This window comes from Papaver somniferum, chromosome 6 (assembly GCF_003573695.1).
Source record: "Papaver somniferum cultivar HN1 chromosome 6, ASM357369v1, whole genome shotgun sequence".
Classification (NCBI taxonomy): Eukaryota; Viridiplantae; Streptophyta; class Magnoliopsida; order Ranunculales; family Papaveraceae; genus Papaver; species Papaver somniferum.
The window spans coordinates 112,767,945-112,840,033 of record NC_039363.1 but is presented as its reverse complement, the minus strand read 5'-3'; the positions used below and the strand labels follow the sequence as shown (position 1 = coordinate 112,840,033).

At 38.2% G+C, this 72,089-nt stretch overlaps 2 protein-coding genes and 1 pseudogene across 4 annotated transcripts; 2 read left to right on the top strand and 1 right to left on the bottom strand.

Annotated features, from left to right (window-relative positions):
- The first annotated feature begins 34,874 nt into the window (after nucleotides 1-34,874).
- LOC113288896 lies at nucleotides 34,875-37,318 on the top strand. Of its 3 annotated transcripts, none has more exons than XM_026538037.1 (2): nucleotides 34,875-36,590; nucleotides 36,718-37,318. In XM_026538037.1, exons 1-2 carry the CDS (start codon nucleotides 35,958-35,960, stop codon nucleotides 36,766-36,768), a joined length of 684 nt encoding a protein of 227 aa, XP_026393822.1. In that variant the 5' UTR covers nucleotides 34,875-35,957; the 3' UTR covers nucleotides 36,769-37,318. The 3 variants fall into 3 exon arrangements, with proteins under 3 accessions (XP_026393822.1, XP_026393821.1, XP_026393820.1); XM_026538036.1 differs by having other exon boundaries at nucleotides 34,879-35,236; nucleotides 36,348-37,035; XM_026538035.1 differs by having other exon boundaries at nucleotides 34,881-35,236; nucleotides 35,440-37,035.
- Nucleotides 37,319-50,894: 13,576 nt separating this feature from the next.
- Nucleotides 50,895-50,994, bottom strand: LOC113292224 (annotated as a pseudogene).
- Nucleotides 50,995-69,160: 18,166 nt separating this feature from the next.
- Nucleotides 69,161-69,754, top strand: LOC113291329. The gene has a single exon (XM_026540876.1). The coding sequence runs from the start codon at nucleotides 69,161-69,163 to the stop codon at nucleotides 69,752-69,754; it is 594 nt and encodes a 197-aa protein (XP_026396661.1).
- Nucleotides 69,755-72,089: the final 2,335 nt, after the last annotated feature.

The window sequence follows — 72,089 nt, the reverse complement described above, 5'->3', positions numbered from 1 at the left end:
TTGTTTGCCTTTAGTCATTTATCTTTCCGGTGATCGGATTTCCTTGTAATTTCTGTAATTAACTTAAAACGATATTATTAGATAACTACCGAGACCTACCTAGTATAAATATGGGAGTAAAAATTTTGCATTTACGTGCTTATCAAATATCCCCACACTTACATTTTGCTAGTCCCGAGAAAAACAAGAAAAAAATGATATCCGCTACAAAGCTGGATATGCGTCTGCTAAACAGCGAGACGAACCACTAAACAGTGGTGCAGAGAAGTCCGCTAAACAGCGAGACAAATAATCAGAATGACCCGCTCAACAGCTGGTCATGTCATTCGAAGGAAATTTTTTTAAGACTCGCTCAACAGCTGGTCATGTTATGCAAATTTTTTTTATTTTTTTTGAAAATTCATAATGAAAATGAATGCCTACCACAATTCTATATATACTTAACCACTCCCCCACACTTAAACGTTACATTATCCTCAACGTAATTAAGTCATCCAACGTAGAGTTAAGGTGGGAAATTCTAAAATGCGATATGCAAGAGGCAAACAAAAATTGAAGATAGAGTAAACGGAACAAAACTGATGGGTTGACTCCCACAAAGCGAATGATGTTTGTTCCCTGCTTGCGCGCAGCAAGTAATCTCAAACAAAGTGAATAATGATGCATAATAGCAACCTGTCAGCATATATGTAAAGCCTGAAAAGCTGGGGATCAACCCAACACACAAGTTCAGCTGCAACTATGAACCTGCAAGCACTATAAACATCCAAAAATATATGTGAATCCATAAATAACTCACTCCCATAAACAATAAGTTCAGAATGGTTACCAATTTTGATTCCCAGTGGAGACTCCCATTTGGGTTTTAGATTAGGAGGGAGCAATGCATTAGCAATGTCAATAAGCACAAGATCATAGGACTTGGAAAAAAGAGCTAAGCAAACAGTTTTTGGTTCTAATTTCTTATTGTGAATTAACTGATCAGTATCCATATGTTTCACACTTATATAAGCATCTTGAAAACTACTACTAGTCTCACGAAAAACTAATTCATCAGGCTTGGGAAAACAAGATGAGCAAATATCTGATGATTCAGTTTTTGTTAACTCCTTACAACCTGCAAAGTTTCCAGACATGTTTTCGAGATTCTCATTATAAGAGTGAGTATAATCATTCACACCATTAACCATGCATACATGTTCACAAGTTTCAGAAATCGCATACGAATTTGAAAGGCTAAACACATTTATCTCCATTTTCATATTTCCAAAAGTAAGCTCCATGATTCCATTGCGACAATTGATAACCGCATTCGAGGTAGCCAGAAAAGGTCTACCTAAGATGACAAGAATCTGCCTACTAGTATTAGAAACAGGTTGAGTATCTAAAACAATAAAATCAATGGGATAAACAAAACTTTCAACCTGTATAAGAATATCCTCTACCACTCCCCTAGGAATTTTAATTGACCTATCAGCCAATTGGAGAGTGACATTAGTGGGTTTCAAATCACCAAGTTCTAATTGCACATACACAGAATATGGCAAGAGATTCACACTGGCCCCTAAATCTAACAATGCATGTTCAATCCTATGTTCACCTATAGTGCAAGCAATCGTAGGACAACCTGGATCTTTAAATTTGGGTGGAGTTTTCTGTGTAATAATCGAGCTCACCTGTTCAGTAAGGAAAACTTTCTTATGTACATTCAATTTTCGTTTCACAGTGCACATATCTCTTAGAAACTTGGCATACGAAGGAATTTGTTTAACGACATCTAAGAGAGAAATGTTAACTTGAACCTGTTTAAACACTTCTAAGATGTCATTAGGGATAACTCCTTTCTTACGAGGTAGTAATGCTTGTGGAAAAGGAGCACGATGAACATAAGAAATCTCAGAATTACCTTTCTCAGTTTCATTGGCTTCTTTATGTGTTGAAGGAGTAACCTGTGTAATAGCAGGCAGGTTCCACTACAAGAAATTAAGGATTTAGTGACAATATTTTGGACGACAATTTAAATTTTCCACCAAAAGTCATTGTTTGCGACAAAAAAAAAGTTCACCACTATAAAAATTTATTTGCGATGAACTTTTATAATTATCGCTAAGCTTGTCACCAAAAGAAAAATCAGGGACTAAATAATTCTTTCTCACAGATAATTTTTTTAGTGATTATTTATATTCCCCACAGAAAATCACAATTAGTGATTACCATGAATATTCGTCATAAAATATTATTTTTATGAGAAACTAAATTTTTTGTCGTTAGATATTCTTTTAACGACATCACTTATTTCTCGCAAAACTAATTTTTAGTGATGAAGTCGACTTTTGCCGCTGGGTTCTTTTTTGCTACACAAAATAGGTTGTCACTCCAAATACATTTTGGGACTGAAACAGCTTCTATCACCAATAATGTGTTTCTGTGATGATTCGTGTTTACCACAAAAAAAATATAGTTAGTGATGACAACAAATGTCCGTCATAAAAAATTGTTGTTGTGAGAAACCAAGTCATGTATCGCTGAATAGCTTTTTAATGACGTCGCTTGTTTCTCGCAAATTTAATTTTTGATGACGAAGTCAATTTCCGTCGACGATTAAGAAATGTAACGTTTTGGTTGGACCGAAGCCAGAAGCTGGTGGAAGTAGCGTCAGCATCTGAGTTAGCCAGAAGCGGCGGTGTTCAATGTTTTTGTCTTCTTTTCTTCTAAATTTAGATGTTAATTCAGTAAGCGGCATTTGGACAGCCTTTTCTATGTGTACCTCGATTAATTCTTAGTATACTTTTCACTGCTTTGCAGTGTCTTAGCAACAGGATAGTCTTGCAGGCTTCAATAGGTGGTTGTAGATAAAATCCTGGATTGCTATTCAGCCCATTCTCTTCTTTGCAGCAACTTGCAGTTGTTTGCCGTGTTCTGCTGTCTTTAAAATATGACCTGCAGTCTCTTTTGGAATTAGGAAAGTATGTGCAGACTGTTCAGTTGTGTCCCTATAAGGTTTATATGTACGATCGGGAAGGAACAAAAAAAACGAAAAATTAACTTCTTTCTAAATCACTCTGCTTTAAAATATGGTATCCTACACAAAAATATTTCAAAAACGTACGGGTTTACTACTTATGAACAAATCACATTCCACAAATATGGACAGGCCGATGTAGTTAACTTCGGATTCTGGTTCGTCTCAGCCAGGAAATTTTTCCCACATCACCAATTTTTAAAATAGAAACAAGTATTCATTCAAAATAGTAAGAAACTCAATATCCATACAAATTTCAAAAATTACAACCAAGATTTCCCGCAATCAACTGACATTCAATCAAGTTTTCAGGACGATTCCAGTTGATTCCCTCTAAATTCCGTCTCGGTGAAATTAAGCATCATGCTGCCTTGAGTGCCGAAACCGAAATTTCCGAAGAGATCTCGACCGTCTCTCGCGGCCGAGATCGACTGCGTTTGCCCAGAATCAAAAGCCAGTACCACAAAGAAAATAGATAGTGTAAATCCAGCAATTTATCCTTAGTTGGTAAGCAGTTGTAATACATGCATTTCCGAAAGAGATGATAAAGGATATGAAGAAGTTTCGTGACCAAAAAAATTCCAACAGATAGTTATATTATATATAGAAATATTGTGAGCTAGGCTATTATTAGAACAACTCTATTTGGAATCCAGTTGTCCTTCCATAGAGATAGCGACTCCCAAACATAATGTTTTTTGATTATGCCAATCCTATGAAATATCCTTTTCCAGAAAGGATATAGTTTGGTTTAAAATATCTTTTTTCTTAATACTAAGACCACCAAGAACCTTAATTTTTCAAAACAAGATGTCTTTCCAGCTCTTGGGATAAAACCTGATATCATTCTTTAATGTCCTTCATCCAAATTTTCTTTGTGCTGAATCCATTTTAACATTATTTGGCATAAGAAATATAAATAAGTGGTGATTTTTTATACCTCCTAGTAGAGGTTTAAGTTTGGGTGTGCGAGCGCTAAAAGTTGAGACCACCCCAAGATGTGACTTAGAATGGCAATAGTTGTAGTTTCGTGTTTTGTGCTGGGACAGATTAATCGGCATAGTGGCACAACACAACCTGTAAAGAAAGGATGCCATAACATGCATAAAATACTACACAACACATTTTTGAAATTTTATCTTCGTTATTTTAGCTTATTTCTTTGACAATTAGTACATATACATATAATATCCAAATGTCTGAAAAATAATATTTTCTTTACATGAAATAAATATATCTGAACCAACACGGCACGACTCAACACTTTTATTTTTCTTGCACAACACAACATAACACGTCGTCTAACAAGGTGCAATACGACAAGCCTTAATCTCTAGATAGAACAACACACAACCAGCACACTAAGGATCGATGTAACTTTGTTTGCTGAGCTGACACATCTTACACCTATACCTCCCAGCAGGCTCCCACATAGTTAGCTAAGCTCAGTCTTAGCTGGTCGTTTAAGGAACACAGATCTCCAAACAGCTAATTTACCTCTAAAATTGTAAAATAAAAATCAAATATGTTAGTTTGAAGTAATAAGAAATTCGTAAATATTTTTCATGCAAATATGTTCTTCAAATTGGAGAATATTAAAATATCATTCTTAACATTAATTATGTGATGTGACTAAATATATAGGCAGATTTGGCAAAGTGCACCAAGATGTCTAGCATCAAGGCTTCAATGGATGTCCGAGAACTCCGTTATTATTCGAATCCGCATTCGAAATATCAAATATTATTCGAAAATAATTTTTGACTTCGGATATCCGGGTATGTTACCAATCGGATACAAGTTAAGATACCTAGATATCCGCTTCCCGAAATATCCACATATGGAATAATATACATAAATATATATTTTATTATTTGTCTTTTTTTTATTGAAAAATACTTATAAATGTTTTAATTAATTTATATTATAAGATTCTATTCTTTTTACAAAAATTACAAATATTTTGTTGTTTTCTTGTTTTATGGTTTTGGATCAGATAACTATCTGATTTATCCAAAGTAAAAAGATTATTCGTTCGGATTTCGGATCGAATTCAGAAAGTTTGTATGATTTTCGGAATCGAATAGAGATAGTTCCCTATTCGCATCCGTATAAACCTATTTACGCTCTTATGCTAGCATTTCTAACTTGTTTTTGTGAAAATAAAATAACCCCTATATATCAAGAAGTAACTGGGAATCAAAGTGGACTCTCTTAGCAACTTTAAGCCAGAGATTTTGTTTACCTAATCTTCGTCAACTAGTGGAGACGATCAACAAGACACGTAAAGATTTTCCTTGGAGCGCGGATAATATAATTCAATAAAAAATAATTTTCATACACATTAAAAAATTTCAAAATATGATTCAGTGTTAGTTTGTTTTTCTCTGAAGTTCAAATAACAATTTCTGTATAAAAATCTTTCCATCGAAATTAATAAGATTTATTACTTTAAAAAAAATATATGTCGTTTTAAAAATATTTCCCTTAATGTTTTTGAAAAGACGAAGGTATCCAAAATACGCTCTAACAATTTTTTTATCTTTTTTTTTTAAGTTTTCCACCTTTAAAAATCTATTTCGGTATTTAATCTAAGATACTTTATTTTTATATTTTTAATATGAAATTTTCATTTTTTTGAATTTTTTTAATTAGTATGCTATTATTGTATGTGCCGAAATAATAGACTAGGCATTGGTATTCAAAGGGGTGTTGGTGCCCAGTGTGTTTCTTTTTTTAGTTTTAGTTTTTTTGTTCATTTGTTGTTGTTGATGCCAACGAGATGTGTCTGGAGTACATTATATGTACAAAATAATTATTTTATCGATTAAGTAATATCTTTTTAAAGTAATAAAATTTAGGTGATCAGAAGCCTATTATTTTATAAATGTTTTACATATTTCCAATATTTTTGGAAAAAATAGCTCGTAATTTCTTGTATTATATTTATTTTATTAATACAAGTTGCCTTTCCATCTTAAAATAAGTCAACTGACCAGCCACGAGTCTTGCAAAATCTGCACCCTAAATCGTCGTTTAATGCTTTAACCAAGAAATCAAATTTTTAATGGCATGAAGTCCTACTTATTTGTATTTAAGAATTTAGGTGAACAATAAATACTACAATTGGTATATCTTTGCAGTTAAGAGTTATTTGGGGGATAATTACTAAGCAGTTAAGAATTGTTTCGGGGATAAATAAGGATAGCGAATAAGTAGTTCACTCTTATATGCACTATCTTCAATTTCATATATATGAATATAGGAAATATAATATACAGATATATATGAATATAAGGAAAGAAAAAAAAATATTTTGTCTTTAATTCGATATATACTATAGGAATACATCTCTCAAAAAACGATATATATGAATATATGGAAATATATTCTTTAATAGCTGGCGAGATATTTCCTTTTGATTATGTCTTCAATTTAATAGCTGTCGAAGTATTCGTATACGAGATATTTTATATCCGAATATAAGGAAAAATATTTTTTAACAGCTGGCAAGATATTATTTTGCATGCTTGAAACGTGTAACGGAAAGGCGATGGAATCTATAACCTATTTATTAATGGCGAGGAAAAATGATTATCCTTATTTCATTTTTCTCTCTCGGAATATCACATCTTCTGCAACTAATACTCCCTTTAAACTAGGAATCATACACACCTAAGACATATAAATCAAGAAACTTAGTGCTCTTCAAAAAGTTTCAAAGTCAGTTATCATGAGAGGAAAAATCGCTCCCGCTAAAAATTTCAGTTGAGATGAAAAATCAAAAAAATCTGGCGCGGGATCCTTCCCGCTTGTTGTTGCAGTTATTTGAGCCTAAGGTACTTATTATAGATCGAAAGATGCTACTCTCTATCATAAAGTTTCAGATTCAGAAAGAGTCATCTGCTTTGCATACATCTGCTTTGTAAGCCATCTTCCTTGATATTTTTTTAGATTTCTCCATTAGTTCTTTTTCTTTTCATTTTTCACTCTTGTTTCTCCATCTCGCACAGATTATTTGCTTTGAATATTTTCTGATATTGTTTCTTATTTGAATTTCTGCTAGACTTGTTATGGCTACTGGCATTGCTCGTCGTGTTGTTCCTGGACAGTCACCTCCCGCTGGTTTGAATATGACAATCACTGTTTCTTTATCGTTTATTTTCTTTGAACTTGATTGGAAAAGTTATGACATGTTTTCTCTTGTTACTCTATCATAGATTCATCAACGCAGAGAAGAAATGTGCGTGGGTTAACTCGGGGGATTGAAGTATCAAGAACTATGGCTATGAATAACGGAAATAAGCTTCCCGTGGTTTTTTCTGAAATTGAAAAGGCACCTATTTGTTCAAATGCTCCCAAGTTGTCATCTGAATGTGGAATTATTGTACGTGGTTTAGCTCATCTTTAGCACGAATCCTGGAAGAAAATTCCTGAGCATTATCGAAGTGCTTTAATCGAACGTGTTAAGGTTTGTTAACATGTTGAATAAATTTGAAAGGATAATTTCAGAGTTACATACAATAAAGTTTTCAATTAACAAGTTATGTTTCCAAAATTGTTGTAGGACAAGTTTGTTTTGATACTGCTGTGCCTTTCATAAGAAAATATTTGAACAACAATATGGCAAAAAAATTTACAAATCATCGGAATAAGTTGGTTGAGCATTTTAAGAGTTTCGGAACAATTGAAGAGGCGCGCATGAATCCGCATAGGAATGTATCCCAAGATAGCTGGAATTATTTGTGTGACTGGTTCTCTTCGGCAACGTTTCAGGTATACATGGTGATTATACTTGCTTTAGCTAATAATTATGTATTCTATTTTGTTTAATTATGGTTCCTATTGCAGAAACGATCACTAGCTGGATCTAATAATAGGGCAAAAGTTCCCTATAATCACTGCAGAGGGTCTCTTCCATTCGTAGTCCATCGAGAATTGGTATCCATTTATCCTTTCAGTACACAGATTAAACATGCTTTTTTTTTTTTTCTTTGTTTGTTTATTTACAGTACTCTGGGTACTTATGTTTTTGGTTTTGATCAAACAGAAAAAGGCCCAAGAAGTGCAACTTATCTACATAAAAACTTTCCATGACACCCATACTCATAAGGTAAAAAACTCTGATGATGAAGATGAGGTGCAGTGGATAAGCAAGGAAGCCCAAATAAGACATGTATGTTACTATGAAATTGATTTTACTTATCCTATTTTTTTTATGTTTGGTTTGATTAATGTGTACATATGCATATAGGAAAAGATGCTTGAGTTGTATTAACAAGGAATTACAAAGGGATCTCAACCTCCTGAGGAGTTGGCTATTTTTAATGAAGTGACGGGTGCTAAGAAATACAAAAGACAACGTGTTTCTTCGGCTTCATCTTCTGATGGAGTGGTTAATGAGTTTCGTGATTTAATTGAGATATTGAATGAAAAGATCAAAAGCCAAGAGGACCAGATTTTGAAATATCAAGATGAAATCAAGGAAATGAAAGATGAAAATCAGAAAATGAAGGATGACAATGCTGCTTTTAAGGAAGATATGCTTAGTCGACTGGGTTTTGCTCCCGCTATGTATAATAACCTTCCCATTCCACCACAGGAGCACAATTAATGCAAGTTTCAGATGAAGTTTGTTTAGGTTGCAAGTTTATCGTTTAAGTTTTTTTATGTATGTTTTAGGTTGCAAGTTTATCGCATAGTTTGTTTATGTAAGGCAGTTTGTTTTATGGTTTGTTCGTATTTTATTAGTAAGTTATCTTAGGTTTGCAAGTCTATTTTATGTAAGTTTGTCTTATGGTCAAGTTGTCAATGTATGTCAAATTGTGTTAAGTTTGTCTGTCTACTGTGTAACTTTTAATTTATATATAAGTATTAAGTTTTTTATTATTACTTGCCTTATAATTTTTATTTATTTTCTGAAGCATGTTTTATCACATGTTATTTAGATATGTAGTATTTATTTCTATGAATTATTGCCAATAACGGAATTTTTAAAAAATAATTATTATGTTTAATTATCTTTGGAGAGAAATTTTCACCACTTAATCTTATTTTTAAAAACAAGGTATCTATCACCAAAATTTCTTTTTCGCAATAAAATATTTTATCATTAAAGATAATTTAGGTAAGAAAATATTTTCCTTACTAAAATTAGAATCTGTGATTATTTTTTGGTCACAATATTTTCTTGTTAAAGATAGTTTAGGTAACAAAATATTTTTCTCACTAAAAATAGATTCTGTGATTATTTTTTGGTCACAATATTTTCTCATTAAAGATAGTTTGGTAACAAAATATTTTTCTTATTAAAAATAGATCTTGTGATAAATTTTTTTGGTCACTGTAAATTTCTTTTACAGACAAATATATTTGTTTTTGAAACCATATTCTGCGATAACCTTTATACTCGTAAAAAACTATTTTTATGATAAATTAGTTTGTCGGTAAACAAATTTTTAACGAGAATTTAATCCACTCGCTATAGTCTATTTTCGATGATAAAATAATATTTATCGTTAAAATTGCTTTCTGTGATGGACTAACTTTTTAGCCGGCGAATGCTTTTCCTGACGGGGATTTACCGACCACAAGGGGACAAACTTTTTTCCATCACAAAAATTTTTTAGGAACAAAAAAAAAGGCTTTCGCCACGATATAATTTCTCGCAAAACATGGTTTTTCTTGTAGTGTTCTTATCTTGTACATTCTCCTCAGCATCACGAACATGGTTATCCACAACCCGTCCACTTCTTAGGGTAGAGAAGGCTTGGAAATGATGAGTAGGCTTAGCACCAGATGTGCTTACCTCAACAGAACCCTTTGGGTTGAGCTGTATTTGACTCGGGAACTGATCCTTGTCTCGCTCATTTAACTGTCTAGTAATATGATCTAGTTGTTGCTCTAAGTTCGCCATAGATCTTTGAGTAGCCTGCATAAACAAACTCATACTTTCTTCCAAACTAGAAATTTTTTGGTTAGAAAAATCATCAGTAATGGAAGATGTATGTGTAACATACTCAACATGCTTGATTTTAGCATCTCTTTATAACGACTCAAGTCTTCATAACACAACAGAAATCTTGGCCTCAGAGTCTAATTCAATAACAATTCTGTGAACCCCTTTACTACTAGTCATTATGGGTTCTCTATCCTCCCACTCTTGAATTTTTTCGGCTACTTCATGCAAAAACTTATAACCTTCTTCGACAGTCTTATCACGGAAATTACCACCACAAAGTGATTCTACCGAAGTCAGTGTTTTGAAATCTAATCCTTCATAGAGAATCAATGTGAGCCTAGGAGTATCAAATCCATGGTCTGAACATTGTAGCAAGAGATCATGGAACCTCTCTAAATAATCATAAAGAGATTCTCCTTATTGTTGCTAAAAACTATTCAACTTTTGCGAATGGCAATAATTATATGCCTAGGAAAGAATTTATACAAGAATAGATTAATCATGTCATTCCAAGTGCTAACTGATGAAGTATCTAATGCATTCAGCCAAGATTTTGCCTTATCCTTCAAGGAAAAAGGGAACAACATAAGTTTGAGATACTCGTCAGCTAAATCCTTGAATTTCATTGTACCACAAAATTCTACAAAATCTCTAATGTGGTGGTAAGGATTTTCATTCTCCTTACCATAGAAATTAGTAAGTGCTTGAATGGTGCTTGCTCTAATCTCAAAAGTTGTTGTGGTGGTAGGAAAAATAATACAAGAAAGTTGAGAGATTCTAGTAGGGTACATATAGTCTCTCAAACTTTTAATCGGAGGGTTCATACCCTCATCATCTATTCTCATCATGTGTAACGGGTTACTTTAACAAGACGAATAATTTTTCTCTATCCCAACTACTTAGTAGATCTTGCATATGCTAACAAAATGCAAAATTCAGTTTAAACTCACCTTGCAAAGCTTCGCGAAAGACTTACTTTTCTGCCTGTTTTGGAGAGATTCCAACTGCGCTCTTCAAACTAAGGTACCTAAAGATAATCAAACAAGCTACGTAAAAAGGAACTAAAATAAATCTAAAAGAAAAACAAAAATAAACTATGTACAGAAAATAAAAACTAAATTACGACTAGAAAATCAATGATATCAACCAGAGTACTTTACATCCACTCCCTGACAGCGGCGCAAAAAATTTGATAGGTCGGACAACCGACTTTGTTTATCCGCAAGTGCACGGTGTCGAAAATGTAGACAACATCAAATGTGGTTCGTTCCCTCAAGGAGTGTGAGAATACTACTAATTAATATCAAGAACTAACTAATCAAGATGCAATATTTCAGAGATTGTTTCACTGAGAAAATAAGCTGACGAGTAAATAAAGCAAAATTATAAAGATTGTAAGTCAAGGATGTGGTAATATTAGGGCTACGGAATCCGTTGTAGGCTAAGTTTCACTTATGTCTTTCACAAAGATCTCATTAAACTCATGTATAATAGCAAACCTAGCTAGTACATGGAAGATGTGACGTTTAAGATTTATCGAAGAATTATCAAAAGCTATGTTTGTTCTCGACCTAAAGTAGAAACTCTAAGCACTAATTATACATGGCATAAATAGTCTTAAGAATGTTCATGAATCAATTATAATCAAGGTTCAATGAGAGTTTTCTATCAATCTAACAATGGAATATACATGACATAGAACATGAGAAATCAAATAGAAAACAAATCATTAGGGAGAAAATCAAGCAATTATCATTAAGCTTAAAATGGTGGAAACCCTTGTTTTAGAACACAAGCAAATTTAATCTACAAGTTCATCCTTCACCCTAGTAAGGGATTTATCTAGACATGGTTTTCTTAAAAGCCTTCAAAAATGATGTAGATAATAACAAGTAATTCATATGAATTGAAGAAGGCCAAAATAGCAAAACCTAGTTTCTTCCCTGTAAACGGCCCCCCGCCTCCTATTGTTGTAACTGGATATATATAAGGTGGTGAGAACCCTTCCAACACCATACAGGTAATTTCTTTCAATCCCAGTCCAATACCCATATTTGCAAGACTTCAAAATCTGGACACTCCTAGCACCGATCGCATCCATCTCCATCTTTAGTTCATCTATAAATCATCACCCAACTGAGTTGACTGCGAAAGTTTCTCAAACACATCAAGCCCACCTTGTATTTCAGTTCAAATCCAACCATCACCAGTACTATTCAGCTTAGCTCGCTCCCATCTTCTCCTGTGTCTTTGTAAGGCAAACAACAACAGCTTCCATCTCAGAACCAAGCTCTATACAGCCAGCAAAATATCCACCAACTGCAATAACACCTCTCCATTCATAGTTGTACAACAGTTGCAGCAGCACTAATTCAGTCTTCCATGTAAATCCATGACACTTCTTCACTTGATTCGAAAGTAAATCAATCAACCCAAAACAACAAATCAGTTGTCATACAAAACACAATTTCATTGCTAGTAAGAGATAAAAAACCACAGATCCTGTATCATCAGCTCATTGCTCTTCTCACTGAATGTAGTCCTCAATCCATATCGAGAACCCCCAATTTCAATTGTTGGTGCTGCATTGATTTCACTCAATTGACCTGCTCGAGAATAACTCACAGTAAAACCACCACTGCTTGCATTTAAGCCAGCTAATTTCTTCTTTGAGGTCAACAGTCGATGCGATGCCACGAACTTGTCAAACACCCATATAGTTTGCACACCAAGCTCAATCTGATTCACATCTAAATTCAATCGCTGCACCCATTATTCTGACCTTCTAAGAACCCTCTTCCATTAACTTTTAAGCTCGATCAAAAAACCCCAAACACCACCCATCGAGACCCCCAGATCTGTTGTTGTCGGAAGAAACGAAAATTGGTTGAAATTTAAACTCCAAAACACCACAGATCGAGCTCAACTTCATTTCAAACTCGCACCATATTCTTTCACTGATTGGCAGTGGTAACCATCTCTGAAATTGCTCAAAATCGATCTCTTTTGATTGTAACAGCAGCTAGCAGAAATGAGAAATGAAATTCCTTTACTAAGGATAATGAACAGACTATGCCTTGTACATTTCACAAAGAATGTGGTGAGGGAGTTGCCACGTAGTCACTCATTGTTTACTCTGTAGTGGAGTTTCACGTGCTTGGTAAGCAAAAGAATTTCTTTCACCATTCGAACTTCTGGTCCGATGAGGCTTTGGTGGTGCGACCATCCTCAGCAAATAATAAAGTGGACCACGATAATGAGGCCCTGTTTCCTGGATGCCTTGAGTGGCAGTTTACATGATTTTGTCGCAGACACCATTTTGTTTCCCTTTAGTCATTTATCTTTCCGGTGATCGGATTTCCTTGTAATTTCTGTAATTAACTTAAAACGATATTATTAGATAACTAACGAGACCTAGCTAGTATAAATATGGGAGTAAAAATGTTGCACTTACGTGCTTATCACCACACGCTCTCTATTTTATTATTATTATTTTTAGGTTTCCTTGATCCCATGAAATTCTTTGATTTCATGGTATTTCCTTCAAATTATGAATATTCCTTCAAATCATGGAAATAATACATAAAATTAGGGAAAACTCACGGTACCGGTCCCTAGCCGGCCGACCATGCCCAAGCCGGTCCCACATTCCTTATTTTATTATTATTATATTATTTGTTTCCTTCATCTCATGGAAAATCCTTCACTTCAAGGAAAACTCCTTGACTTCAACAAACTCCTTGATTTCATGATATTTTCATAAAACCATGAAAAAAATATAACAAAACTAGGAAAAATTCTATGGGACCGGGATCATTGGACGGCACGCCATGCCTTGACCATAGCCGGTCCCACACTTCATGATTCCCTCATTTAATTATTATTTTTTCCTTCATCTCATGAAGTTTTCTCAGTTTCAGCAAAATCCTTGATTTCTTCATGTTTTCCCAAATGATTGCTCAAACGCACATCAGAAAATATCAAAATTCTCATGACTGGGACGCGAACAGTTTGATGACATGAGCATACTACCTTGACCGACCAAGGTTGGCTCTTTGGCTTGCAAGAGGTCGGTCCCACATATTTTCATCATTTGACCTAATTTGTTCATATTAGGTTCAAACTCTTCCAAAAAATCTGGAACTTCATAAAATGATCGTCATTTGATCCCGTGACCACCCAAGGCCGGTTTTATGACCCCTTGGTCGGTCCCTCATCCCATCATAATTAATTAGGTTTTATCACCTAAGGCTCAAACGAGCATTATTTTAATAAATGATTAAACCAGCATTTAAGTGTCCTTTCATCAAAAAACCAACAAGTCTTCAAGGGACCTTGGTATTTTCTTATTTGAGCATCTGGGCGTTACATGGTCGGCCCATGATACCGTGTAGCCAGTTCCTCCTTCACTCCGTGGTTAATTTTCAATAAACCATCAACTGATCGAATTAGGGTTTCGAGTCCAAGGTTCACAATCCCAGATTCAAACGCTAATAATTTTACGTTGATCTCATGATCAACATTTTATTAATTATACTCGGTCCTGGTCACACTACCAATTATTCATCAAACGAGCAACATTTGCTCAGATGAGCAATATTTGCTCAAATCAAGGAATATTGGTTCGATTCTCGATATTCAACAATTCATCGAATGAGCAATATTTGCTCGCCTTAACTATCGATGTTTACTTAAAGATTATACCTCTGTCTCAACTGACATGTTCAATTCATGAGTTTCAGAACATTTGCAAATCATGTTCGACTCAGCAATACATAGACTCATCGTCCCATGAAGTCAGCAACTGATTAACTAAATACATGTCTGCCTTGCAGACTCCACAATCACGAGACATCAATCGTGTCACATTGGTGGATATTAACTAGGGTTTTGGTCTGGCGGTCTACGGCACATGTGTTCATACACACGATGAGAATATGAGCAAGTCGTGCAATCAGTTGAAGAAGTTAACAAAGTAGTGGATGGAAAATCGACCAAGTATCCGCACGTTGAGCAACTGGTTTTAACACACAATTTCCATTTCTCCACTCTTTGATCCCATCAACTGTCACACTTCATGGGATCATGGTGTTTACAATTCTAGCAATATGAATAAGCCTCTGAATCATGATTGAAAAACAAGACAATCTTACATCAAACAGACAACACGAGATTAACAACTCAACTTCTGAGCAAATTCAATCATTCAGAACTTATCTTATTTTCAGAATACACAACACCCCTACAATCTTCGATCACCATTTATCTCACACATTTCTCAGCCTCCCTCCTACAGATCGACCCATCTTCTCTTGTGGCCGAATTTATTCTGGAACGACCATTGTCTTGGTTTAGGCCGGATTACTACAGATTGATCTCTCGAATTCAAAGCACTCCCTTCTTGAAGTGCATGTGTGAGGTTTGACAGTTCGCTCGGTTCAAGGAGTTTCCTCCGTACGGTCGTCTCCTCAATTCCGTAAAAACCAGAAACTCGTTTTGCCCCATCTACAGATTGGCGACCACAGTGGGAGATCATTCTCTCATTTTCAATCTCAATTCTCATAAAAATGGTCGGTCTTAGGTTTGGTTCAGTTACCAACCCGGATTCAACACCCGACTCTAATATTGCAAGCTCTAGTGGTACTGACAACACCACTCCTCCGGTGCAACCTTCCACCACCACTTCTCCGGTGAAACCTGCCACCACCACTTCTCCGGCGCAACCTGCCACTACCACTCCTCCGGCGCAACCTGCCACTACTACCCCTCTGAGTACTGGTGCTCCGGTGATCACCCTGTAAGCGATGGAATCAGAGCCATCAGCAATCCACTCTTCGGCCGGTCTCTTGAAGAAATCAGGGAAAATCCACCTACCATAGTTGATCTCATGAAGGTGCAAGAAACTCTTGCCAAAAATCAGACTGACATGGCTGCCACTCAGAAGGAACTATTCAAGTATCTCAAGACTCTTACAGACAAGATGTCAGAGAAAACTCAAGATAAAGGAGAAGCTAAAGAAACGTTTTCAGACGCTGATCCTGAGGTCACTCCGATCCATGTAGTAGACGATGAGGAAGTTCACGATGCCGCAGACAATCCACCAGCGAAAGATCCATCCAACTTCATCACTCGTGAAGATCTGGAACGCCTTTTGGAGGATCTTGGAAAAGATAAAGCGCCTTTTGTCCACCGTCACCAACCTCTATACCCTACTGCTATGCAAAGGATTCCTCTGCCAAAAGGTTACATCTATCCTACATTCACACTTTATGATGGAACCGGCAATGCTCGAAAACATGTTTCTCGATTTCTGGAAGCACTGGGTGAACATGTGCACAACCATATTGTTCGTCTGAAGGAATTTTCAAAGTCTCTGAAAGGCAGGGCATATACCTGGTACAACAACATCGCACCAGGAAGTATCAAAAGTTGGGGAGAAATGGTTAATGCTTTCTACAGAAAGTATTTCTTCATCTCGGAACAAATTACCCTCTCTGATTTCGGAAGGATGTTTCAAAGGAGCAGCGAACATCCTAACGGTTATGTGAAAAGGTTCAGAGTCCAGGCGTTGGACTGCCATGATCCAAATGTCACCGAACAACAACTTGTGGACTTGTGTATCAATGGAATGATTCTAGTCTACCGAGATTTATTGGAAAATCTTAGGTTCCATACTTTCTCAGAACTTCATGAAGCAGCCAAGAGATCAGCAACTACTACACCTGCTTTATTGGAGAGAGCTAAGACTACAAAAATCGAAGAATCACGTGAGACTCGAGGAAGCAGATGTTTAATCAACAAACAGTACAACCTCCAGCCTTCCACAAATATCGTTGCAGAAGGGAGAAAACGAAAGGCCGAGCCACAGCGTAAACATACTTCCTCGACTCCTTCAAAGGCACAAAAGAAAGGTAATACCCAAGTTCCCGCTCAACACACAGAAGCTGATCCAGACGCACCTGACTTTCCCTGCTCCATTGAAGAGGTTATTGAACTTGTAGATGTCTGGGTTCAAGACGGCGCAATCAAATTGCCATATATCAAAAAAGAACCAACTGAAGAGGCCATGGAAAATCCCCGCTACTGTCGCTTTCATAGGTTCGTCAACCATCCCACAAGTGATTGCAAGGTTTTGAAACACATATTTAAAGAAATGGTCGAATCAGGAGAACTGAACTTGGGGACTGAAGGAGTACACAGAGATCCTGTCCCAGTCAGGACCTTTACCCTTTCTGAACCACCTGTCAAAGAAGTAGTTCAATCCTTAATCGAGCATGCTTGTGAATTGCTATACCTATCAAAGGCTCAAAGAGGAGACATGTTTACGGCACTAAATCACATCGTGTCATGAAAGCGTTTGTTAATTCAAGAGACATTTCCAGAGCCGCCTTCAACAATAGATGAAGAAATGTATGACTGGGACTTCTCACCACAGTCCATCTCAAGGGGAACGAGTTCAAACGAGCATTGATCGACGTTGGCACTGCTGTTAATGTCATTCCTTTGAAAACTCTCAGAGATGTTGTTATCACGCGACAAGAAGCCATTCATGCTCCAGTAACAATCACAGATCATGAAGGAACACCCAGAGATGCATATTGCCACATTACTCTCAAGGTGAACATTAACTCAGCCTGGACAGAAACATAATTTTACATAATCCGAGAAGGTCCAGGATATGATATGATTCTTGGACGTACATGGATTCATGCCGAAAAGGTAACCCCAACACCTTCAGTCGCACATTTCTCCGCTGAAGAAGCCCATGATTCGGAAGAAGAAGAAGATATCTCACCATTCGAGTATCTGAAAGAAGTCAAAGCCTGAAGGAGCTAGCACAAAAGCCTGAGGAAAATGCAAATGCTTTCATCAAAAGATTTCGTACTCAGGCAAGTCTTATTCCTCCTCATGTGTCGATATTATCAGTTCTCAAACATGCTTCTTTGGTTCGAGGGCTCTACTCCACCAACAACTTAGCAGTTGCAAAGTGCTATGAGTAGATAACCTCGCCTCAGCAATATTTCACCAAATGGTTAAGTTCAGAGCTTCTTCAAATTGAGCATACTATCAAAAAGTTTATTATTGAAGGCATAGCTAAGTATGACAAACAATATCTTAAATAATCTCCTCTGTATGAGTGTCCATATATAACACAGCCGTGGAACTCTACTGCACAGAGGATTCCGAATCAGCATAAGATATTCAGAGCACGGACGATCAAGTCTAACAAGTTCCAAGAAGGAGATTTAGTTCTCAAAGCAACCAAGCGTAACCTTCATTCTGCAAAGAATTCCAACTGGGTAGGACCTTTTATGGTCTCTAAGTCTGTTGCTGGTGGATACTACAAACTAATCAACATGGACAGCAAGGAGATAGTGGCCGTGATACATGATAATTGGCTCAAGGCTTTTGACGTTTGAGGTTTTAGATATTTGAGGTATTGGATGTTCAAGACATGACATGAAGATCTCAAATATTTGGCGTTTAGAATTTCCTTTCATTGTATTTCAATTCCTCCAAAATGTTTGCAATACTTGCATTCAGTAATTTAAATTCAGCAATTTGTCAAAATTCAGTTTACTTAAAGAAAATCTCTATCAAACCCAAAGAAAATCCTCAATCATGTACTTATCCAAAACTAATCAAAACCAAAAATAAAACCTCACATATCTCAGAAGTTCAGAAGTTCAAGAGATTATGAAAGGAAATCAAAGAAAATCAGCAAAGAAAGATTTTTGCTCCTCTGCATCCTTCAAGACTTGTAAGGCCGCCTTCTCCATGTTCAGCTCTTCGGTTAGCTTAGAAATCTTGTCTTCCTTCTCCATCACAACGTCATTGGGAAAGGGTATGTTATTCTCACATGAGTCCTTTATAGCATCTATCTTCTTACGAAGCCACTTCACGTTGAATCCAAGTCTCTCAGAGTTCTCCAAGTTGAACTCCCAATCAAAGAGTATATCTGGAGTCACAGTATTTCTGTCCCTAGCGCGTATATCACTTACAACACGCAAGATGGCACTTACTTGCATTGTTAGAGAATAAGCACGCTTTGGGTCTCTAGCAACGATGATGTGACCAAATTTCTTCTATATCTTCTCGTACAATTTGGCATACCCAACATGAACACTAAATCCACCATTTAGTTCATGATATGAGAGTGATGCGTCAAATAGGGGATCAAAAGAAATCCCTGAACCCGGGTATTCATGCACCAATATACAATTCTAAATCACTGGAGCAACTTCTACGATCATAGCAACGGTTTTTTCAGTTTCTTTTATGCATGGTTCAGCTTCTTTCGCCACTGAAACAACAACAATTGAAGTCTCGGTCTCTTCAAAAAAATCAACAACAAATCCCTCATGACTTTTAGGTGCAGAGATGGTATTTCCTTCATCAATAACCTTGTTTCTCAAGCCATCATTATTAGCTCCTCCATTATCAACTTCGGTATTTGACACCTAATACGAATATTACATGAGATTAGGATCATTCGAGCATGGAATCAAAGGAAATCATAAAATACAGTATGCAAGTGATCTAACATCATCAAGGTTCTTCATTTTTCATGCTGGACATCAACAAATAAATGAAAGTCACAAAAGCACGTTTTACAACAAGCTCGCCTGAGAAGATTTTACACTGCCCTGTACAAAATGATGAACTGGGAACAATTGGTGAAGAATCAAGGGTTGAGTTATATACCGTTATCTTAGTATGGATGTTATATACAACATATAAAAATTTCATAGCAAACGGATAAACGAGAAAAAATATGTGGTTGAAACATGAGACTACATGACAGCTAAAAATTTCCTGAAGGTCTCCTGGATGTTTACTGTTTCGTCTATTTCGGACCCTGAACGTGCTCAAAACTTAAAAATCTTCTTCAAAAAATCTTTTAGATTTCCTGGGCATAAGTATACATATGTGGATCGTGAAAATCCGACACCGGACGAAGATTTTATGGCGTTTTTGCTAAAAGGCTGAGTTCTGAATTTTCTGGTGACGTATTTTCGGCAAAACTTTCATATATTCACATACATTCTCATTCATCCACTCATAAATCAAAAAGTTTATACTTCTATGGATAAAATACAAGGGAAATACTTACTTGAGTGACCTCTGAAGCATTCAAAGAATCAGAATTGCTCGTAACAGCATCAACAACACTATTATTTTCATTCGGTTTTGAGCTTTGGGAGTTTCCTTTATCGCCATCCCCCGAACGAACATCATTATTTCTCTCCACCTCCATGGAGACATCCTCCTGGATATATTCTTAAATAATTAGCATTTTGTCTACAAAGCATCATGATTGAATATACGAAAAAATACTTACGTCCTCTTCTTCATCAATCAAGTCAGAAACCGTCTGCCCAGCAGAGAACTGAAGATCGTCAATACTCGATGGAGTAAAATTATGCAACGGAATAACAAAAATTGGTTTTACGATCCTAAATACACGGATAGGAAGAATTCATATCAAAGAATATGTTGATAACTCACCAAAGAAATCACTGGGGACTTTATGGTGTTAGGTAACATCTTATAATTCTTATTCCTGCCTTCTCTACCATGAACAGTTTCAGTTTCTGAGAGGTCTACATCGATTCGAGGTCTTACATTACGACCGCCCTTTGGAAATTTTTGATGCAATAATCAAAATGCAATTATCATAATTTTATGAAGACTTCATAAAGAATACTTACTTGTGAACATCCTGGAGATGTTTTCCTCTTATCACCACCAGGAAAATGATTCAATCTTAGTCGAGTAGCAATCATCTCAACAGAAGGAGGCTCCTTCACTAAAGGTTGATCAAATCCCACGAAATCAAGTAAACGCCTGAGTTGTTGATCCCAAAAGTCTATGTAACTTGGAGTTACATACGTGATTCTCTCACAGCTGGGGAACCATAATTCACTTCCTTCCATATGTGTGCGGTCCAGATGGGTCATGAGCTGTTCAACTGAGGGTTTCCTTCTTCGAAAAGTCGGGACACGCTTATCCATACCCATTTTCCGATCAGCCCTATCAATATTGTATTCTTCCACTAAGAATTCACTATGTATTATCGATATCAGATGACCAGGGGTACAACTCAACATAAAAGACCTCTCTCCATCGTCCAAATCAACACCAGACTTCAAAGTCATGCTCTCTTCAGTATTACAAGTTGTCAACTGAGAAATATTAGGTGGAACTGATACCCATGGGCGGAAGTTGAATTCAGATTCACGGACTAAGACGTCAACGAAACGGGTTTTGAGTCGAGGTTGCTTCATGGACCTGCGCATAATCCTAGCATTGGATTTTTCAGAGAAAACATGGCGAGTATCAGCATTCAATCCTTGCAAGATGGTGCGTGGAATGGGTGCATAATTCTTGAAACGCTCCCACATCAAAGCTTGAAGAAACATTGTGTTGGCATAGCATTCAATCTTCATAAAACCATTCGAGATACTGGAGTCTAAAACCAAGGAGTCCAAGTTAGAGTACAAAGAACCCAAGAACAAACTACCTATTGGGAGTTGATCACCCTGAGCCATCTTAATCGCAAAGGGAATCACGAACGGATTCAACAAACTTCCAGCATCTTCAAATATATCTCTGGACAACCATAAACACAAGAAAGCAGCAATAGATAACATACCTTCAACAGGCCACTCCAAGGGAGTATCTCTCGGCCACCAATATATTAACCAATGAGAATATCAACCTTTGCTGATGGATTCCTTATTAATCTTCTCCATTGCGGCTGTCAAGATGTTAGAAATTGCAATTTCCTCTGATGAAGAAGGACTTTCAGGAAAGTTACCCGTGATGGGAAGATGCAGCAAAGCAACTACATCCTCTAGAGTAATGGTGAACTCTCCCCATCTGCATACGAAAGACTGAGTTGGAATACACCAACGAGAAAGTAGAGCTACTATACCTCGCGCATCGTGAAAAATAAACAAATCTCCAGAAGCCTGTATAGCCCGTATCACTTGTGCGTCATGCAACTTGGCTCGAACATGAGGAAATCCTAGCATATACCTCGCTCACCCGGAAAACTTTTCTAAGGGCCGTCATGAAAGCTTGAATTCAATGATTGATGAAGAAAAATATCCTCGTTCAAGACAGAACCGAATAGTCGCTTGAGGAGTCACCAATTTCTTCTGAGTAACCTCTCTGGGATTTATCAGAAGACGAAATGCTAGAGTTTTGAGACGCTTTTCAGGCCCTTGATACACAAAGAATGCATCTTCTATGTTCGAAACGTTCTTAATTCCAGGGGTCTCATCTTCACCAATGGAAGTCTCATCCATGCATGAATCATCCTTAGAAGCATCATTTTCTATGAACGAATCCTCCCTGGAGGCATCATTATCCACACGTGTATCATCTCCGGAGGCATCATTGGCTTGGGAATCAGACATCCTTGCAAGGTAGATGTAACATACACACAAGGCTATGCTTCAGTATATCATTCATGCAAGACGCAAATATCAGTGGAATGACGTAATTGAAAAAAGGCTCAAGCAGGCATCTACAAAATGGTAATTCTCAACTCTTACCTTTTTACGATCCAACTAACAATAGTGATTGCACGTAAGAGTTAACACTTCAAAAACCTACTCGTTTCTTCGAATCTACAAAAGACGAGCAAAACTCATATTTTCATAAAATCATGAATATTTATATTGTGCGAGCATTCACCATGGAATTATGAAAATTAAAACATTATTTCATCATAAATAATTGTTCACTTCTAAGGATTACACAAAACTCAAGTTTTGATATTAATAATACATATATTTACGTATATATATAAAACGTGATTAACTCACGTAAAATAAAAAAATATATATATATTTTGACATGGGCAAGGCTCATGAAAATAAACTTCGTGGATATTCCACGGTTTCATCAAAAAAAAAATCCATGAACATACAATGTTTTTATAAATTTTTTTTTTTTCCATCGTAGTATCATTCGTCTTTGAAACGAGGGTTTATTTCGATTTTTTGAAAGCTCACATCTTTTAAGATAAAGTTTTGGTTCTCATGAAAGCTCATAAATAAAATTTTATCACTGGACACAGGTCTATATATTATAAAAATCTCTCCTAAGTCAGGGATTATTACTAGTTTCTTAAATTGACGATTGAACGAACATACATTTTCTAAAAACAAGGGTTTTCAATATGTGAACATGTATATAATATCAACATGAATAAACTATAAACTATTGAAAAAAAATCCGCTTACCTGGTCGGTGTCGGCCGGACGGGCGATCAACGGCGACTGACGACGGAGCTCCGACAAAAAGTTCTTCTCCTGCTGTTGACGTGAGGAGAATGAAGAGATGAAGGTGGTCGGTTGTGTGGGAGAAATTAAAAAAAAATGGATTTATTCCCTTTTATATGAAATTTTATTTCCAAAACCTAATTTCACAAGGATTTCCTTTTCGGTCCCGGCCCATGAATCCTACATCGACCAAAGTCTCCTCATCAAAATCAGCGGTTCAACACCAATTTATGTTCATTAGACGATGCTCTATCATGACACTGGGATCTTCATTCAAGCCGTGGTTTGCTCGAACCATCAAAAATCCGGTAACGTCTTAACTTACGACTAAGTTCAATTGCTTATATTGTTTGTAATCGGAAAATCACCATTTGATGCTGACTGAGGAACATGACTATTCCTCACTAAGCATGGGACTTAATGTAGATGGTGGATTTTCGACAAGGGCTAAAATCGTAAACCCATAAAGTATATATGCTCCTGATCTAGCAATAAACGGGTATTGAGGCTCATGTATCTTATAGAAAGCGTGAAAACTCATGCCATGAGAATCTCTGATTGAGAATACTGTCTCTCAGAGTATATGTAGATGTGTAGTCTCTCAACTGAGGCAACGACATATCTCATGAATACTGAGCAATTTCAGTGATCACTTCCATATAAAATCGCAAGATTAGACGGCTCCTAGACAGTTTGCCTGCTAGTATAGAGCAATAACATCTTCAGGATGTAACAATGTTTTTCCCTGACTATATAGAAGAAATATGACGCTTCAACAAGCTCATATCACTCAATTCCTGAATAATTAATGCTCCTAGACGATCATACTAGTATAGAGCCATTAATTAATTATTCCTAGATCATTACATTCATTCAATGAATCCTTGAAAAATATTCAATGTTTTTCATGATATTTCGTTACTTCAATTCATGGTTTTCTCAACAGAGTTCCATGGGTTAGTAATAAATATTCAGCGTACGGGCATCTGAGCTACTTTCGAGTAAGCCCCGACCCAAATGGTGCAGGTGTGTTCAACAATATTGCACTAAAACCTGAATGCGCGAATGAGTATTTCAAAATACGACGAGACGATGAACCTATGCAAAATAGGAAAGAAAATAATAAATAATAAAATATTGACCAAGGCGCTGAAGGACTGGGCCACCGGCCGTGCCGTGGCCAGTCCCATGCCCAGTTTTATATTTTATTATATTTTTGTTATTTTCCTTGATCTTATGAAAATCCTTTCATTTGAACAAATATCTTTCGTTTTAAGGAAACTCCTCAGTTTTATGGTGTTTCCTTCGTCAAAGAAATAATATAAAATTGAGAAAGGTGTCGTGGGACCGTGTTTACTCTGGAACGGTCATTGTCTTGGTTTAGGCTGGAGTACTACAGATTGATATCTCGAATTCAAAGCACTCCCTTCTTGCAGTCCATCTGTGTGAGGTTTGACAGTTCGCTCGGTTCAAGGAGTTTCTTCCGTATGGTTGTCTCCTCAATTCCGTAAAAACAACAACTCGTTTTGTCCCATCTACAATTCTCCTGACCAAAACATGTATTTGGTGGAAATATGTGAGACCTATTTATACAAGTCGCAACGAAACGTACCCTAGTCTCGTAAGAAGTGGAAACAGTTGAGTAAATGGAAGAAAATGGTAACGGGTAACGCCTGGAATTGATGTTTCCATAATGAAGGAAACGTTTCACCGTTACTTCTTGTATTTACTAACCGCCTCACCCTTATGACACTTTCCTGTAACGGGCGTAGTGTACGCCGCACGCTGTAAACCGCCAGACCAATACCCTGATAAGCATCCCCCAGTTTGTGACATGTTTTGATGTCTCTAGTGTTTTCGTGGAAAACGTGTAGCATGTTGCTACATGTGGCGTGGCCAAAGGATTTTGCGTTTGTAGCCAAGTTGGTGCCGTGACCAAAGAATAGGCATCGTAGCCAGATTGGTGCCGTGACCAAAGAGTTAGCATCGCACCCAAGTTGGTGCCGTGAACAAGAGTTAGCATCGCAGCCAAGACATTGCCACGAGTCGTTTGGTGGCAGGTTTGTACGGATGAGATGTGCATCTCAGGAGGAAGGGTAGCCGTAGATTGTCGCAACCCTTCGTTTGGCAACCAGCGGCATGGTTGCAGCGCTTGCATGCTCTTGGCACGACCAAATTAGGGTTTTGGCGTTGTGGCCAAGAGATTGCCACAAATCGTTTGGTGGCAAGTTTGTATGGTCGGGATTCGTATCTCAGGAGGAAGGGTGGTTGTTGATTGTTGCAACCCTTCGTTTGGCAACCAACGACATGTGGTAGGGCCGACATGGCTTTGGCATATTTTAGGCGCGGCCAAAATTAGGGTTTTGGAAAAACCGTGATGTTTGGCCTTGGGACTGAAGTTTCCATGCATTAGGTGGCGAACTTGGATGGATGAGATCTTCATCTCAGATGGAAGGGTAGCCGTTGATTGTTGCAACCCTTTGTTTGGCAGCCAGCGGCATGTGGTAGGGTCGGGTTTTGGCATATTTTGGCGAGGCCAAAATTAGGGTTTTGGCAAACCCGTGATGTTTGGCCTTGGGCCGGAAGTTTCCATGCGTTAGGTGGCGAACTTGGACGGCTGAGATCTGCATCTCAGATGTAAGGATAGCCGTTGATTGTTGGAACCCTTCGTTTGGCAGCCAGCGGCATGTGGTAGGGTCGGCATGGCTTTGGCATATTTTAGGCGTGGCCAAAATTAGGGTTTTGGAAAAACCGTGATGTTTGGCCTTGGGCCGGAAGTTTCCATGCGTTAGGTAGCGAACTTGGACGGCTGAGATCTGCATCTCAGATGGAAGGGTAGTCGTTGATTGTTGCAACCCTTCGTTTGGTAGCCAGCGGCATGTGGTAGGGCTAGCATGACTTTGGCATATTTTAGGCGCGGCCAAAATTAGGGTTTTGGCAAAACCGTGATGTTTGGCCTTGGGCCGAAAGTTTCCATGCGTTAGGTGCCGAACTTGGACGGCTGAGATCTACATCTTAGATAGAAGGGTAGTCGTTGATTGTTGCAACCCTTTGTTTGGCAGCCATCGGCATGTGGTAGGTCCGGTATGGCTTTGGCATATTTTAGGCGCGACCAAAATTAGGGTTTTGGCAAAACCGTGATGTTTGTCCTTGGGTCGGAAGTTGCCATGTGTTAGGTGGCGAACTTGGAGGGCTGAGATCTGCATCTCAGATGTAAGGATAGCCGTTGATTGTTGCAATCCTTCGTTTGGCATCTAGCGACATGTGGTAGGGCCGTCATGGCTTTGGCGCTGAGATGTGGCTGGCATGGTATGCCATTGGCACTGTGGTGCGGATGGCATGGTTGGCATGCCTTGGCGCGGAGATGTGGCTGGCATGGTATGCCATTGGCACTGTGGTGCGACTGGCCTGGTTGGCATGTATTGGCGCGGAGATGTGGCTGGCATGGTATGCCATTGGCACTGTGTGGTCGTAGTGATATCATGTCAGATGTAAGGTTTTACGATTTTAACCCTAAGATAATAACCACCATCAACATTAAGTCCCCTGCTTAGCTCAGAACATGAGCATTATTGCGAGGTAAGCATAAAATGGTGACAGGCAAGGAAAAAATCGAAATGTCAAGTCATGAAAAGATGATTAGGAAGATCTGTCTAATCTTTTCGGGAGTGTTATGAGAATCCGTGATTCTTGCGTTGACGGCCTTGCGTAAATCCTGCATGTGGTGTTGCTGGCTAGACCATGAGAATGGTAGGGGCGGTTGCTGGTTGAGATGCAGAATGTTGGCTTGGTATGGCGCTCGCTCGGCATGGCGCGAAATCTTGGCACGGTGCCAGCATGGCATGGCGCGGACTTTTGGGCACCGTGAGGAAAAGCTGGCGCGGACTGTTTGGGCACTGTGAGGCAAGGCATGGCGCAGACTATTGGGCACCGTGAGACTTGTCTTGCAAGCCCAATTGCCTTTTCCCATTCGTGACTCAAATAGGGAATCCTTTCCTTATTCAAATTACAAAAGTGTCACGCCTATAAAAGGGGTTGCTCTCCCTTTTATTTTGTACCCTTGTTCTCACATCCTTGTGCCGGTGGCAGAGTGGTAGAAATAAAGAGAGCAAGCATTCCAGGTATGTACTCCAGGGTTTCTCCTTCAATCTCTTTCCTTTTTTTTTTATTTATTGGCGCAAACCCTATCCATAGGTATATCTTCTATGAACTTGTAGAAATATTTTAGCGTGAACACCGCAATAGCGTTAAACACCTCAGTTATTATGCAATAGTAGGCCTGCACGGGCAGGTGACTGCCACCAATTCCTTTCCCATGAAAACCTAGATTTTAGGGTTTTTTTTTTTGGTGTAGCCATGTGTATAATTTTCGCGGTGGAACGTGCTTTCTTGGCCGGGCGCGTACTTTCCGCTGCGAGGTACGGTTTTGGCAAGGAGTGTGCTTTCCGTGGATACATAGGGTTCGCTAGTTTCCATTTCTTCGGTTATGTGTGTTACGACTTGTGGTTGAAAATAAAGTTGCTTGCAACCGAAATGAATTCTTCATTGCTGATAAAGTAATCTTCGTGCACCCTCCTTCTAGTAGTAATTTTTTTTATACCCCTTTCTTTTGTTGTAGTTGAAAGCGTAAGTAGCTTAAGATGGTTTCGTTAGGATGTCACCTGAGAAAATCCCTGTCGCGTCTTCGAAAAATATTGGCAGCTCTAAGCCAAACATGGATGATGAATTTTTCACAACGTCCGCCACAGCTAGGAGAAATCATCCTAAGTTCGTGCCCATCCTCCTGACCGGTTCAGAGGGTGAAGGAGACACCCAGTCGGTTCGACCAGGTTGTGTAATACGATTTTGCCTTCAGAGGCAAGAGTATCCTGCTTCTTTCATTGACTTCAGAATCTGTCCGAGTCCGTTGCGCTCTTTCGACAAGTGGATGCAATTCATGATAAGTCAGGATTGCGTAAAAGCAAATTTGATCAAAGCGCAAATCCTTGACGCTGTCATAGATTCTGCGGCGCTTCAAATCAGGAAAGATATCCCGAGCTTAGTTTCTTTCGTCTCTCGATGGTGTCCAGACACTCACACAGCCATATGAAGGTGGGGTGAAATGACCGTCTCTTAGGAAAGCGTGGCTGTCTTGCTGAACCTTCCCATAACATGGAATCTTGATATTACCTTGTCTTAAGATGAAGAACAAATACACGCTGCTCTCGTTGCGAAGTCAAAAGGTTTTGTTCGGAAGGAAAACGAGACGAGGTGTTTCTACAGCTGGTGGGTGTCTCAATGGTTCCTAGATGAGTCGGAGCCAGATCAAAAGAAATTCATGTCGCGACATTCTTGGTTCTTTGGTTATCCAGGGACATTTTTGACGACGGCTCTGGTAAGAAGGAAATAAGACATGGTCTCATTAAGTTTGCCATCAGATTAGCGAAAGATGTTGTTCTCCCCATTGGCGGCTTGTTTCTCGGTTCTCTGTACACACATTTGGATCATCTGGTTGTGGACATGTGTGCTTCAAACGGCTACATGAAAGTGGACTCGTACGTCCATGTTGCTTTTGTTCAAGCGTGGTTGTGGGAACATTTCGAGAAGTGCGCTCCCAAATCGCTAACTTTACTTCCCGAGTCTTGGGGTGGTTTTAGGATACTTCGCTGGGTGAACAGGCGCCCAAGATCTGGCTCGAATCTGGTTGACTTCCTTGACAACTCCTACACAATCAACTTTCATCCATGGGCTCCGGTGCACGGATCCATAGTTCAAATAGACATTTTTTCCTCTGTTTCGAATACATTTTTGCTTTCTGAAAAGAATACGAGCATTGGCGAGGTCGTGTTCATGCGAAGTTGCACGCCTGGTTATGTACCGTCTTTCTTTCGAGGATCTTGTCAGGCATTCTCTTGCAACATTGACAGGGCGGCTCGACATATGGGATTTGACAAAGGAGTCCCTCTCTCTCGTCAGTCGGCCGTTCCAGAAAACTTGTTTCCATATTCTCTTGATGCTAGTGCTCTTGCGCCGGGTATAAGTCTTCCCTTCTTTCTCTCGGCACGAAATCCGACAACAACTTCCAAGTATAACATATTCTGGCAGGACGAGTTCCTTGCCATTCATGGATTCGTGAATGACGTAGTGAAGAATACATGTAGTAAGCCTTCTGCTGAAACTTTAGAAAGACATCCATTGTTAAGGGACCCTTCCTCGCCCAAACGGAAATATCTTAACACGGACACGGACAGTCCCCAAAAGAAGGAGCGAAGGTCGAAAGATCGCGCGGGTGGTTTTCGACCAGATTCAACGGCCCTTGTGACTTTCAGTTCTTCCAACGTTCAGGTATGTATTATTTTTCTTGCCCACTCAGTCGAATTGTACAGTTTTTTCGTTACTGAAAATCTTTCCTTATTCCTTAACTTGGGCGTGAACTCCTTTGCCCAGCTTGCACGTAGTCAGAAAACGGCGGCTCTCGCAACAAAGGGTGGCAATGCTCAGCCTTAGAGAACGGCGGCTCTCGCGGCAGAGGGTGACAATGCCAAGCCTTCTTGCGGTGAAGAAGAGCTCGAAAAGGAGGAAAGCTCGGAATCTAGTGATGATGAAAATATCTCTTCCAACAGCAGCGCAAAGTCTTCTTCTAGTCAATCTGAAAGTGAATCAGTGAGTCTTCCACGTATTCTTCTTCTTCCTTTCTCTCTTTTTTTTTTGAAAAATGTCTAAACCATGATATCGCAAGGAGAACCCGCTCCTGAAGATGGCACCGAGGCGGAAAACTGTGGAGATACAGCTTTGTCTCCAACCGTGGCAGCTGCGCCTGGCGGCCCGGAAATGGAGGTCGATCAAGATGAAGATGTTGTCGCGGCTCAAGTAGTGGAGAGTGCTCCATCGACCGCTGGCGCTATTAAGGTTAGGATTCCCTTTCCAGTTGCCGGTTCGGTTGCGGGTACCATTTTCGCTCCTCCATACTTAGTTCCTTATCCAGATCATGTGTTGATCGGCGGCTTCAGCGTGCCAGCCAAATACGAGACGTTATATACCAAGATATGGGAAAGGTATGGACATATTTCCACAACCAAAAAGGTTACTAGTCGTTTTGCGGCGGTCAAGCGTGTGGAGGAAGATTTATCTTCGATTGACGATATGTGCAAAGTGACTGGCCATACCGTTTTTGAGGACGTGGTCTCAAGATGGAAGTTCCATCGTGATGTGTGCGTAGACCACGAGTTCAACGTTCCCTGCTTTGTTGAAGGTTTCTCTGAGATCCAAAGGTTGCAGACCACGCCGACTGAAGGACCTTCCACGGATAAGTTCGCACAGCAGGAGGCGGAAATCGAAAGGTTCTCCATGGAGCTGAAGCTGAAACGGGCGGCTCTCGAAAGCACGAAGGAGGATTTCTCCAAGAAGAGTAAGCCATTACTAGATGGTTTTCCTTGAATGTACTCCTGTTTTCTGAGCTTCTTTATTTAGGCTTTTTTTTTTGAAAGGCGAACAAAGCGCCTAGTTTATGGTTTGGTTTTCTGGATTCTTGGGTTGATAGATAATTGTTACCTATGAGGGTTTTGGATTATTCTTTTGGAATGAATTATTTTTAGAATAATGTTGTTTTTGGTCATGACTATATGTGGCATAAATACCCCAGAAGAGTCATGGAGTTGTGAACGTTGTGTTGTCAATAGAAGGTATGGGACGAAACATGGGGATAACATAGCTATCGGTTTTTACTATCTATGTGAAAATTCTAGGTAGTAGAACATGCAACTCGTCTGACAAGACTTACTTGCTTTTAAAGTATCCCAACAAAATGGATCTCCCGGATGTAAATCAAAGTTTTTGTGGGCGGCGGCGCCGTGAATTTGAAAAGTCCTCAATCATTCCTAAGTCCCCAGTCGTTCCAGAGTCGTCTGATAACCGAGGCGGCGACTAGTCTGCTTCCATCATCTCGATATCTGGGTTGAAAAGATGGAATCGGAAATCGGGAATGGATATTATGAACGATAAATTAATCTCTCACTGTGGTCGCCAATTGTTTGAGGGTAAAAACAGTTTCTGTTGATTTTGGTAATTTCGAGTGTGTGGGTGAGAAACGAGTCTAAACCCTAAACAATGTACTGCAAGGGAGTACTTTGATTCGAGAGATAAATCTGTACAAATCCGGACTAAACCAAGAAATGACAATTCCAGACTTGGTTCGGTCACAAAGTGAAGGAGAAGGGTTGGTGTAGGGAGGGAAGCGAAGAGAGTGTTGAGACCAGAATAGTTGATTCGGGAAGAATAGTTGTTTGACGACTTGTATTAGAAAGTGGAAATCTAACAGATGGGAAAGCTGACAAGTGATTTATGAGTGTTGTATTCTCCTGACCAAAACATGTCTTTGGTGGAAATAGGTGAGACCTATTTATACAAGTCACAACGAAACGTACTCTGGTCTCGTAAGAAGTGGAAACGGTTGAGTAAATGGAAGAAAATAGTAACGGGTAACACCTGGAATTGATGTTTCCATAATGAAGAAAACGTTTCAACATTACTTCTTGTATTTACTAACCGCCTCACCCTTATGACACTTTCCTATAACGGGCGTAGTGTAAGCCGCACGATGTAAACCGCCAGACCAATACCCTGACGAGCATCCCCCAGTTTGTGACATGTTTTGATGTCTCGAGTGTTTTCGTGGAAAACGTGTAACATGTTTCTACATGTGGCGTGGCCAAGGATTTGGCGTTTGTAGCCAAGTTGGTGCCATGACCAAAGAATAGGCATCGTAACCAGGTTCGTGTTGTGACCAAAGAGTTAGCATCGCAGCCAAGTTGGTGCCGTGACCAAGAGTTAGCATCGCATCCAAGACATTGCCACGAGTCGTTTGGTGGCAGGTGTGTACGGATGAGATCTGCATCTCAATAGGAAGGGTAGCCGTAGATTGTCGGAACCCTTCGTTTTGCAACCAGCGGCATGGTTCCAACGCTTGCATGCTCTTGGCACGACCAAATTAGGGTTTTGGCATCGTGGCCAAGAGATTTCCACAAATCGTTTGGTGGCAAGTTTGTATGTCTCGGATTCGTATCTCAGGAGGAAAGGTGGTCGTTGATTCTTGCAACCCTTCGTTTGGCAGCCAGCGACATGTGGTAGGGCCGGCAGGGCTTTGGAATATTTTAGGCGCGGCCAAAATTAGGGTTTTGGAAAAACCGTGATGTTTGGCCTTGGGCCGGAAGTTTCCATGCGTTAGGTGGCGAACTTGGACGACTGAGATCTGCATCTCAGATGGAGGGGTAGCCGTTGATTGTTGCAACCCTTCGTTTGGCAGTCAACGGCATGTGGTATGCCATTGGCACTGTGGTGCGGCTGGCATGGTTGGCATGTCTTGACATGGAGATGTGGATGGTATGGTATGCCATTGGCACTATGGTGCGGCTGGCATGGTTGGCATGCCTTGGCGCGGAGATGTGTCTGGCATGCCTTGGCGCGGAGATGTGGATTGTATGGTATGCCATTCGCACCGTGGTGCGGCTGACATGGTCGGCATGCCTTGGCGCGGAGATGTGGCTCGCATGGTATGTCATTGGCACCGTGGTGCGGCTGGCATGGTCGGCATGCCTTGACGCGGAAGTGTGGCTGACATGGTATGCCATTGGCGCGTAGATGTTTCCAGTCAGTATTGAGGGTTTTTCCGTGGAATGTCGCGTATATAAAGAAAAAAGATACCTTGGTAATTTTTACGTAGGCATGTTGAATGATTCGATAAATGTGCTAGTGGTCGTAGTGACGTCATGTCATATGTAAGGTTTTACGATATTAACTCTAAGCTAAAAATCACCATCAACACCAATATTATCACCACCATGAACGTGATGATTCTGAGGAGTTGTAGCTGGTTAATGGTGGTGGTTTTGTGGTAGTCATTATGTTTCTTGGGGGCTGGGGTTCCAAAAGCTTTTCAGACAGGTTAGTTTTCTAACGGTCCGCATTTGGGCTTGAACTTTTATATTCGGAGCTTTTTAGCATCTAAAAACCTATCAATTTTGTAGAGTTATTATCGACAAAAGCTTTTCACAACTAGCATCTAAAAACCACCACCATCTTCTTCCCAACCGACCCACCTTCTTCTTCCCCAATGGGCCATCACGTTAAATCCTTCTTTTTAATCTAATTATGCAAACCTACTGTTGTATTTTGACGAATGCGTGATTGTGTGGTGAAAGTGTTGTTCAAATGCTATTTGAATTTTTTTTATTGTAATGAATATTATCGCTCCCATTAGGTCAACGAAAATTCAGAAAAAGAAAAGAAAAAGCTCCATGGGTTAATGAATATCAAAAAATTGAAATCTACTATATAAATTGTACTATTTGTTTATCCTGGTTTGATCGGGGTAATGCCCAAATTAATTAGGGTATATCTAATGAGACAAAATTCAGGTCATTTTGAAGTAAAACAGGCTATTCCTTAACCTTGTATTTTCTAAATGGCTAATATATCCTGATTTAATTAACACTAAAAATTCCGATTAGGTTAATTAATTGAATTTAGATGAGTTAATTAAATAGATTAAAATTTATGAATCTAAGTTATCAAATTTTGTTTTTGATTGAAATCATGTGGAAAGATTTTTGATGAAAAAAATTTGTTTTGAGAAATTTTTTTGCAACGAAAATGAAAACATACTACCCAAACACTTCTAAAAAGGGGATGGCAAAGCTGATGTGTGAAATCATACTCAAAATTAAAGAAGAAATCAACACTTTCAGTTCTGAAACTATGAAAAGTCGACAGGGTCGACGAATGAAGAACATGCCGACTATATCTGGCCGACGAGGTCTACAGATGAGTAACATGCCGACTATATCCGGTCGGCAAGGTCGGTGAATGAAGAAGACGCCGACTATATTATTTTTGACACACAGAAGACTGTTGTAAATGTTTCACTTATTGATTTTTTACCTTACCGGCTACCTTATAGTCGGCAAGCTCGACAAAAAATACCTTGCCGACTATAGGATTTTTGACATACAGAGAAAGATGTTACAAATGCATAATTAGTCGGCAAGGTATAAGGATGAATACTGTGCCGACCCTGTAAATATTGCTTTCAGAAACAAAACTCTTTGAAAAGTCGGCATGTTATTCATCTTATAACCTTACTGACTAAAAATAATATATGAAAAGGCGGCATGTTGTTCATCCTATAAGTTTGCCGACTAAAAATAAATATGAAAAGTCGGCATGCTCGACAAACAAATACCATGCCGACTGTGTAACTACAATTCAACAAGTTCAAATTTTCTGATCTAATTTGTCATTCAAATAACTAAAAGAAGTACTAGAATGAATTTGAAAGGATTAATTGACAATAAAAAAATCATAATCAACGATATTTTTTCATTTGAAAATGACTAAATATAGAGTAGGAGAAAGGAATTGATCATTAGAATGATGATAAAGGAGAAGGAAAGAAATTAATAAGATTTTGATCTAAAACCCAAAATGGGTGGTTTTGGTTATTATTAGGAGAAGGACAATTTGGTAACTTTATACATATTAGACTCCCCTTAACCTTCTATTATGGTTGAGCATAAAATGGATATGCCCTAATTAATTTGGGTATACGCCGATCAAGCCAGGTTGGTTATTTCCATATGATTTTGTTGTTATTGTGAATAAGTAAACGAGATGCTTGGGTGAAAAAAAAATCCTTTTCGCTTTCCCACGGACAAACCCAAAAAAATAACCCATTTCCCCTTTCTTCTTCCCCAAATCTCCTTCGAATTTTCGCAATTTTGTTAAATCTCTCCACCTCATGAGCAGCTAATCAGCTGTTTATAGGCCCTAGTGGCTACTGTTGGCTAGAATTTAATATGGATTCACAGAATTTTTTATGAAGACGGAGTTAACTATGTTCCCTGCAGCAAAATCTAATCCAATCCCTAATTCAACTTCTACACGCTTTGTCTGGCGGATTCAGAGACTTCTTTAATGGCTAATCAGGTAATCATTAACCTAGAGTTGGGATTAAAACGTACTCAGTTCACCATATTGAGTTTATTAAGAAATTCTGATTAGTTTAATGGATTTTCTTAATCGTTATTTGACATTTGGCGAATTTCCTTCTCTTTGGTTTACATCTGTTGCTCAATTGATTGTTTTTTCTAAACCCTTGTCTAATCTTGGGTTAATTTTTTTATGCTCAGAAATCATGATTCTTTTGGGAACTAAATTTTTGCCGCGTCAGTCTGATTTCCTTGCTTATCAATCAAAATTTTCCCTATATAAACTCTGTGTTGTGGGTTTGTCACTAACCTGTAGTTTGTATCTCATGCTCTGCATTTTTTTCAGTTTCAAGTTAGGTTTTTTGATCTGTGTCTTGTTTGATTCTAAATACAATTTCCCTGTGGTTTTAAGCTGTTTTTTACTCTGTTTGTATCATCATGTGTGCTTGGCATGGTGATGTTTCACAACTTTCTGATCAACTTCATGACTCTCTGATTTTAAACAATGGTAATGATTTTGTTCTAAGCCAAATTATACCTTTCCGTTTTCAAAACAATAGGCGCTTGTGGACCAGTACTCTTGGAACGTTCATAGCACCAATTCCTTCTAATAGAAAAAACTTTGATATTAGGCAAGCTCTTGTGTTTCTCTAGAAAGTCCAAGGTGGAGTAAAAGTAGAACTGTTGTTTTACTTATTCGTTTTGAAAATGAGCATGAGATGAATCGTGTTTTATCTTTAGACACTAGGAGAGTTTTGGGGGATCTTTTGTGTATCAAAAAACTTGAAATCACTGATGATATTCGTCACTGGTTCCCAACTATGGAAATGTTCTTTGTAACCATACACAACCTTTTCCCTGAGCAAGTAACTAGTGATAACCTTAGAAGGTATTTCTCTGTTAATGGTCATATTACTTCCTTTGGGTTTCCTCTCCGCCATCCCGATGGAAAGTTTCCTATAAATGTAAAAGCTTTGGTAAACATCAGACAACCTATCAGATTTTCAATCAATGCTGAAAATGCTCTAGGCTTTTTCAATAGGGTAAACTTTGAGTTTCATAAATTTCCAACTCTCTTTTGTGGTTTCCGTGACTTGATTGGCCATAAGATAAGTGGTTGCGCTAGATTTGAGATAGCACAGCAACAGGCTGAAATGCAACAAGCAGAACTTCAACAGGCTGAGATGAATGCATACCTTGCAACACTACAACAACAACATGAAGCAGAACTTCAACGTCAGGAAGACCAGGATCAGAACAACTTGGAGCTCCAGCCTGCTATGGTGCAAGAAGGTATGGAATGGTCAGAAGATACTCTCTCCTCTGACTCAACAAGTTCTTTGGCTTCAGAGGTAACTTTCACTGACCTTCAAAAAGAATTAGAAGATGAGCTAGCAAGTCAAGAAGATAGAAGTTATCCAAGGGTATCTTCTCCAGCACCTCATATGATGGGTTACCTAACTCATCCCTTCTTGCCAGGCTATGTTAGGACAACAACAAAGAATGAAGCATCATCTTCCCAGCAGCTAATGTCTTCATCTGAGCAAGATTATTGGAATAACTGGAACACAATGGAGAAGTATTTTCAGGAAGATAACTTGCCAGTCCCTAAAAGATTGAGACTAAATGAAGTTGAAATGAACCCAGTGTCAGCTGAAGCCAGAGATGTTATTGTTATTGAACCTACAGTCACTATTATGGAACATCCTCACCAGTGGTTTAATGAACATTCCAATTCAGCTGCAGTGCAAGGGGATGATAATGCTGCAAACTTCAACAACTGAGTGAGAATGCCATATCATGCAAACTAGCAACAGGAAACCATTAGACCTATGTATTTTTTTGCTTGCTCCCTGTTTCTTGTAATTTATGTACTTTTTGTGTTTTTTTGATTTGTATTGTTTGTACTTTCCCTTCCTGTTTGTAATTATCTTTACACCTTTTGTTTTTTAGCTGTAATTATCTGTAAAGTCCATTTCCTTTTGTAATCCAGTTTCTGTTTCTTACTTCTGTCTCCCCCTCATTGTCTGTAATCTTTTTTTGGACTGTATTTTGATTTAACTCTCCCTCATTTGCTGTCTTCTTGGGTTTCATTTTGTTTTACTTCTGCAATAGGGTTGGTTTTTATCTGACATTAAAAGTTGTAGTTTGTTCTTACATTCAGTCTGTTTTGAGCCTTGGTGACTCTTTTTCTGAGCAGTAGGATTCAGTGTAATATTGACTGACATTGTATTATTTTGGCCTATTTTTTTAGCTATGCAGTTCCCCTTGGCCTTATACAGGGGTGCACATACTCTACCCATATCCGCCAACCCTACCCTACCCGCCAGTTTTTTAACCGTATCCTATCCTATCCACTATTTGGCGGGTAGGGTGGCGGGTAAAGATTTTCTTAACCGCCAGTAAACGGGTAGGGTGGCGGGTATAGGCCATATCCTACCCACCCTACCTAGAAGTGCACATACCCTATTCCTACCCGCCAACCCTACCCTACCCGCCAGTTTTTTAACCGTATCCTACCCTATCCATTATTTGGCGGGTAGGGTGGCGGGTAAAGATTTTCTTAACCGCCGGTAAACGGGTAGGGTGACGGGTATAGGTCATATCCTACCCACCCTACCCGTTGTGCAGCCCTAGCCTTATATAATCTACTGGATTAATTCCCTTCTCCACAGGTCTGTATCCCTTCCTTTCTGTTTTGTTGGTCTGTTTTTTTTTAACTTTTATAGTCCCTCCCTGTGTTTTAAACTCCGTGCTGTACTTTTCAGGATTTCCCCAGTAATTTCCCCTGCTTTTCCTTTGATATTCCTCTATCTTTATAGGTGCTTCTTATCTTCAGTTTTCATTCTATCTGGCTCTTTAGCTCTTTTATTTTCCTAACAAACTCTTTTCTGCAAAATTTCCAAATGAAGCTCCTTTCTTGGAATGTACAAGGTATTGGGACTCCATCACACAAGACCACTTTAACCATCTAAACAATTCTTACAAACCAGACATTGTTTTTTTTAGCTGAAACCAAAGCTCCTTTAGCTAGAATGAAGATTTTCTTTAAAAAATCCCATTTCTTTGATTGGTTTATTGTTCCTTCCCTTGGAATTGCAAAAGGGTTAGCAATAGCTTGGCATAATAACATAGAAATGAAGCTAATTGCATCAAACCTTAATGTGTGCCACTTCGATACCAAAATTGGAGAGACAGAAGTGGTAATTACTTGTGTCTATGGTGCACTAGAATCAGAGGCCAAAATAGAACAATGGAGTTATATTTTTAACTTTGCACAGCAGATCAACAAACCTTGACTCCTTATTGGAGATTTAAATATGATAGTGGACCAGGACGAGAAGCAAGGCGGAAATAAATCTAGTTCTAGCAGCAAGTCATTCATAATACAGCCGATTGACTCGATGGGCCTTCAAGATGAAGGATATGAAGGATCTCCATTTACATGGTCAAATAATAAACAAGGTGATGCCAATATATGCGAGAGAATTGACGGAGCACTCACGTCATTCCAATGGACACATAATTTCCCTAATACCAAGGTGAGTCATCCACCTACAGTCGGTTCGGATCATACCCCGCTTCTTTTAGATTCTCACCCAGAAAAACAAATTCTTCAAAAACCTTTTAGATGCATTAGGTCCTGGTTCTCTCATCCAACTCTATCCTCTTTGGTAGCCAATTCTTGGGCTCCCCGTTCCAGCAGTGGTCTTAATAAAAATCTCTACTCCAAACTTCAACTTCTTTCCGGAGACCTTTCTCAGTGGAATTCAAATGTTTTCGAAAATATTCACAAAAACATAAAATCTTTGAATAACAGAATTGATTCCTTACATAAATCCGGAAATTTTTCTGCCAACCTGGATAAAATTAAAAAACTCCAAGCAGAATTAGGTGAATGATACAAAAAATAAATGACTATTATCATCAAATTTCTAGGGATAAATTCTTCAAGGAATATGACAAAAACACCGAATACTTCCATGTTGCGGCTTCAAATTGAAAGAGAATAAATGCAATTTACTCCCTTAGAGAACCTTCAGGTCTTTGGTTATCTGATAGAGATCAAATCAATACCCTTTTGGTAAACCATTTCTCTCAGATAGGCACATCGCAGATTACCAACTACATGGAAGACTTATCCAATATTATAGATCCTTGTATCTCTGCAGAGGAATTTTTTTTCCTAACTGTTATTCCATCAAAACAAGAAATTTGGAATACTTTATCTAATATGAATCGGTGGGGAGCCCCTGGGCCAGATGGCTTTCAACCGGGCTTTTTAAAAGCCAATTGGGTTATTTTGGGTCCATATATAACTCAATCAGTCCAAGATTTTTTTAAATCAGGTTCATTAGATCCGAATCTAAATCGCTCTTTCATAACCCTTATCCCAAAAACATCCAACCACAAACCCCTGCGGATTTCCGACCCATTAGTCTGAGTAATACTATATACAGAATCATTTCCAAAATTCCATCCAATCGTCTTAAACCAATTCTTAATAAGATAATCTCCCCTAGCCAATCATGTTTTCTACCCGGAAGACAAATCACTGACAATATCATCATATCTCATGAGCTTATTCACACAATGAAAACCTCGAAAGCTAGAAAAGACCACTTTGCCCTAAAACTAGATCTTTCTAAAGCTTTTGACAGAGTGGAATGGAACTTCATTAAATCAGCCCTCCTAGCGCTAGGATTTAGCAATGTCTGGGTTAATCTCATAATGCAATTCATTTCCACCACCTCTTTTTCCATCCTCCTAAATGGCTCCCCGTGTCCAACTTTCAAAACTTCAAGAGGGCTCAAACAGGGTGATCCCATATACCCTTATCTCTTCTTAATATGCATGGAGGTGCTATCTAGACTACTTGAAAAGGAAGTTCATGAAAGGAAAATTTCTGGGATTAAAATAAACAAAAATGCCCCAAATATATCCCATCTTTTCTTTGCAGACGATTGCTTTTTATTCACAAGAGCTGATCTAGGGGAAGCTAAAAATTTGGATATATTATCCATATTTGGAGAGATTACAGGACAAAAGGCCAACCTTCAAAAATCAGGAATCTACTTTAGCCATAGGATTCATCCAAAACATGGGAAAATCATCGCAAAAATCCTAAAAGTTCCTTTGATGACTAAAAATGATAGATATCTTGGAACTCCCCTCTTTTTTGATAAAGTATTATGATACTCTTCAGGGTTGGAAATAAAAATTATTATCTCAAGCAGGAAGAACAATGCTAATTAAATCAGTTCTCCAAGGCTACCAGACTTACCAAATGTAAATTTTAGATCTTCCCAAGGAAACTCTAGACAAAATGGATAAAATACAAAGAGACTTCTGGTGGAACAAGAATAATCCCAGGAGTAAAGGAGGTTATTTCAAAGCTTGGCTCAGTATTTGTAAACCAATTTCACAAGGAAGTCTTGGAATAAAAAAAACCCACCAGTTCAATATTCCCCTCCTTACTAAATTAGCTAGCAGACTTATCTCAGAACACGACCAACTCTGGGCTCGATTACTGAAAGCCAAATATTTTCCTAATAATCACCCTTTAGAAGATTCTAGGACTTCAAACCTATCCTGGATCTGGACTAGCATTCAAAAAGGTCTAACCTTATTAAAGGTAATTTTGTCTGGCGAGTCAAGAATGGGGCCTCAACAAAAATTTGGGAAGATAAATGGGTGCCTTCAAAAGACAGAATCCGAAAACCCATTAATATTACAGATCCGACTCCTCAAATGGTAAGTGAGCTGATTACTCAAGAAGACAGATGGGATCAAGATAAACTAGATAATCTCTTCCCCTCTAATATAAAATAAAAAATCTTAGCCATATCACCAAATAGTCAAGAACAAGACAAAATTAGATGGCAACACCACTCTTCTGGAACCTTTTCAGCGAAGAATGTCTATAACCACCTTGCAACCCAAGATCAAGAAAACAACAGTTCAAGTGATTTTCCTTGGCCAAGGATTTGTAAAATTAAAGTAATTCCAAGGATAAAATTATTTATTTGGAAACTAGCTCAGAAAGTTCTCCCAAAAAATGCAAGACTCAGAGCACATAATAAATATTTCCATACGGATTGCCCAATGTGCAATTCACAAGTCCAAGAAACTGAACAACACTTGATTCAATACTGCCCATTTGCTAGAGCTATTTGGTTTGGATTCTCGTTGGAAGAAGTTAACACAAGATTTAATGCAGACTCTATAGCAAACTGGATTAAAGAGTGGATTACAACACCAGATTTAAAGATCTATGCGGACAAGATAGCGACAATCTCCTGGTTCATATGGAAATATAGGTGCTCAGTTGTATTCGACAAAATAAGTCCAAATCCAAATAATCTTATAGAGGAAGCCAAGAAATTCATACAAAAATACCCTCAACAGAATATACAAAAGAATAACAGGGTTCAAAGTAGTATTGATTCCAAGGATAAATGGTCAACCTTAAATTCGGACTGGATAATATTTGTTGATGCGGCCTATAAAAAAGAAGATTGTTCAATGGGATATGCTTTCATACTTTATTCAGTGGACACCGAGACTTTCTTGCACATTGCAGCAGGATCAGACAGAGCTTGATCGGCTATTCATGCAGAATCAAAAGCTTTACTTAAAGCTTCCTCCTGGCTAAGTGAGAATATTCTTTCTAGTGTCACATTGGTAATAGATTGCAAAGCGCTAGCAGAGACCATCAACAAGGAGTGCAGTAATATAGATTGGAGTGCAGAAAACACAATAAAAAGGATTCAATCAAATATGCAAAAACTTTCCCAAACAAAGGTGCAATATATAAATAGGAAATACAACTATGCAGCAGATTACATTGCAAAAGAAGCAATTATAAGGCATTTTCAGCACTTATCAACCGAACTTCAGCAAAAAAATTCTAAATCTAGTGTGACAACTAATATCTTCGAAAAAAAGATCTTGCAAATCTTATGTACTATTTTCTTAATTAATATATTCCTTTTTCTATGAAAAAAATAAATAAATAAGTAAACGGAATGTAATTAAGTTACTGTTTATGAAAATATGTACAAATAGATAACATGTTTTAAGTTGTCCATTGCCATGGAACATAGTTTTTAAATCTTACAATTCACGAACCGACTCTTAGCATTCGCTTCAAAATTTCCCAAAACGGATTGCATTTTGTTTGTGTAATACTTTTTTCAACAAAAAATTTTATAGAAGAAAGAAAGAATATACAGAAATAGCCAAGGGAATTACAAAGGGAATCAACACCCTCGCAAAAAGAGAACAACCCCACCATAATGCACAAAGGTGAGCACAAACAGCAGCAAAAGCAACAAGAACATAAGTTAGTGCAACCTATTCACTATAAGTGCCCAATTGTAATGAAGATCTTGGTAGGTGATCCCTCTGAAAGACACATTGGTAGAATTCCAGTAAAGCAGCAGTGACTTGATCTTCCTTGTAAGATTATCTTGCGAGTATTCCTTGTCTTCAAAGATGCAAGAGTTTCTTTGTTTCCACACACTCCAAACAAAAGCAAAAGGTAAAAGCTCCCACAACAACAAACCATTCTCACTAAGTCCTTGCATCCAATGGCATATGAAAATGTCAGTAATATTGTAGTTTGATACCCAGACCCGCGAGAACTCATGCATGAAAAACATCCAAACCATATTGATAACAGGGAAATGCATAAACAGGTGGTTGATGGTTTCCGAGTCATTTTTGCAGAAAACACACCTATATACAAATACCCGTCCCCTTCTCGCAAGATTGTCTTGAGTTAGGATTGCGCCATGATGAATAAGCCACACGAAAAAAGCAATGGGGATATATACCTCCCCATTGCCTTGAGTTAGGATTGTTTGTGGAATACTTGCCATGTATTATACCTCCATTTACATAATTATAAGGGCTATGCCAAAACCAGCGATGGGGATATATTCGAGCGATCCATCGGCAAATTATAAGGGTTGGTACCAAAACTAGAAATGGGGATATATTCGAGAGATACAAAAGCAAAGATTGTCATATATGTATACCACCCCTTTGACCAAAGCATAAGATAGGGTAAACGCCCCCCCCCCTCCCCCCCCTTCAGCTATTTCTATGTATACATCATCCTACAATGATCGACGTAGTGAATTAGGAACTTGTGATACGAATTTGAGTCTTTTTTTTTCTGAGACGGATACGAGTTCACGAATCAAGTACTTTTATTGCTAAGGTTAGAAAGGTCCCGTAACAACGTCCCGACTTCTACGATAGGACGAAATGAAATTTATTAGAATTTTAAGTCCGGAGAAATGTGTCTTTCATTTTATTTATTTTCATAGAAAAAGAGGTTTTCCTCGTATTACAGATAACATTGGTCCATGCCGACCATAATTAGAGGATCTATAATCCATTACATGTTGGTTCCAATTCTGGATATTCAAATAAGTTAAGATAGCGCACAAGTCATATCCTGTCCAGGCGTGTTTAATTGAATATTTGTTAAAAAAAGCTGATACATTTGCTGCCCAAATTATAGTTGATCTCCTAACTAGAACAAAAGAGTTAACTAAAAAATTGATGTCGAATTTAGTGTTGTTGCAGAATTACCACTGATCTTGTATTTTTGTTGTCTTGCCTTTGCATACTTTCTTATAAGCAATAAAAACTGAAGTGGGAACGAGTGAGCACATCATCCCAAAAAGGGGCTCAGTGGATACCTTTATAACATTCAAGTAATCACTAACATACTTCACAATTCTACTAGAGAAAATATTTGTACATCACTTACACACAACACAAAGTCGAAGATTACTCCAACTCACCTCCCCAGATATTGTGTCCATTTACAATATCTAAAAAGGATCCACCACCGGACAGATCTACGAAGATGAAATAAATAAACCTAAACATATGTCATCCCAACCTCGTCTCACTTAATAAGGAGAAGATGCTAGAATAACTCTAATCTCAAATGATAGCAGGAATCCAGGTACCATATGATATTTTCGTGGAATGCGTACTCCTCATAAATTCGGATGCCACCATATAAGTCTAGAATATACAAGAAAGTTTGATTAATATGACTCGACCCCGCACTACAGGTTCCCAATAGGTCCCATCCTACCAGGAACCTAGAATTTCATCTTGAGTCGAGATCATAGTAACCTAGTCATACTACTAAGACCGAACAATCTAGCATATTATGCAAACAACCAATATCCCCGTATATATTCGATAGCTGGGGGCCTATAATTCCCCGCTACCCAGTGATACCCTGATGTGTTCCGCAAGTACCCTCAAGGCAGAGAGTCGTTCCCCCTATAGTAAAATAGGTATAAAATAGTAATAACAACCCACAACTTCCACCAGACAACTTCTGGGGTCTATGGATCTATAGGTTTCACCTATAGTAATATTGGGTACCGATCTTCACCTATGTACTATTGCGTGGACTTCCCCACCTATAAACGCTTAGCGAGAATCTGTGGAGAACACAGATAATCCTCACGAGGAGACTAACCAATGCATATATGCAACATACTCATCCAATTGCACTCAAACATGTATTTCATAAGAACGTATAATTACATTTAAACATGTTCAAAATTAATAATAAGACACATCATGCTTGCCAATTAAAGTAATTTAATGATTACAAGAGAGTTACAAGAGTTCCCAGCTTTTCCGAAGACAAGCCTCGCCTACCTCAAGATTCTCAATCCATTGGTTCATCATTTGAATCGATCGTTGTTAATAAAGACTAACTGTTAATCACACAAGCACTCTAAAATTAGCCAAAAGGCTCATACAAGATTCATAATATAATCTTATATAATTCTCTAGTTATAGGCTAAGTTAAATATTTAATGGTTCTAAGCCCATTTATGGTTCTACACCTTTTCATCATCTATCGTTAGCATATATGAGGTTTACTAATCCATCTAGGTTGGTTCTATATTCCATTAGCCATGTCTTAATTAGTATCTACAACTTTGTAGAAGGAACTAAAGGCTAGATCATACCAAAAGGGTCTAATTCACCAAAATAGGAAAACTATGCCGAAGCCCAAGTCCACTAAACAAGACCATTCACTTAAGTCCTGGTCCATCTGATTCAACTAACGGTCGCTAGCAGTCAACATCCGGTCTAGCATGATTAACTATGTGAATACCAATATTTCGCAGAGCACGTTTCACAATCTTGACGGCCGCATACAAGATAACAACACATCCCTCTCTATACAGAAGTATCTAAGCAACAGAAGATACCTTCGTAGATCTACTTTCTCTTCCCCCAAGGAGAAGTGCTTCGACAGTCAAGATGGATAAAGTAAAACCTAAAGCTAGAGGGAGGCATCTAGCGAGGCGATAGAGGTAGATGACATATCTAATCAGCATTAAATGCACAAATCTCTTATCCACACGCATAATCCAAGAACGTGGAGAGATAATGTGGCAGAACCAGATTGGAGAAGGACAGCGGTGAACGAAGGTACAATCTGAGGTGTCAAAGTCCGACTGGAGAATACACACGGTGAACGAAGGTACCATTCGTACGGAAGGTGTATCAGGGAACGATGGACCCATAGACAACAGAGATATACCTGGAGTCGATGGGGCTATAAAAACCAAGCTTCACCAACAAAATAGGGCATTCAATTCTTAGGAGAAGAAGATCTAGTATTAAGCTTATACCTCTTTAATGTTTAGAACTTAAGTAGATATAACAAATTGAGTTCTCTCTATTACTTTGGGAAGCATTTAAGATCTTTTGTGACCACCGAAATTTAATACAAACACCAACTCATTTCCCTGTGGACGTAGACTAAATAGTCGAACCACGTAATTTCTCGTGTCTTATGATAACTTATCTTTAGTTTCTTTACTTATTATTCTTTGTTATCATCTTGATATTGAGTACCATTTATTTACTTAGCATCGACATTTCAACAGAGGTATTCATACTACTTAGTATACGATTTTCTGATCTGTATACATTACGTAGACTATGGGAAAAATAGTAGTCACAGTTTGGCGCTAGAAGGTTTTGCTCAACAGCTTGAGTTTTTTCGATCCTTTTGTTTTTTAGCATACGCTATCTTCATTAGCGAAGAGATCTGAGCACAACAAGGATGGATATCACTTCCTAATGACTCGTTCATCCAAAAGTTACGTAAGATCTTTGAGTTCATAGCCTCCAAAGACTTGCAACCCATCAGATCTACAAAGTTTCATCAATAATTTTTTCACAAAAGGTTAAATTTTTGTTTTGTACTAAACTAACTTTTTTCGACAACATCTCCTTTTAGATCTGAGCAACTTTGAATACTAGGGAATCTCAACGACCATTTAAGGAGAAAACTTCTTACAAAGCATTTAATGCATCTTCCTTTTTATGATTTGACACCATTTTTTAATCATTTTCAACGTTTAAGGTTGTTTTCTACAAGGTTGTCATAAAACATTAAATACCTATCTTTTCAGACATCATTCAAGTACTTTTCTGAAAAAGTTGCTTAGCCGTCTTCTGTGTCAAAGCATTAATTGCTACTTTTTTAACGAAGACACCCGAGTAGCAAGATTATCTATATTTTCTGTGTCCGCAGGGTAGAAAAGATCCGAAGACATGCAGAAACCAAATGATGTACCAATAAACTCGCGACCTGCTGTTACAAGAGGCAGATCTCAAAATCCATCACGAACAAAACAAATAAATGAAGCAGAGGATGGAAAAAGCGAGATAACAAGAAATATGGCTGCTACAAAACCACCTACCTTTACTGAGGGGATGGGGAAAACATCAGGAGTGCAACCACTGTACGACATGCCGTTACCGGAACGGCATACCGTCACGAAGCCTCCTACGGTCGACAAAGGGTTACCCAGAACCTTATCCCCGACGGGACGAGGATTGGGAAACCTAACTCCAATACAACTCGATCCTGACGCTCCAATAATAGAAAACGGCGTGAATGGCTCTAAGGACCCAGCTGACAACACTCCTCAGGGTGGTGGAAACCATGAAAAAGAACAAATAACAACAAAGGTAGCATCCTTGCTACTATGTAACAAAGAGCATGAGGACGCAATGCACGCAATGGCTCAGGAGAACCAGAACCTGAAAGACATGCTGAAAGTACAAATTGAGGGTTCCCAAACTCACCCTCCTTTGAAGAAGGGTGAGAACGGAGCCATCTCAGGAAGACGAAGGGTGGGTCTCAACCAAGAAAAGGATAACCCACCAGGGAGAACGAGAAAAACGCTTCATGATCCAAATGAAGTGGATCCAACGTATACGCCATCTCAATCTTATTATGATGATACATTTTCTAGAGATGCTCACAATGTGAACATGATCATGGAGCAAATGGAGAAAATTCGAAAGGAGATACAACGACTGAAGACTGTCCATGCAGGAGCAAGGCTGGAAGAAGTACTCCAAGAAGTGAAAACATCTCCGTTGACTTTTCGCATTTTAAGGGAGACTATCTGATAGACACATTTATGTGTCCGATTCTATACATTGTTAGGGCTCATTTTTGTACTTATTATGGTGTTTTAATTATTTATAGGTATTTTTGTCTAATAAACATTTTTGGAAAAAATTGGCTCGAAAAGTTGTCGGAAAGCACCCAGAGGACATTTACTACTCAGACTTTCACTTTGGATAAGGGGTAACCTAATTACTAAGGGGCATCCCATTTCCAAGCATCTGCTAATCGCACCCCTACTCTGGATAAGGGGCAACCATCTTCAACATTCAAAAACCAGAAAATTGGCGAGAAAATAGTGCAGTTAAAGAACAGTTTTGGTGATCGTGATTTGGAGGAGTTTGAGGTCGATTAAACCTCTGATTTTCATAGGATAGACTCCTTATGGGTCTAGGAATTTGATATGGGTGTTTAAATCGATTAGAATGGGCTCAAACGACGGATTTTTCTCATAACAATAAAATATGGAAAGTCACGTGTATGACCTGTTTTAGGGAATTTTAAAGTGATTAAAACGCTGTAAACTTTCCCAAAGATTTGTATCTATCTAAGGAAGAGTTTAGAATAAAAAGGAAAGCTCAGAAACGCGTAGAAATCCTAAAACAAGAAATTGTCGCAACTTGGCCGTGAAGAGAAGGAAAGAGATTTTGGAAGATTTGGGAGAGATTTAATCAGTATTTTTGATATAAATAGATGTCTTGGGTCATATAGAAGAGGTGTCGAGAGTTTGGGAACCTAAGGAGAGCCAGAGAAGAAGAAACCAGAGCTTTACCAAACTCTGTTTCTGCTGCTGTTGTTGTTGAAGAAGAAGAACAACTGAAGAACACTGACCCTCGGAAGACAGTCGCAAAAAAGTGTCGTTGTTTAACAGCTGAAGACATTAAGCTGTTCAGGGCAGTCTTAAATCAGCGACAAAGCAACAGTTTTTCTGTAACAGTTCCATTGTAACAGCTGTTTTGCAACACCAATACACTGTTGCAAACAGTCTGTGTTATTACTTTTCACTCTTTTAATCATCTTTTGAGCAACAAACACATATTTTGAGATCATGATTAATATGAGGAGTTAAACCCCATTGCTGAGGCGATAGAGGAAGCTATTTTTCCAACAAAAAGTGGTATATTCTATTTTATCTTTTTATTTGCAATAATTATATGATTATTTGCCTTGAAATATTATTGAATATGATTTTTATTTGAGTGATTGTGATCTATTTTGATGGAGTATGCTCAGTTTTAAGACTTTTGATGCTTCATACTTGGTGTTTACAATTATTACTTTTGAAAATCTACTTGTTGCAATATTTTAGAATCAAATTAAACAAGAAAATTGCATAAATATAAGTATTGGTTTAATCACTTTGAACTTGGAAAATAGTGGAATCTTAGCCTCATTGTTTCTTTTAGTATTGATATCATGTTTGATTGAGTTTGCTATAATTTTTAGTGAGTTTTCTATTTTAATATTAGGTTTTAAGTCTAATTAATATCCTTCACAAGTCTAAGAATCGAACCACTTTTACCACTATCTACAAATCACATCAATTTTTGGCGCCGCCGACGCGGACTTGTGTTTAGGGTTTTAGATTTATTTATTTATTTATTATTTTATTTTATTTTTATTATTTTTGTCTTTTTTTATGTTTTTGGGTATTTATCTTGTGTCTACAGGTTCTGGATCATAAAGAAAATTGAGCCAAGGAGTTTGGTGATTTCATAAAGACTTGGAGCTAAAGATTAAAGCAAAAAGAACAGAAAAGAAAACAATTTTTTTTAGACAATTTTAATTTAGGGTTTGTTTATTTTTTTCAAAAAAAAAAAAAAAAAACTGTATTAGGGTTTATTATTTTTGTAATTTTTCTTTGGACTTTTGGACTTTGGGACATTTTTTTTATTACCCTATGGAAGGGTACTTTAAATATAAACTGTTTGCAGAGAAGGAGGACAATTACGATATTGTATCTGCACCTTGGGTCCGTACACTAGACATCGGAGTCAGTGGCCCGAGTCGACTACAACCGATTCATCCCCCGTCTGGAATGGGAGGTAAGATTCTAAACACTCGTGAATCCCCTGTCAGCGAGTTACTGGACTCCTTCGTATGCATATATGTTGAGGACTGAATACAGACATTTATTTTTCTAGTAAAGGGAAAGGCCTGGCCATACAAGATAAGGGTTCGGATTTCATCACCGTTCTCTTCTTGCCCTCTTTAGGAACACGTAACCTACGCGAACCTAAGCCTAAAATTTTGACTAGAATGAGAACGATAGGGTAACGAGCTTAACAGGAAAGTCATTCGAAAAATATTGGTTACTCTTTTAAGCATACTTCGAAGTTCGTGACGGTTTCTGTAAGTTGAATGCGTGACTGCGCCGCCTGGTAATACCGGTGAGGCCTTGGGTATCAAAGCTCCACCGAGCTTCCCTCGCCTCTATTCAACTTACGTTAACTCGGATTGATTCCAGAGGGGTTTGCTTAAATTGTAACGAATTCACGTTCGAAGGATTAGAAGCTGGTCTAGAAACAATCTAAGTGGAGCCATCATGCTTTTTGTTTGCTAGAAATCAATAGGTTTGATTTGGTTGAGTCGGCCTTCATCTGTGTTTGCTTACCCTTTCAATTTAGAAAATTCTATTGTATGCCTGAACGTAAAAGAGACGCACTAGGTAGATTTGTTAAAAAGAAACCTAGTAGTTCGAAGCGTCTCGATTACCTTAATCTAGAAAGTCCGGCTTTTGAAGAGTATGTTCTTGAACGTTCTTTGACTTAGGAGAGAATCCATGTTGCTCCGATAGCGCCAGAAATGGCAACTTTGAAAGCTTTGTTGATTCCAACTAGGACTACCCGTCCTTCGTGTATTAAGTTAGCTGAAATGGAGGCACCCTATGAACTGAAACCTGGGACCTTACGGATTCTCCCAATCTTTTTAGGAAAAGAAAATGAAAACCCTTATTACCATGTTAGGGATATTGAGGAAATTTGTAGTACCCTAAGAATTAGAGGCTTAGATGATGATGCTTTGAAACTTAGGTTATTCCCATTTTCCCTGAAAGATAAGGCCAAGTGGTGATTGTATAGTTTGGACTCCGAGTCGATTGAGACATATGAACAACTTACATATGCCTTTTTCAATAAGTTTTTCCTTAGGCATAAAACATCGTCTATTAGGACGCAAATATGCACATTTTCACAACAAGAGGGAGAATCTTTATATAGGTATTTGGAAAGGTTCAATGATTTATTATCCTAGTGTCCTCATCATGGTTTAGAAAAGGTTAGGCTAGTCCAGATCCTTTATGAGGGTTTAGATTATTCCACAACGACCATGGTTGAGCCTCTATGCACTGGTGGATTTGAAAACCAAACTGTTGATGCGGCGATAAAATTTTTTAATGAAATCGCCGAAAAAACCCAGCAATGGGAAAATAGGAGGGCACCCCAGAAAATAATTCTTGTAAGTAGAGGAAACGTTAATAGGGTATAAGGAGGCTATGAATCAGATGCCAAAATTGCTGCTATAGCAAAAAGGTTAGAAGCCTTAGAAGTGGGCCATACTAGTGGTAGAGTGGAGCCTTTTTGGGAAGGCCAGAATATTGAAGAGCAGGCCAATGCTCTTTATAATAACACTAGATTTGATAACCCTCAAAAGATTAACCCATATTCAGAAACCTATAATCCTGGTTGGAGAAACCATCCGAACCTTTCGTGGTCTAAGGGCCAAAGTCAAGGTCAGTTTAGTAATTCTAATGCTCCCCAGGTTTCGGTTATACTAAGAATCCTTCAGGACTAGCTCAGTTTCAGAATCAGTCAGATAAGAAAATCCTAAGTTTAGAGGAATCTCTCGCCTTGTTAACTCAACAAACTGCAAAATTCCAGTTATCCGTAGAACAGAGTCTACAAGCTAGTAACATGATAGGACAAGAAAATAGTCAGGCTATTTCCGAGTTAAAAACCCAGGTTGGTCTGATAAGTGATTCTTTGAGAGAAAAAGGTAAGTTTCCTAGTCAAACACAACCCAAACCTAGAGGAGTTCATGAATTAGGTGCAAAACCATCGAATCAATTGAATGTTGTTAGAACCCTTAGAAGCGGTAGAGTTGTATACAATAAGGTAACCATGCCCGATAGTGAAAATACTGTAGTTCACCCCTCATGATCTCACCTCTCAGGACTAGTAGCTGAAGAGACCGATAAAGTTTCTAATGATGTGAATTCGGTTCCTGAAAGGTCTGATTTTAGGCCTAGAGCCCCATTTCCTCAGCTATTAGTACCAACAAAGAAGGAATCGAACTTTAATGACATAGTGGAGGTTTTTAAGCAAGTTACCATAAACCTTCCCTTATTAGATGCAATTAGGCAAATTCCTGCTTATGGAAAGTTCCTTAAGGATATGTGTACGCGAAAGCGCAAACTTAGCGTCCATAATAAAGCCTTTTTAGCTAGTCACGTAAGTTCAATCATTCAGAACACCACAACTCCAAAGTACAAAGACCCAGGTTCTCCTACCATTGCTTGGACAATAGGTAACTTCCGGGTAGAAAAAGATTTACTTGACTTAGGAGCCAGTGTGAACTTACTGCCATTCCATGTATACTTACAGCTAGGACTTGGTGAAATGAAACCTACTCAGATGATATTGCAGTTAGCTGATATGTCTGTTAAAATCCCTCGAGGTGTTATCGAGGATGTTCTTATTGAGGTCGACAAGTTTATTTATCCAGTGGATTTCGTGGTCCTAGATACCCAACCTGTCCCTGACCCAGAGAACCAGATACCTGTGATTTTAGGTCGCCCATTTTTAGCTACGTCTAATGCGATCATTAACTGTCGAAATGGTGTGATGAGTTTATCTTTTGGTAATATGACTATGAAGATGAACATTTTTAATGTCAGTAAGCAACCTCATGAGCTAGATGACACATGTGTTGAGGAGGTGAACATGATAGAAGCCTTAGTTCAGGAGTCATTACCAAACATCTTGTCTGAAGACCCATTAGAAAGTTGTCTATCCCATTTTGGTTTAGATTTTGACGATGATAGCACTATTGAACAGGTGAATGCTCTATTAGATTCTACCCCTGTGTTAGACACTGATAGATGGAAAGCTAGGTTCGAACCGTTACCAGTTTCTGAGACTACCCTAATTCCTTCTTTAGAAGAGCCCCCAAAGTTGGACCTTAAACCACTACCCGATACTCTAAAGTATGTGTTTTTAGGCCCATCTGAGACTTTACCTGTGATTGTAGCTTCCAATTTGGATAGTGATCAGGAAAGTAGGCTAGTAAATGTACTTCAAGACAATAAGGAAGCTTTAGGGTGGACAATAACAAACATTAAGGGTATAAGTCCTACTGTGTGTATGCATCAGATTCATTTAGAGGAAGACTCCAAGCCTTCTAGGAAGATGCAACGTCGACTGAACCCTAACATGAAAGAGGTAGTTCGAAAAGAGGTGCTTAAGTTGTTAGATACGAGTATTATTTACCCAATTTCAGATAGTAACTGGGTCAGCCCTGTTCAGGTTGTCCCCAAGAAATCAGGTATCACTGTAGTCCAGAATGATAATAATGAATTAATCCCAACCCGAGTGACCACGGGATGGCGTGTGTGTATTGACTATAGGAAATTGAACAAGGTCACAAGGAAGCATCACTTTCCCCTTCCTTTTATCGACCAAATGCTAGAGCGATTAGCTGGACATAGTCACTATTGCTTCTTAGATGGCTACTCCGGTTATAATCAGATCGTTATTGCACCAGAAGACCAAGAAAAAACCACCTTTACCTGTCCCTTTGGTACCTTTGCGTATGGACGCATGCCTTTCGGTCTATGTAATGCCCTGCAACTTTTCAGTGTTGTATGATGAGGATATTTTCTGATATGGTAGAACGGTTCTTAGAGGTCTTTATGGATGATTTTTCAGTATTTGGTTCATCTTTCGATGAGTGCTTGCATCATTTGACATTAGTGTTGACCAGGTATAAGGAAAAAATTTTAGTGCTTAATTGGGAAAAATGCCATTTCATGGTTAAATCAGGAATTGTATTAGGGCACATCGTCTCTTCAAAGGGTATAGAGGTAGACAAAGACAAAGTTGACCTTATTAAGACTTTACAGGTACCAAAAACCGTAAAAGATATTAGGTCATTCCTAGGGCATGCAGGTTTTTACCGTCGATTCATTAAGGATTTTAGCTTGATTTCTAGACCTCTTTGCAATTTGCTTGCAAAAGATATTAAGTTTGTCTTTGATGATGCTTGTTTAGAGGCTTTTGAGAAGCTTAAAACTTTACTCACTACTGCCCCGATAGTCCAGGCACCTAACTGGAACCTACCCTTTGAGATTATGTGTGATTCTTCAGATTATGCTATAGGCGTCGTTTTAGGACAACGAGAAAAAAAATTACTTCATGTGATTTATTATGCTAGCAAAACTATGAATGATGCCCAAATGAACTACACAACTACCGAGAAGGAACTTTTAGCCATCGTGTTTGCGTTGGATAAGTTTAGGTCTTACCTATTAGGTTCTAAGATCATGATCTATACAGATCATGCTGCTTTGAAATACCTTTTATCTAAGAAGGATATCAAACCTAGATTGATTAGATGGATCCTATTGTTACAGGAATTTCCCCCAGAAATTAGAGACAAAAAGGGTGCAGAAAATGTAGTAGCAGATCACTTGTCTAGGCTAGTTGTTAGTTCCCCTAGTGATTCCCTTCCTATAAGGGATAACTTTCCTGATGAACAATTGTTCTCTGTTTCCCAATCACCTTGGTATGCAAATATAGTGAATTATCTTGTTACTGGTCGAACCCCTCAACATTGGGGTAAGCAAGATCGTTCTAGGTTTTTAGCTGAGGTTAAGCATTTCTTTTGGGACGATCCTTATCTGTTTAAGTATTGTCCGGACCAGATTATTAGGAGATGTGTATCTGAGAGTGACCAGTCTAGTATTATCTCCTTTTGTCATGAACATGCATGTGGGGGTCATTTTAGTGCTAAGAATACTGCTGCTAAGATTTTGCAGTGTGGATTTTACTGGCCTTCGTTGTTTAAAGATTCCCATAGTCATTGTGTTTCTTGTGAGAGTTGCCAGAAGTTAGGAACCATTTCTCGTAGAAATATGATGCCTTTGAACCCTATTTTAGTGATTGAGGTCTTTGATGTGTGGGGCATTGATTTTATGGGTCCATTTCCTAGTTCGTTTAGTTATCTTTACATACTTGTCGCTGTAGACTATGTGTCTAAGTGGGTTGAGGCGGTTCCGTGTAGAACGAATGACCACAGGGTCGTAGTCCAGTTTTTGAAAGAGAATATACTTACACGTTTTGGTACGCCGCGAGCTATAATAAGTGATGGAGGTTCACACTTTTGTAATAAACCGTTTTCTCTTTTAATGAAACAATACGGTATTACCCATAAAGTAGCAACCCCATATCACCCTCAGACTAGTGGTCAGGTAGAGGTTTCCAATAGGGAAATTAAACGTATTCTAGAGAAAAAGTTAATCCAAATAGGAAAGACTGGTCGTCGAGGCTTACTGATGCCTTATGGGCTTACCGTACTGCGTTTAAGACACCCATTGGAATGTCACCTTATCGTTTAGTGTTTGGCAAGGCATGTCACCTGCCTGTTGAGTTAGAGCATCGAGCCTATTGGGCTATTAAGAACTTAAACTTTTCACTTGACAAGGTAGGAGCTCAAAGAAAGCTCCAGCTCAATGAGTTGGACGAGATTCGTAGAGATGCATACGATAGTGCTAAGGAGTATACGAACAAAATGAAACTTGTGCATGATAGGAATATTTTACGAAAGTCATTTTCTCCAGGTCAAAAAGTTCTTATGTATGACACTCGTTTGCATCTATTCCCCGGGAAGTTGCGCTCTCGGTGGACCGGTCCTTTTGTGGTCCGTACTGTTTTTCCTCATGGCGCTGTTGAGATTGAGACACCAGTTGGTAGTAGTTCTTCGAAGGTTAACGGTCAGCGATTGAAGCCCTTTTTAGAGCCTTTTCCTATAGGTGATGTTGAGGAGGTCCCTCTGGAGGACCCTGTTTACCTTGATTGACCATCGAGGCGATTTTGTATGTTGTATAATATTTTTGTAGGTTTTTGGTTACACTTCACCCAGGTACTATCTTTCCGACTTCTTTCTTTACTATTTCCTCATGTTACTTATATTTTTGGTACTGTTCTTTGATTAGAAACATTGAGGAGAATGTTAGATTTAAGTTTGGGGGTGGAGTAGAACTTTTTGTTACCTTTTCGTTGCAATAATTAAACTCCAGAGCCTAGAAATTTATCCCTATTAAGGATGGTACTAACCAATCTAAGTGGATGGAAGCATTTTGGTTATAGGAGTTGAGGAACCAATCTGACTAGATGGCAACATCTAAAGAGTCTATTCATAAAAGCACAGAGCTCAGGTGTTAGAAATAACATGATAGTTTCACCATATCTCGTTGAGTCCTTTTCACTTATGTTCTTATTTTGTTTTGTTTTTAAAATATGTTTCTCTAAGTGTTTAGGTAGGGCTCACGATTCAAGTTTTTAACAATGCTAGGGTGAATTAGAGTGATTGAGATACCAAAAAAAAAAATGTAGAAAAAAAAGAGTTGAAAAAAAAAAGACTAGACCATATGATCAACTGGAATAAATTCAATAAAGTCGACCACTGGAACCCTTGTATATGCCAGTTGTGTTGACCTAGAGTTAGGCATTATCAATCACTGGTTCCCTTGCATATGCCAGTGTGTTGATATTAGTCAGACTAGTATCTCAGTCCATTAGGATAGGTTCATTTTGGCGGAGGCCTTCAGACAGATATGAGAAACACCGTTCGGCTAGTAAACATCAGAACCATCTATGTTTTTCTATATCCATCTTCTTTATCTATCCATGTGATTAGTTTTGATTCCGGATATTGATGTCCATAGTGCAACTATCTGAGTAGAGCTATGTCACTTCATATGAATTTTAGTATGCTTGAGTGCAAACTCGTGTACAACAATTGGAATTTCGCAACAGGGTACTTCCTCCTGTAGTCAATAAGTATGTCGACCAAGGAGATTCTTTAGTGCCTTCCAAGGTTCTGTGTAGATAGCTAGGGTCTGGAGTAAAAAGGTTTTGTGGGTATACCTCTGGTAAGCCCTCCGGAGACAACACTCCGCCACTAGGGACACCTAGGGGTTTAGACATTAAGCTGTTCAGGGCAGTCTTATTTCAGGGCAGTCTTAAATCAGCGACAAAGCAACAGTTTTTCTGTAACAGTTCCATTGTAACAGCTGTTTTGCAACACCAATACACTGTTGCAAACAGTCTGTGTTATTACTTTTCACTCTTTTAATCATATTTTGAGCAACAAACACATATTTTGAGATCATGATTAATATGAGGAGCTAAACCCCATTGCTGAGGCGATAGAGGAAGCTATTTTTCCAACAAAAAGTGGTATATTCTATTTTATCTTTTTATTTGCAATAATTATATGATTATTTGCCTTGAAATATTATGGAATATGATTTTTATTTGAGTGATCGTGATCTATTTTGATGGAGTATGCTCAGTTTTAAGACTTTTGATGCTTCATACTTGGTATTTACAATTATTACTTTTGAAAATCTACTTGTTGCAATATTTTAGAATCAAATTAAACAAGAAAATTGCATAAAAATATAAGTATTGGTTTAATCACTTTGAACTTGGAAAATAGTGGAATCATAGCCTCATTGTTTCTTTTAGTATTGATATCATCTTTGATTGAGTTTGCTATAAGTTTTAGTGAGTTTTCTATTTTAATATTAGGATTTAAGTCTAATTAATATCCTTCACAAGTCTGATAATCGAACCACTTTTACCACTATCTACAAATCACATCACTATCCCTGCGAAATGCCCGATACCTACGTTCAAGGCATACAATGGTACCTCAGATCCTGCATCTCACCATACTATAATCGTGTCCTTCGTATTGGGAAAGAGATGGGATAGTACTTTGTAGGTACTTTCCGGAAAGCTTAACAGGATCAGCATTGGCATGATATGACAACTTACCAGCGAACTCAATTGACTCTTTTGAGCAATTGTCTACGGTGTTCTTAAAGACATACATGTACAACAAGTCAACAAATGAGGGGTTATATAGGGTATTTTCATTATCCATCGGACCCAGGAATACATTGATGCAAACATATGGGAAAAGACTTGCCAGGCAATCGGAAAAGTCAATCCGGAAATTAGCATTAATTGCTATGAATACGGACCTCAGTTATCTTCGTGGAACTTCACAATAGAGCTTTAAATTCCGAAGGGGAGCTTCGGGTTGTCCAAGATCATTACATCAGACTCAAGAATACACAGAAGGACAACTCGGGGCACAAGCAAAGGCAACGGCAGCTACGCAGCACAAAATTCTCTGGAACCAGTTCCGGAGGTACCTAAGAGGAAAAATGAAGTTGGGGGCAGAACCAGCTCTCGGGAAAAAAGGTCAAAATACGGAGATGGCAAAGGCAGGGGAAAAGGAAGAGAAGAATACATAGATAAAATCTACACAAAACTAAACACCACGTTTTCCCACATTTTAAGCAAGGAAGGAGCAAAGCCAGGTTTCCCTTACCCTAACACTAGGGGAAAGCAACTTGACAAAACAAAGAATGCTAAGGTGTATTGTGAGTATCACCAGTACTACGGGCATACAACAAACACGTGGTACCACCTTAGGAGCACGATTCAAAGATTCATCAATGAAGGAAAATTCACAGAATATGTGCAGGTACAACCTGCTGATACCGAGGTAGCCCCCAAGAAAAGGGTGGAACTACCACAAGATAGCAAATACATATACATCAACATGATCACCTTCTTTTGCGGAGGGCAAGAATATCTACTCGAAGACATCCTTGAATTAGATCGAAACAGGAGAAAGCTGGAAACCCACGAAGTATTCAAACTAAGTGGACCACCAACTAACACTTGGGAGGAATGGATGGCTACTCCATTAATATTCTCAACCAGAGACGTCAACTAAGAATTCGAGATGCACAACGATCCATTGGTGATCACCCTTCCGATCCACGGATGAAATGTTACGAAGGTTCTCATCGATGGGGGAAGCTCACTAATGTGTTTTTATATGAACCATACCTACGTATGGGGCTAACATATGAGTAAATGAATTCATCCACTTGCACAATAGAGGCTTCAAGACCAAGAGGAGAAATTGTTTTACAAGTACGAGCAGGACCTTTGGTGACAAACACCGGGTTATGTGTTGTGGATGCACCTTCGCCATACAACGTTATTATGGGACGGATATGGGTCTATCGTTTATGAGGAATAACTTCAACGTATCATCATTATCTTCGATTTCCCACACCCATGGGAGAAATGAAAATTAAAGAGGATCAACAAGATGCAAGACTATGCAACTTGGCGGAGGTAAAACTTAACGAAAAAAGAGCTGCTGCACAACAACATGAAAGGAAAAGACGAAAATAAAACACTAAGGAGGTAAAGGAAGGAGCCTTCTTAGTTCCCGAAGCCTCCTCAGTCCTAGAAAAAAGCACATCTGCTACCCCAGGAGCAAACGTTTCCACCAAATGACAATTACAAAAATGCGCTCCTCAGCGACCTCAGAACAAAATCCTATCACCGGTAGAACCAACAAAGAAGATCAACATTGGAACGGTGGCAGAACCAAATATGATCAGCATTGGTACGTTACTAGAAGAGGTCGAGGAGACGCAACTACAAAGGCTACTAAGTGAGTACATAGATGTCTCTCATGGTCAATGGAAGATATGCCGGGGGATTGACCCGAATCTGGTCTCACACCACCTTCGGCTCAAACCAAAATTTGTACCATTCAAACAACGTATCCGCAAGGTAACGGATATCTATCACGAAGCAGTGGAAAAAGAGTTGCAGAAACTCCTAGCAGCAGGATTCATACGAGAAGTTAAGTATCCCACATGGATATCTAACATGGTGATAGTACCTAAGAAGAACGGAGGCGTGTGTATTTGCATCGATTTTAGCAATCTTAACAAAGCATTCCCAAAGGATAGCTACCCGCTACCCAATATTGACCAACTGGTCAATGTAACCGAAGTTCACCAAAGGCTGTCCTTTATGATGGTTACTCAGGTTACAACCATATCGAAGAAGATCAGGAGCATACTGCGTTCTTTACCCCACGAGGCTTGTATTGTTATACAAGGATGCCTTTTTGACTAAAGAACGCGGGGGCAACATACCAGCGATTGGTTGACAAAATCTTCAAACCATGGATAAGCAAGATACTGGAAGTATACGTAGACGACATGCTCGTCAAAAGCAAATAAGAAAAAAATCACCTAGCAGACCTAAAGGAGATATTCGAAGCCATGAGAAGATTTCACATGAAAGTAAATACAGAGAAATGTGCGTTCGGATTTACCTCAGGAAAATTCCTAGGGTACTTGGTGACAAAGCGAGGAATAGAAGTAGACCCCGAGAGAGCCAAGGCGGTAATAGAAATACCATCTCCACAAACACTAAAATGAGTACAAAAGTTAAATGGAATCCTAGCCTCCATGGGAAGATTCATCGCAAGATCTTCGGATAAGTGAAAAGCATTTTTAGACACACTAAGGAAAGTAAATAGGTCCATATGGACCGAGGAATGCGAACAAGCTTTCCAAAAGATCAAAAAATACTTGGCTTCGGTACCCATCCTACAGAAGCCGGAGCCAGGTGAAATACTCACCTTGTACTTAGCAGCAACAAGCTACGCTGTGAGTGCAGTATTGGTACGAGACCAGGGGCGATGAGAAAAACCTTTCTATTACATCAGCAAAACACTCAGTGCAGCGGAGCGTAACTATACAAAGGTGGAACAACTTATATATGCCTTAGTGATTGCAACTCAAAAACTAAGGATATATTTTGACGCACACACCATCCGAGTTTTTACGAATGCTCAGATTGGCCAGATCCTCAATAGCACGGAGAAAATTGGAAGAGTAGCAAAATGGTGTGCCATGATTAAGAAATTCCACATAATCTTCGAAACAAGGAAAGACGAGAAGTCACATATCTTGGCATATTTCTTAGCGGACCTGCCTCTCAGCAACGAAGCCGATATATACGACATCCCAGGAACTGAGGAAGACAAGCAGGAACCCAAAGACTTGTTTGAACCTCAGAATTCACAAAGATTGGAAATACTCATAAATGGCTTCTCTAATGGTGAAGGCGCAGGCATAGGGATTGTAATCACAAGACCTATGGGAGATCCACTAATCTACGCATTCAGGTTAGAATTCGAACAATACACCAACAACATCACAGAATACGAGGCGGTCATACATGGTCTAGCTTGGCACGGGAGATAGGCTTATCACATGTTCGTGTTAGAGCATTGCTCGGTTGAACCCACCAAGCGTTGGTATGTCAAGTTTGGTTGTCATATTTTAGTGAATCAAAACTCATGTTAAGAGTCGCCTGATTATGTACTAGAGTTAAACTTCGTATAGGTTAGCTTGAAAGCATTAGGATATGAGACATTACAAGTATTGCAAAGTCTTGAAGATGTGAAGAAGCAAGGAGCTACAACGACAACAATCATCCTTCCACTTGAGGTTAGTGATATTTGACTTGAACTGTTTCATTCCCTAACGTATCTTTCAAGTCGTGCATATTGAAAACATAACTGCGAAGCATATATGGACTCTAGATAGACATAGTATTAAGGAATACAATACGAGGTTTATTGCTTAACCATTAAACTTTATATATAAGACATCACCATAATCGTTTGAATTCTATTGTGATTATGTATGGGTATGAGGTGAGAATTTCATCCTAGGGAACAATGTTTACATGTTTTCTAAGGAAGTAAGTTCATAAACTTGTTTGTGGACCGAAAAGGAAATTTCCATGAGTTATTGGTTTTGTTATTCATTGCATATCTTATAAACAACCAATATGTGTGATAGAGTATAACCGCTCACAACTTGTTGTGTCCTTGGTAGAACTATTCACAAAGTCCTGACTTTTGTATTGGTATAACTTTTATTAGTAAAACCAATCTTAAGTAATCACCTGTGCCTATGATCGGATTATGTCTTCCTTGGGGAAAGGGAACCGATCCTAGTAAGGGAAAGGGAACCGATCCTTGTAAGGGAAATGGAACCGATCCTAGTAAGGTATTGTTCCAAGTACGTGACTTATTCATAAGTCGGAGGCGTGGGAATACAGACGGAACTAGGTGAACTATAAGGTTAGTTACTTGGTCTCAACTATACGAATTTAAGTGTAATTTTGTGTAGCGGCTTAATCCTGAGAGTATTCAATTCTGGACTAGGTCCCGGGGTTTTTCTGCATTTGCGGTTTCCTCGTTAACAAAATCTTGCTGTGTCATTTACTTTTATTTTCCGCATTATAATTGTTTTATTATAATTAAAGTAAATTACACAAACGTTAATTCCTATTTACTTGATAAGAAATCCTATTGTGTTTGGTTAAGTCCGAACCTTTATATCAAGTAAACATACTTCGTTGTTGTATTGTCTCGATCTCGTATCCATAGACGATCATACGAAGTGTGAACCGATTAGTTGTATTGTCTCGACTCAGTCCATAGACAATCACTTTCAGAGAAAGGACTTATAGGTAGGAAAAGTTTAATCTTGAGGTATATTTGGGCACCCTCGCCTTTTCAATTGGTATCAGAGCAGAAATACACGAAAAGATCTAACAATCTGTGTTTGGTGCGATCCAACCTATAAGAAGTGAATCTAATGTCCGATTCAATTAACGTCACAAGATTTTCAGAAGATCTTTCACAAGACTCTGATGAATACTCCACAGGTCTTGTCAAGATCTTAAACAACGTGATTGAACAAAACCAGTCGCTAGTTGATGTAATCAGTAATATCATGGGTGATAAAAAACTGGAAAAAAACTTTGGATGGTTCCAAGGATCCTTTAAACTGTTCAATTTCGACATCTAGATATTGTAAACAGACTAAGAAGAAACAGTCCAGGAATTTCCTTCAAGAGGGATAGATTCATTTATGTCAGAAAATTTGTTTAACAAAACTTCTGATTAATCGTGTTATGAATCTTCATAAGATCTTAACAATCCTTCCTAAACCTGGTGAACAATTTCTGGGAGCCTTCGCTTTAAAAAAAACTTCACCATTCCAGTGGTTCCTCGATAGTGGTTGTAGTAGACATATGACAGGTGATCTCTCCTGGTTCACGAGGACTGGAGACTATAAGGGAGGGTCGGTGACATTCTGAGATGGAAGCAACTGTCTTATTAGCAAGAAAGGTACAATCAAACTTCCTGGTATTCTTGAAATTCATGATGTTGTTTACATTAAGGGTACGAAAGAAAATCTTTTGTCTGTAAGCCAAATTTGTGATAAAGGTAACAAAGTTATTTTCAATATGAAAAGTTGTGATATTGAAGACAAGTCCGTGAAAATAATTTTTCGAGGATGTAGAAGTATGAATAATTGTTGCCTTCTTGATATACAGTCCAATTTGTATTGTAACTTGACTAAGGTTGAGTCAACCCATTTGTGGCATGAACGGTTTGGTCATATCAACTACCGTATGCTAGGAAAGCTCATTAATCGTGAACTTGTCAAAGGTGTTCCAAAAATCAACACTAAAGTAGAAGGTGTTTGTGGAGCATGCCAAAAAGGTAAACAAGGAAAAATTCCACACAAATCTTCTCGAGACATAGACACTCATGCTCCTCTCGATCTTATTCATATGGATCTGTTTGGTCCAATCCAACAAGCTTCCGTTGGAGGTAATAAGTATGCCTTAGTAATGGTAGATGATTACACTCGGTTCACAAGGGTTGCTTTTCTATAAAATAAGAATGACACTCTTGAGGAATTCAAAATTATTATGAACAGGATACAAAATGAACAAGGTTGCAAGCTTAGAAAAATAAGAAGCGATCATGGTACAGAATTCAAGGATACGAAAGTATATGAATACTGTAATGAACTAGGGATTACCCAACAATTCTCTGCTCCTATCACACCCCAATCGAATGGTGTAGCTGAGAGAAAGAATAGAAATATTCAAGAAATGGCAAGAGTAATGCTTCACAATTAAAACTTACCATTAAGTTTCCGGGGGAAGCTGTTTTTACAGCCTGTTATCTAATAACCAGAGTTTACTTAAGATCCAAAACTCTAAACACTCCATATGAACTATGGTATGGAAGAAAACCCAATCTGATCTACTTAAGGGTTTTCTGAAGCAAATGCTATATTCTCAAGGATATATAACATAGAGGAAAATTTGATTCCAAAAGTGATGAAGGAATTTTTCTTGGTTATGCCTCTGATAGTTGTGCCTTCAGGGTATACAATATCAGAACCAGGTCATGATGGAATCTATTAATTTTGTTATCGATGACATTAGTTATTTTTGTCAAGACAACCACACTGCAACATAGATTCCTCCCTCTGAAACTGTTATTAAAGAAAAACAGATTGTAGAAGAACCATCTGTGGTTCCTCTAATTAGTGACGTTGATGACAAAGATGATAATGAAAGTATTGTTGAACAACCTAATGATATTGAATATAGTGTTCAAAAACCTTATAAGTGGGTACATCAAAGACACTCTACTGAAGACATTATTGGAGATGCCAATGCAAGGGTTATGACCCGAAGAGAACTTCAGAATGTCTGTCACTATTCATGTTTTCTGTCGTCAATAGAACCAAAGAATATTGAGGAAGCACTTAGTGAACCTGCTTGGGTCAACTCTATGCATGAGGAACTCAATCAGTGAAGTGTGGGAACTTGTTCTAAAACCAGCAGAAGTCAACATTGTTGGAATGAATTGGATCTACAAAAACAAATCAGACGAATTCGGAACAATTGTCTGAAACAAAGCCAGACTTGTTGCTCAAGGATATTCTCAAATTGAAGGTATTGATTTTGATGAAACTTTTGCTCATGTTGCTCGTTTGGAATCTATTAGACTTTTACTTGCTTATGCCTGCTATCTTAAGATTAAATTATTTCAAATGGATATCAAGTCTGCATTCTTAAATGGAGATTTAAAAGAAGTATTCGTAGCTCAACCGAAAGGGTTTGAAGACCCATTGTTCCCAGATCATGTCTTTAAACTTAAGAAGGACCTGTATGGTCTAAAACAAGCTCCACGAGCTTGGTATGACAAATTGACATCCTTTTTACTTCAAAAAGGATTCTCTAGAGGTGGTACTGATAAAACTCTCTTTACCAAGTGGTGCGGCAACCATGTCCTTATAGCTTAAATATATGTAGACGATATCATATATGGATCCACCTCAAAAACTCTAACAGATGAATTTGTAAATCTTATGAGTGGAGAATTCGAAATGAGTAATGTTGGAGAATTGTCATATTTTCTTGGTTTGCAAATACAACAACAAAAAGACAATATTATTCTATCTCAAGAAAAATATGCAAGGAACCTTGTTGAGAAATTCGAACTAAACAAGTCAACTCATATGGAAACCCCAATGCAAACTAATGGAAAATTTCAATCCAATCCAGGAGAAAAATATGTTGATCAGAAACTCTATAGATCCATGATAGGAAGCTTGTTGTACTTAAGTGCAACAAGGACAAACATTTCCTTCAGTGTGGGATTCTGCGCCAAATTTCAAGCAGATCCTAAAGAATCACACCTTAAAGCTGTAAAACGTATCATAAGATATGTTGGTGGTACTATAGATTATGGTCTATCATACTCTATGGATACAAACAATAATCTTGTTGCCTATTCATATGCTGATTGGGCGGGGTGTGTAGAAGATCGGAAAATCACCTCGGGTGGTTGCTTCTATGTTGGTCAAAATCTTGTTTCCTGGCATAGCAAGAAACAGAATTCACAGTCTTTATTAACCTGTGAAGCAGAATACATTGCTTCTGGTACATGTTGTACCCAACTATTATGGATGAAACAGATGCTCATCGAATATGGAATAAATATTCCAACTATGAACATCCTTTGTGATAACTCAAGTGCTATTCGCTTGACTGAGAATACAGTTGAACATTCTCGTACTAAACACATAGACATTAGATATCATTTTATTAGAGAATTGTATGAGAATGGTGTTATCAAATTGGAGTACGTTGCATCTGAGCGTCAACTAGCTGATATTCTTACTAAACCCTTAGATAAAGCAACTTTTGAAAATATAAGGAAATCCATAGGAATTATCAAGGTACATTAATACCGTGTGAACCCTCATGGTTTGGGTGACTTTTCGATTTAACGGGATTAAGTTCTAGCCCTAGTAGGTAGGCTTTATCAAAGGATTATGACGGGTTCTAATAGAAACAGTATGTGAAAAAGTCACAATATGTTGAATCGGTTTTGGTTTAGCATAAAAGCATATGTGTTTCGACGGTTTTCAACTTTTTCTTGCAATTGTTAAAACTGGTTTTCAACCTTTCTCTGGTAAAGGTTGAGGTGTGTTGTTATTCTTTTGTTTATGCATAAGGATGACAACGTGGTGATATTTCGAAACCAATTCTCCCTGGACGAAGACGCTATCATATTGGAGAAGTGGATGCGAAATTTGAGGTAACAATCTTGTTAGTTAATTGTTTTCCTGTTTAAGAAAAGCCTGAGTTTATATTATATATATTTGTTGCTTTTGCTTAACAAAATTTAGGTTCAATTGATACTTATTCCATGATGTGTGTGTGGATGTGTGTTTCAATTGGTTCCTGTTAAGAAAAACTATTGTTATCTTGCTTTATTGTGTGGTATCAATCGTTTAGGCTTACAAAATTTCGGTACAATTGATGTGTCTGTGATTCAATTGGTTCCGGTTAAGAAAAACTATTGTTATCTTGCTTTTGTATAGTTTCAATGGTTTAGGATTACAAAATTACAGTGCAATTGCGGTGCTTTTAATGTCTATGTTTTTTCAATTGCTTCCAGTTGAGGTGAATAAATATGCAATTTGATTTATGTTGGTTTGTATGAATTATTTATGGATTAACTAAATAATTTGTGTACGGGATGAGTTGTTTAGTCCAATTCGATTCCGAATAAGAAACTAAGTTAATTATGATCTTAGTTTGTCTTATTGAAGTGAGGTTTCGGTTATTCAAGTCTAATCGAATGCCTAAACAAGTAAATGCTAGTTAACTAACCTAGTATTTGGTTTGTTTAAAATTGAAAGGTCTAAGTTTATGGATAATTAGAACCTGATGAGAAAAATGGAGTCTATCTTTATCAAATTAAGCGGTTGTTTTTGAACAATCGGTTTAGCAAAGGGACTAATGTGATTAGTTTTTTTTGGTTTGCTAAACTAAATGGGAAAAATTGTTTCGGGAAATTGTTTCCTTGGTAACATATCAAAATAATACTACTTGTATTTTCAGTTTTGATATTGGTTATCAGAACATGATGTGTGGAACCCTCGTGCCTAACTCTATAGGTTTGCAAGTCTATCCTGAGATTTGTAAGATTCTTTTCATATTGTCCTTTATTTTTTCGTTTCTTTTTCATTTTTGTGACAAAAGGGGGATATATATATGGAGTAAACAGGTGGTGTTGGTATTGATTTTATATTGATTGGCATTGCTAGGGAAAAGAACATTGGTACTTGAATGTTTTATCTAACGAAAGAGTGAAAGCACAGACTAAGAGGGAGTAACATGTCATATTGATTGGTATAACAAAGACGTGCGGATTGAATATCCACCTATCTTTCTTAGGGGGGTATTAGCTTTGTTATTATAATATCCACAACGGCATTTTCAAGGATTGAATGTAAGCAGTTTTACTGTGTTGTTGAATCGGGAATCAAGCGGAGTGTAATGAATTCTTGTAATTTGTTTATCCATATGATGTAATAGTTTTGTCACTAAAATTGACAAAGGGGGAGATTGTTAGAGAATTGCTCGGTTGAACCCACCAAGCGTTGGTATGCCAAGTTTGGTTGTCATATTTTAGTGAATCAAAACTCATGTTAAGAGTCGCTTGATTATGTACTAGAGTTAAACTTCGTATATGTTATCTTGAAAGCATTAGGATATGAGACATTACAAGTATTGCGAAGTCTTGAAGATGTGAAGAAGCAAGGAGCTACAACGACAACAATCATCCTTCCACTTGAGGTTAGTGATATTTGACTTGAACTGTTTCATTCCCTAACGTATCTTTCAAGTCGTGCATATCGAAAACATAACTGCGAAGCATATATGGACTCTAGATAGACATGGTATTAAGGAATACAATACGAGGTTTATTGCTTAACCATTAAACTTTGTAGATAAGACATCACCATAATCATTTGAATGCTATTGTGATTATGTATGGGTATGAGGTGAGGATTTCATCCTAGGGAACAATGTTTACATGTTTTCTAAGGAAGTAAGTTAATAAACTTGTTTGTGGACCGAAAAGGAAATTTCCATGAGTTATTGGTTTTGTTATTCATTGCGTATCTTATAAACAACCAATATGTGTGATAGAGTATAACCGCTCACAACTTGTTGTGTCCTTGGTAGAACTATTCACAAAGTCCTGACTTTTGTATTGGTATAACTTTTATCAGTAAACTCAATCTTAAGTAATCACCTGTGGTATGATCGGATTATGTCTGCCTTGGGGAAAGGGAACCGATCCTAGTAAGGGAAAGGGAACAGATCCTTGTAAAGGAAATGAAACTAATCCTAGTAAGGGATTGTTCCAAGTACGTGACTTATTCATAAGTCGGAGGCGTGGGAATACAGACGGAACTAGGTGAACTATAAGGTTAGTTACTTGGTCTCAACTATACGAAGTTAAGTGTAATTTTTTATAGCGGCTTAATCCTGGGAGTATTCAATTCTGGACTAGGTCCCGGGGTTTTTCTGCATTTGCGGTTTCCTCGTTAACAAAATATTGCTGTGTCATTTACTTTTATTTTCCGCATTATAATTGTTTTATTATAATTAAAGTAAATTACACAAACATTAATTCCTATTTACTTGATAAGCAATCTTATTGTGTTTTGGTTAAGTCCGAACCTTTATATCAAGTAAACATACTTCGTTGTTGTATTGTGTCGATCTCGTATCTACAGACGATCACACGAAGTGTGAACCGATTAGTTGTATTGTCTCGACCCAGTCCACAGAAAATCACTTTCGGAGAAAGGACTTATAGGTAGGAAAAGTTTTAGCTTGAGGTATATTTGGGTACCTTCGCCTTTTCAGTTCGGTTGACTAGTGACTCTCAGTTAGGCATTAGACAAACTGAGCTCAAATACCAAACTTTGGATCCGGTACGAAGATAGCTCAGAAGCACGTGTCCAGAATCAACAAGTTAACATTCAGACACGTCTGCCGAAAAAACAACAGGCACGCGGACGCCCTGGCATTCATATATTTCATGCTAAGAGATAAAAACACCACGACAATGCAAAATGGAAGAATATATGAGCCTTCAAAAAAAGGTCCTATCTCAGGTACGGAAGAGGATTTGGCCGTCCAAACACGAGCCATGAGAGAGGCAGAAGAAACATGTCAGAAAAGAGAAGAGTCAGACGATGAAGCTAAGGAGTCTGACGAAAATAAATCCATGACAGAAGAGGACAATGGAAACAAAGCAGAAGATGATTGGAGGACTCCAATCCATGATTACCTTGACAAAGGTATATTACCAGCTGACGTCAAAGAATCCAGGAAGATCGAATCAAAGGCAACAATGTATAGCCTACGTGATGGAGTACTGTATAAAAGTTCATTTCTCGGAACTCTATTACGGTTCCTCTCACGAACAGAAGGAAGAAGAATACTCCATGACATACACAGCGGAGAAGTCGGAAACCACGGAGGAAGAAGATCCTTGGCGGTTAAGGCCAAAATGGAAGGATATTATTGGCTAAGCATGGATGAAGATGCAAAAAACGTGGCTAAACAGTGTGAAAGGTGTCAGCGTTTCGTTAAGAAGATCAGGGCACCAGCAACGGAGCTTAACTCAATTATTAGCCCTTGGCCATTCACCAAATGAGAGGTTGATATTATTGGACCTTTGGTAGAGGGAACATCTAAAAGGAAATATCTACTTCACCAAATGTTTGGAGGCCAATCCTTTGGAAATAATTAGAGACACAGATGTCTTCAAATTCTTGTTTGAGCAAATCATATGCAGGTTCAGGATACCAGCCTCCATAGTTTCTGACAATGGAAAACAACTGCAAGAAAAGAACATTGATATGTTGTTCGATACTTCAACATTCAGAAGAACAAATATACTCCTATATATCCTAAGAGAAATGAACAATCGGAGGCGACCAACAAAACCATAGTAATGAACTTGAAAAAGAATCTAGGAGCATACAAGAGAGATGGTGCGAACAGCTGCTCAATGTCATGCGGGCCTATCGAACTACAAGAAGGTCAGCCACGGGAGAAACTCCGTTCTTACTAACCTACAGAGTAAAGCAGTCATCCCGACGGAGATAATACTTCCAACAACGAAAACAGAAGCATGAGAGAAGAACCTAACAACAGACTTGATGTTAGAAAAGCTGGATGATCTCGAAGAAATTCGAGAAGTAGCTTTGCAAAATATGGTGAATTACCAACGAAGGTTAGCTCGGGAATACAACAAAATAGTTATTCCTAGAAGCTTTGTGGTAGAGGAGTACGTACTACGTCAGATTCCACCATATCAAAGAAAAAAAGAGTGGGAAAAACTAGCTGCTACAGGGGACATACCCTACATCATACACGACATCGCAGGAAAAGGGTATTACTATCTAAGGATCACGAAGGGTGAAGTATTACAACACCCTTGGAACGCAGTGTACCTAAAAAAGTACTACTCATAAGAAAACGATGATCACTCAGGAGAAGAAAGGAACGTGCACTGACCCACCATGTTTTGTCCCTGATCAAAGGTATTATAAACCTTACTAATAAATGAAAGAAACTTTTTTCTAAAATTAAAGTTTGATTACTACAATTGGGTTAGAATAGACACCTGTCATGTACCTGCTACTTCAAGACTGTTTGGTAGTGGGAACCCCTTATCCCGTGCTTATTATTTCCTTTGTTACAGCTTAATTGTTTCGATTGTAATTTGTTATTTGTGTGTTGAGAACGGCTCGTTGTTTGACAGTTGTTACTCGACTAGTGGGCCATTAACTCGTTTAGGGTTGGCTATTTAGTTTGTAAGAGAGGGAGAGGAGTTCTTTAATGAAGAAGAAGATATTTTAGCTTAGATGTAAACTAAATTCCTCCATCTTGATTCCAATTCTGTACTAGATCAGTACAATTGGTATTCAGAGCTTTCTTTCCTCACCATGGGAGGCTCCGGTGCGCCAACCTGTAATGATTTAGCTAAGGAATTTGAGAAACAACAATCCCAGATTGATTCTCTTCAGTCTCAATTCAGCTCCTTAAATGGAAAAGTGGATAATCTTACACTACAGATGGTGACTAAAGAAGATTTACAAACTCAGCTGCGTTCTCAATTTGAATTATTCTTGGGAAAGAAAAATAATAATCGAGAAAGACAAGAAGATGTTCCTGAATCGATCAACAGAACATCTCAGAAGGTTACTCCCCAATTCGGGACTGATGAATCTAATTCTCACCAACCTGGAGCTATGAGAGAGCCGGTTCAACGTATTCCCAAATTTTATTTTCCCAAATTCGATGGTGAAAATCCTATAGGATGGATTCAAAGGTGTGAACGTTAATTTAATCTTCATAACATCAGGGATGAAGCGCAGAAAGTGAATATGGCGGCTATGCATCTGGATGGTAAGGCCGATAAATGTCTTCTTAACCTTCAATCTATTAGATCTGTGTATTCTTGGTTTGAATTAGCTGAGCAAGCATGTGTTAGGTTTGAGAGCACTGCTAATGAGAACATTGTGGGTATCTTTAATAAGCTATCCCAAATTACTTCAGTGGATGATTATTTTGAAGAACTTGAGAATTATAAAGCCATATTGCTAAGTGTTTTACCTGGATTACCCGAGATTTATTTTGTGATGAGCTTTATTGGAGGTTTAAAGGAGGAGATCAGACATTCTGTCTTCATGTTTCACCCTACTAATCTAATGCAATATTTTTCTCTTGCTAGAATGCAAGAGCAATCACTTACAGTTCAACCAAAAACTGCCAGACTCACTCAAATTTTTTTCTCCCCTCTTAAACCATCCTCCCCTCCACTTTACCCTCCTAAAGCTAATTCTCTCAACCCTTCCCCTAATTCTTCTCCAATATCTCCTTCTTCCATTCCCATCAAAAAACTTACTCCTGAGCAGATGAAAATTAGAAAGGAGAAGGGTCTGTGTTATAATTGTGATGAGGTTTATCAGTTTGGTCACATT

Coding starts and splice junctions, on each gene's coding strand:
- LOC113288896 (XM_026538035.1), top strand. CDS start 35,958: ATGAATCGTGTTTTATCTTTAGACACTAGGAGAGTTTTGGGGGATCTT.
- LOC113291329 (XM_026540876.1), top strand. CDS start 69,161: ATGCAAAATGGAAGAATATATGAGCCTTCAAAAAAAGGTCCTATCTCA.